Here is a 72,089-nt window from a genome sequence, read left to right as displayed (position 1 = left end):
ACTTTTGCTCATTTTCTTATGAGACCTCTCCAGCTTTGTATGCTGAATCAATGGTGCCGGGATTATACAAAGATATCACAATTAATATCCTTAAATCCCAATGTTCGACACTCTCTGACGTGGTGGTTAAATCACCAGCGTTTAGTTGAAGGGGCCTCTTTTGTTCGGCCAACCTGGACTTTGATCACAACAGATGCGAGTCTTTCAGGTTGGGGAGCTGTCTGGGGATCTCTGACAGCACAAGGGGTTTGGAAATCTCAAGAGGCAAGATTACCTATCAGTATTTTAGAACTCCGTGCAATTCTCAGTGCTCTTCAGTTTTGGCCTCTGTTGAAGAGAGAACCGTTCATTTGTTTTCAGACAGACAATATTACAACGGTGGCATATGTCAATCATCAGGGTGGGACTCACAGTCCCCAAGCTATGAAAGAAGTATCTCAGATACTTGTTTGGGCGGAATCCAGCTCCTGTCTAATTTCTGCGGTTCATATCCCAGGTGTAGACAATTGGGAGGCGGATTATCTCAGCCGTCAGACTTTACATCCAGGGGAGTGGTCTCTCCATCCGCATGTGCTTTCTCAGATTGTTCAGATGTGGGGTCTTCCAGAAATAGACCTGATGGCTTCTCATCTAAACAAGTAACTTCCCAGATACCTGTCCAGGTCCAGGGATTCTCAGGTGGAAGCAGTGGATGCGCTGACACTTCCTTGGTGTTATCAACCTGCTTATATCTTCCCGCCTCTAGTTCTTCTTCCAAGAGTGATCTCCAAAATCATCATGGAACATTTGTTTGTGTTGCTGGTGGCTCCAGCATGGCCACACAGGTTTTGGTTTGCAGATCTTGTTCGGATGTCCAGTTGCCAACCTTGGCCACTTCCGTTAAGGCCGGACCTACTCTCTCAAGGTCCGTTTTTCCATCAGGATCTCAAATCGTTAAATTTGAAGGTATGGCAATTGAACACTTAGTGCTAAGTCATAGAGGTTTCTCTGACTCAGTAATTAATAATATGTTACAAGCTCGTAAATCTGTCTCTAGGAAGATTTATTATCGAGTTTTGAAGACTTAAATTTCATGGTGTTCTTTTAGAATTCCTAGTACTTTGAAGGGACAAATCTCTGCTCTTTCTGTTTTATTTCACAGAAAGATTGCTACTCTTCCTGATATTCACTGTTTTGTACAGGCTTTAGTTCGTATTAAGCCTGTCATTAAATAAATTTCTCCTCCTTGGAGTCTTAATTTGGTTTTGAGGGCGTTACAGGCTCCTCCATTTGAGCCTATGCACTCTTTGGACATTAAACTACTTTCTTGGAAAGTGTTGTTCCTTTTGGCCATCTCTTCTGTTAGAAGAGTTTCTGAGCTTTCTGCTCTTTCTTGTGAATCTCCTTTTCTGATTTTTCATCAGGATAAGGCGGTTTTGTAGACTTCATTTAAGTTCTTACCTAAGGTTGTGAATTCTAACAACATTAGTAGAGGAATTGTTGTCCCTTCCTTGTGTCCTAATCCCTTGAATTCTTTGGAAAAATCCTTACATTCTTTGGATGTGGTGAGAGCTTTGAAATATTATGTTGAAGCTACTAAAGATTCCAGAAAGGCTTCTAGTCTATTTGTTATATTCTCTGGTTCTAGGAAATGTCAGAAGGCTTCTGCTATTTCCTTGGCTTCTTGGTTAAAGCTTTTGATTAATCAAGCTTATTTAGAGTCGGGTCAGGCCCCGCCTCAGAGAATTACAGCTCATTCTACTAGATCAGTCTCCACTTTTTGGGCTTTTAAGAATGAAGCTTCAGTTGATCAGATTTGCAAAGCGGCAACTTGGTCCTCTTTGCATACATTTACTAAATTCTACCGTTTTGATGTATTTGCTTCTTCAGAAGCAGTCTTTGGTAGAAAAGTTCTTCAGGCAGCTGTTTCAGTTTGATTCTTCTGCTGATGTTTTAAGTTTTTCTTGTCATTAAAGAATAAACTTATAATTTGGGTTGTGGATTATTTTTTCAGCGGAAAATGGCTGTTTTTTATTTTATCCCTCCCTCTCTAGTGACTCTTGCGTGGAGTTCCACATCTTGGGTATTGATATCCCATACTTCACTAGCTCATGGACTCTTGCCAATTACATGAAAGAAAACATAATTTATGTAAGAACTTACCTGATAAATTAATTTCTTTCATATTGGCAAGAGTCCATGAGGCCCACCCTTTTTTATGGTGGTTATGATTTTTTTGTATAAAGCACAATTATTTCCAGATTCCTTTGTTGATGCTTTCGCTCCTTTCTTTATCACCCCACTACTTGGCTATTTGTTAAACTGAATTGTGGGTGTGGTGAGGGGTGTATTTATAGGCATTTTGAGGTTTGGGAAACTTTGCCCCTCCTGGTAGGATTGTATATCCCATACGTCACTAGCTCATGGACTCTTGCTAATATGAAAGAAATTAATTTATCAGGTAAGTTCTTACATAAATTATGTTTTTACACTAGACAATACACCTGGATTGGTCATGGACTGTGTCAATCTAATTGTTCTAGTTTTTTCACTTGTTATTTGCAACCTTTGTACTGGGCTTTCAAATAGTAACTGTTTTATACTGGTTTGACTTTGCTGCTGTTTATTTCAGTAAAAATATTGAATATAAATATGAGTCTCTGGTCTTGTAATAAAGTTTGTACATCATAGCCAGGGAACACAGTCAAATACAGACATTACCACTTTACATTCTGGACTGGAGGATAAAGGCCTTACAGTCTAGCAGTATTTGGGAGACATATTTTGAGTTTTTGAATCCTCTTGGGCCCCAATGTTTCGAAATTGCTGCGAGGCGGAATATTCTTAGCGATCTGCCGCTATGTTGAGCGAGCTTGTCAGAATATTCCAAGCTCCTGACATATCCGCATCGCTGAGAGGCTTAAGCAACACCCAGCATCGCCAACCATATTGGCGATGTATAGTAAACAATCCCTGGAATATTACTGCCGTTGGCCTGATCGCTAATCTCCTAATACCCACGATCACACAATAACGATAAACTAATAAACATCTAAACCGCCACATACCCACCGCAAATCGCTAACTATTAACCTCTAAACCTCCACATACCCACCACAAGCCCTATGTATTAACCCCTGCACCATTAACCCCATATGCCACCATATACCCACCGCAAGTGCTAACTATTAATCCACTATGCCGCCACATACCCACTGCCAGAGCTATTAACCCTCTATGCTGCCAACATCCCACAGTAAGTGCTATTAACCTCCTATGCCACCATGAACCCACCGCAAGTTCTAACTATTAACCCCCTATGCCGCCATGAACCCACTACAAGTTCTAACTATTAACCCCCTATGCCGCCATGAACCCATCGCAAGTTCTAACTATTAAACCCCTATGCCGCCACATACCCACCGCAAGTGTTAACTATTAACCCTCTATGCCGCCATTAAAAAAACTAACTTAAAAAAAAAACTAAACCGAAAAACCCAAATGAAATCTAACCCTACTCTAACACTTTACCCCCTTTCTAAACTAATGCCCTTCTAAACTAAATACCCCCTCTAAACTAACCCCCCACACACAAAATTATAAACTACATTATCCAAAATAAAAAAAAAACATTATACCTAACACTAAACTACATGCCCCATAAAATAAAATAAAAAAACCCTAAAAAAAAAACTAACTCTAAAATAAATTACAATAACAATTAAAAGGGCCTTTTGAAGGGCATTGCCCTCAGTTCTTTTGCATTCAAAAATAAAAAAAAAGCTACAAACCCCCTCATCTACATTATAAGTAAGTAACCTCCAAAAATAAAAAATAAATTAATTTAAAAACCTAGGCTACAAAATAAAATGAAAAATAACAAAGCCTATTCTAAAAAATAAAAAAGCCACCCCAAAAAATATCTAACTAACCCCAAAAGTGTTACATCTGATGGGGACTCTGGCTCCTCTTGATCCATCATGGGGCCATCTTCATCCATGGCTTCAGGCGTGGGGGCCCATCTTCGCCATTTTATTTTCTTCGGCTCTTTGCTGGGAGCCCTCATCTTCATGCGATCTCTGCCGCACAATAAAACCCAGAAGCGCGGAACCACAATATATAATCCCTATGGTTTGAATCAGCCAATAGCAAAAACTCTTTTAAATTTAATTTTGAATCATCCAATAGAACAGGATAATTAGAATATTATAATGGATATAATGTTTGCTTAATATTATTTTAAACATAAAGATATATTTTCAAATATATATTTATGTTTGAAATAATAGCAAGGAACTATTAAATTTCTTTAAGATATCTCCAATACTTTAAATAATCTACATTATACATGACAATGCTGGCTCTTGGAACTCAGTGCCGGACCGGACTTGAACCCCGGACCCGACCACTGGAGGACCAGCAAAACCTCCTTGGCCTATCTGTGCTCCTGGAACTCAGTGCCGGACAGTAATTGAGCCACATACTGCCGGCAGAGGCCGACCACCGGAGGAGCGGCAAAACCTCCTTGACCTATTTTGGCTCCTAGAACTCAGTCCCGGACCAAAATTAAGCTGCGGACCACCGGCCAAGTTAGTTTTACCGTTTCTCCGGCGGTCTGCCGCTGCTGGCAGTCAGGGGCTCAATACTGGTCTAGTCTTAGAGTTCCAGGACCCCGGATAGGCCAAGCAGGTTTTGCCAGTGCCTCCGGCTTTTTAGCGAATCTGTGTGACACATTATTTAAACATTGATAGTTATAATGTGGTTTATTACTTATAGTATAGTTTATTATACTTAGTTATTTTTTTACATTAGGCAGTTAGATAGGCGTTACAGGGGAGTGTTGTTTATACATTACGTCAGTGTAGGCGGTATTAGGGACTTAGCTCGGCTTTTTGGGGGTGTATAGGTTAGGCGTGACATAGTTGTAGGCGGTCAGGGGGAGTTCCCTGGGCGGTGCAGGGGGAGTGTAGGTTAGCTGTGACGTAGATATAGGCGGGAGGTAGGGAGGCGGAGCAGGAAGAGTGTATCTTAGGCATGATGTAGTTGTAGGCGTTCAGGCGGAGTTAGTGAGGTGTGCTAGTGGGAGTAGTCTGCACTTTGCTTTGGACACATCAACACAAGATCGATATATGTTCAAAGCAGTGAAGTTCAGGTTGCGAGGAGGGTAGTGGCCATATTTGTCTCGCCAGCTATCAGCTGTCGAGACAACATCGGCTGGGCTAGTTAGTATGGGTGTAAATACATTTAAGTCCCCCACGGCAATATTTGAAGTGTGCCTACACAGAAATTTTAGTTTAATTGAGCGCACTGTCTGTGCCATGTAAGTACACTTCAAATAGCCCCCTCTGCAGTAAAATGCCGACGAGCGGCGATGTTGTTGATGTGGGCGGTGACGTCATGCTCCCCTTGACTTCTATGGGAGCGACATTGCCGCTTGCCGGCATTGCTCAGATACGCCCCCTTTTTTTAACATTGCGGACCGTTGGGGTGCGATGCCGGCGAGACAATCAATGCAATTTTTTCTGACTGTCCGTCAATGTTTTGAACATCGGGGCCTTATTGAGATACATTTATTTTAAAGACTAAGGGCCTGATTACAAGTGGAGCGCTAACTGTTACGCAACAGCGATAAGGGGTATATTGCGGGTGTTTGTAAATGCAATCAATCGCTTGAGAGCAATTCAAGTTAATGCTCATCAAGTTAGCGTGTTCTCAGAGCTCTGGTTAACTGTTTCACAAAACAAAAAAGTGTTACAAAACACATCAAAAATACATTAAAAGCACAGCTACACTCATAATATCACCATCTAATAAAAATTATTTTTAAAAAAGGCACAAAAAAGAAAGGGCTCAAAGATATGAAGTCTCAGGTGTTAGGAAAAAAAAGCCAGGCAAAGGACTTTAAAGTGAAGGTAAACTTTGATGAATGAAAGCCCGTTTTTTAAAAATACTATTATAAACAGGGGCACTTTCATTCATCAAAGTTTACAAAGCAGCGATTTTTTTAAAAACTTACCTCTCTTCTTTGTACAGCCAGAGCAGCTTCCCCCACCCGGAGATCCTCTCTTCACACGTCATCAATGACTAATCAGGCTTCCTCCAATCACGGATTTCCTCCCAGGGTAGTCATTGCCTGAGGCCATGCCATGATTGGAGAAAGCTGGATTAGTCATTGATGACGTGTGAAGAGAGGATCTCCGTGTGGGGGAAGCTGCTCTAGCTGTGAAAAAAACAAAGGTATGTTTTTAATCAAAACGGCTGCCTTCTAAACTTTGATGAATAAAAGTTCCCCTGTTTTTAATAGTATTTTTTTAAAAAAATGGGCTTTCATTCATCAAAGTTTACCTTCACTTTAATATAGAGATACATAAACTTTGATATAGAGATTCTAAACTTTAATATAGAGATTCTAAACTTTAATGAATAAAAGTTCCCCTGTTTTTAATAGTATTTTTTTTTTTTAAAAATGGGCTTTCATTCATCAAAGTTTACCTTCACTTTAATATAGAGATACATAAATATACATGTCAATAAATATATATATATATGTGTGTGTGTGGGTAGATATGTATTTATATGTGTATATATGTATTTACGTGTGTTTCAAGCAAATTTAAATTGCAGTCATAGAAAACTGCTGAACATACTAGGTGCACAGTTGCTAACATTTAAAATATTCCAGGAACACTTTGCAATTCTCAGCAGCATCAATGCATTACTGGGAGCTAGCTGTTGATTTGTAGCTACACATGGGTCATTGGCTCACCAGACGTATTAATTATATGTTTAATCCCTATGCAGGGGTTAAACACATGGTCATGTGCAAATAATATTGCACTAATAAATGCTCTAACATATTAGAGCATTTTTTTTATTCACTGTTATAGTCCTTTAATGCAGGCGGTTAAATCATCAAGCTCCTCATCACCTCACTTACTCTAAAGCACATTATTGGCATATGACGATTACCTTAACAGCAAGTACCAAATCAAGCAAGCAAGGGTTAAAATTATGAAGCATGTGTATAGCAGGACACCATAAAGCTCCCTAGTTTATATAGATGTTACACAGCCTGAAATTACACCTTAATATATTTTACTATCTACTTTGTTGGGGCTGCTAAAAAGAAGAATTATATGTAAATATGTTGAGGATATTTTTTTTTATATTTTACTTTTGCTAAAACAACATTGAAACTTTCACAAGTGGGTGGCATTTAGTGAAGTAAAGATTCATGCTTGATCTTTGCTGCTGCAGTGATTGTGGGCAGTAGATGGTTAGTAGACCCAGAAATGCCCCAGCAATTCTGTAAATCTTTGCCCTCCCTGGTAATACTTACCAGTGAGATCCCATATACTGAGGTGTGTGGACAGACATGCACACTCCCCTGGTTATCAAAATATAGGTAATCTCCCAGGTACAACCCCCTCCGCCCCCTAGTTTTGTCCAGTGGACAGGGCAAGGAGACCCTCTCCAGTAGTTTTTTCATTCTGGTTTCCTGGACAGATTTAATATTGCTATTTTGTATACCCCTAGCAAGGGCTTACCCTTTAAGCTACTTACCTTGTTTGTCACCAATAAGACTTTGTCCTTGCGGCGGGTTCTAGTTCTGTAGATTCTGGTGGGGGCTTCAATTTACTGTGATGCTATCCAGATGTAACGTTACGTGGGCCTCATTTGAGGGCTGTCTATGATGCTTACGCATGATGTTCAAAAACCTCAGCATGGGCTTTTTTTCGCAGCAACAAAGCAGTGCTCCTTTAGCTGGACTCTTCCTTCCCATGACAAATTGTGCCTAGATGGCTATCTGTTTCTGGTAAGGGGTTACACTTTTTTCACACTGTTGTTAGGTCTTATTGCAAATTGTCTGGCTGTTTGATTAGCTGATTATCATGCACATTTATGCTGTTTAAGTATGTGTTTTGTGTGATTTTTTTTCTGAGGGTATGTACTATATTATGTGTTTTATTTTAGCCCTGAGCCTAAGAACATTTGCTGTTTATGTGCAAATGCTCATTGGCAAGGTAAAAAAATTATGTATTGGACAAATTTACGGTGATGGTTTTTCCACAAATCTGGCACATAAGGATTCTGCTAAATGCTTTCAAATTTCTGATGTCCTTCTGAGGGGGAAATCTCTTCTGATTCTGATGCACCAATTTCCTTAGAGTGGTTCAAACCTAAGCCATAACCTGATAATACCTTTTCTGTATCTAAATCTATTAAGTCAATTTAGCTATCCACTTTTTCCAAGAATGAAAAGCAGCTTGGTGTGCTTGATAAGGTTTTTAAACTGGTTTCTATAACCTAATTCTATACTTCAAGATCTCCTAAATTGGATGCTGCTATTACCAGACTATCTAACAAGATGATTTTTCCTACTGACAATGCTGGGAGATTTAAAGATGTTATGCGTAAAAAAAATGGAGCAAAGTTTTAAGAAGCTTTATTTGCAGCAAGGGGCTATGTTCCATCCTCTCCTATCCATGTTTTCTGTACTTAAAGGGACAGTCAACACCAGAATTTTTGTTGTTTTAATAGATAGATAATCCCTTTATTACCCATTCCCCAGTTTTGAATAACCAACATAGTTATAATAATACACGTTTTACCTCTGTAATTACCTTGTATCTAAGCCTCAGCAGACTGCTCCCCTATTTCAGTTCTTTTGACAGACTTGCATTTTAGCCAATCAGTGCTCACTTCTCGGTAAATTCACGTGCATGAGCTCAATGTTATCTATATGAAACACATGAACTAACGCGCTCTAGTGGTTAAAATCTGTCAAAATGCATTTAGATTAGAGGCGACCTTCAAGGTCTAAGAAATTAGCATATGAACATCCTAGGTTTAGCTTTCAACTAAGAATACCAAGAGAACAAAGCAAAATTGGAGATAAAAGTAAACTGGAAAGTTGTTTAAAATGACATGCCCTATTTGAATAATGAAAGTTTTCTTTGGACTTCACTGTCCCTTTAAAGGGACATGAAACCCCCATTTTTTTATTTCTTGATTTAGAAAGAGCATGCAATTTTAAAATTTCTAATCTACTTCTATTATCTAATTTGCTTCATTCTCTTCATACCCTTTGCTGGAAAGCATATCTAGATAGGCTCAGTAGCTGCTGATTGGTGGCTGCTCATAGCTGCCTCTTGTGATTGGCTCACCCATGTGCATTGCTATTTCTTCAACAAAGGATATCTAAAGAATTAAGCAAATTAGATAATAGAAGTAAATTGGAATGTAGTTTAAAATTGTATTCTCTACCTGAATCATAAAAGAAAAAAAATGGGTTTAGTGTCCCTTTAAGGCTACTGATATGTTGTTTTTTTTTAATGTTATGTGCCTGAAGCTAGAGCTATTATGCCTTTTCTTTTACATATTAAGAAGGTAACCTCCTTTTGTGTTTCATCTGCCTCAGAGATGTTTAAATTGAATGCCAAGTAAATGTTTACTGCTAACCTTGCAAGAAGAGCTTTAGGGGCCGAATTATCAAACTCCGAAACAGAGCTTGATGCCCGTTTCCGCGTGAGCCTTCAGGCTCGCCGGAAACAGCAGTTATGAAGCAGCGGTCTTAAGACTGCTGCTCAATAACTGGTCCGCCTACTCTGAGCCTGTGGACATCAATCCGCCCGATCCTATACAATCGGGCTGATTGACACCCCCGATAGCCACCGATTGTCCGCGAATCTGCAGGGGCGGCATTGTACAAGCAGTTCACCAAAACTGCTTGTGCAATGATAAATGCTGACATTGTATGCTGTCGGCATTCATCGATGTCTGTTGGACATGATCCGCTGAGTGGATCATGTCGGACAGACAGATGATAAATCAGCCCCTTCTTGTTCACTTAATTCTGAGGCAGATCCTGGCTCAAAGTTTAATCTTCTGGGTTTACATTTTGAAGACAATATGCTGTTTCTCTTGTAAGGTGTATCCAGTCCACGGATCATCCATTACTTGCGGGATATTCTTATTCCCAACAGGAAGTTGCAAGAGGACACCCACAGCAGAGCTGTAATATAGCTCCTCCCCTAACTGTCATAGCCCGTCATTCTCTTGCAACTCTCAACAAGCAAGGACGTTGTAGGAGAGAGTGGTTAAATATAGCTAGTTTATTTTCTTCAATCAAAAGTTTGTTATTTTTAAATAGTACCAGAGTTGTGCTATTTTATCTCAGGCAGTAAATAGAAGAAGAATCTGCCTGAGGTTTCTATAATCTTAGCAGGTTGTAACTAAGATCCATTGCTATTCTCACATATGTCTGAGGGGATTACACAGATGAGGTAACTTCAGCGAGAGAATGGCGTGCAGTTTATTCTGCTATCAGGTATGTGCAGTTATAATTTTTTCTAGAGATGGAAAACACTAGAAAATGCTGCTGATACCGGATTAATGTAAGTTAAGCCTGAATACAGTGATTTAATAACGACTGGTATCATGCTTACTCCCAGGGGTAATACCCTTATGATATTTACAATATAAAACGTTTGCTGGCATGTTTAATCGTTTTTATATATGCTTTGGTGATAAAACTTTATTGGGGCCTAGTTTTTTCCACATGGCTGTCTTAAATTTTGACTAGAAACAATTTCCACTGTTGTAGTATAAAAGTTACAGTTGGTGCAGTTAAAATTACAAACTGTGACATCCAGCTTCCCTCAAAGGCCCTCTGAATGCTATAGGACATATCTAAAGGGCCCAAAGGCTTTCCAAAGTCGTTTATTGAGGAAGGTAGGGCCACAGCTTGCTGTGGCAGTTGGTTGTGACTGTTAAAAAACGTCTATTTTGTTTTTTTGATCCGTTTTTTGAACTAAGGGGTTAATCATCCATTTGCAAGTGGGTGCAATGCTCTGTTAGTCTATTATACACACTGTAAAAATTTTGTTTGATTTACTGCATTTTTTCACTGTTTTTCAAATTCTGACAAAATTTGTTTCTCTTAAAGGCACAGTACCGTTTTTTATATTTGCTTGTTAACTTGATTTAAAGTGTTTTCCAAGCTTGCTAGTCTCATTGCTATTCTGTATAAACATGTCTGACATAGAAGAAACTCCTTGTTTATTATGTTTAAAAGCCATGGTGGAACCCCCTCTTAGAATGTGTACCAAATGTACTGATTTCATTTTATGCAATAAAGATCATTTTCTGTCTTTAAAAAATGTATCACCAGAGGAATCTGACGAGGGGGAAGTTATGCCGACTAACTTTCCCCACGTGTCAGACCCTTTGACTCCCACTTAAGGAACTCACGCTCAAATGGCGCCAAGTACATCTAGGGCGCCCATAGCGTTTACTTTACAAGACATGGCGGCAGTCATGGATAATACACTGTCAGCGGTATTAGCCAGACTACCTGAACTTAGAGGTAAGCGAGATAGCTCTGGGGTGAGACAAAATGCAGAGCATACTGACGCTTTAAGAACCATGTCTGATACTGCCTCACAATATGCAGAAGCTGAGGAAAGAGAGCTTCAGTCAGTGGGTGATGTTAATGACTCAGGAAAGATACCTGATTCTAATATTTCTACATTTAAATTTAAGCTTGAACATCTCCGCGTGTTGCTTAGGGAGGTTTTAGCTGCTCTGAATGACTGTGATACCATTGCAGTGCCAGAGAAATTGTGTAGACTGGATAAATACTTTGCAGTGCCGGTGTGTACTGATGTTTTTCCAAATACCTAAAAGGTTTACAGAAATTATTAATAAGGAATGGGATAGACCAGGTGTGCCGTTCTCTTCCCCTCCTATTTTTAGAAAAATGTTTCCAATAGACGCCACCACATGGGACTTATGGCAGACAGTCCCTAAGGTGGAGGGAGCAGTTTCTACTCTAGTAAAGCGTACTACTATCCCTGTCGAGGACAGTTGTGCTTTTTTTTTTAGATCCAATGGATAAAAAATTAGAGGTTACCTTAAGAAAATATTTATTCAACAAGGTTTTATCCTACAGCCCCTTGCATGCATTGCCCCTGTCACTGCTGCTGCGGCATACTGGTTTTAGTCTCTGGAAGAGGCTTTACAGGTAGCGACTCCATTGGATGACATACTTGGCAAACTTAGAGCACTTAAGCTAGCCAATTCTTTTATTCTGATGCCATTGTTCATTTGACTAAACTAACGGCTAAGAATTCTGGTTTTGCTATACAGGCGCGCAGAGCGCTATGGCTTAGATCATGGTCAGCTGACGTGACTTCAAAATCTAAGCTACTTAACATTCCCTTCAAGGGGCAGACCCTATTCGGGCCTGGTTGAAGGAGATTATTGCTGATATCACTGGTGGAAAAGGTCATGCCCTTCCTCAGGACAGGTCCAAATCTAGGGCCAAACAGTCTAATTTTCGTGCCTTTCAAAACTTCAAGGCAGGTGCAGCATCAACTTCCTCTAATAATAAACAAGAGGGAACTTTTGCTCAATCCAAGACGGTCTGGAGACCAAACCTGACATGGAAAAAAGGTAAACAGGTAAAAAAGCCTGCTGCTGCCTCTAAGACAGCATGAAGGAACGGCCCCCTATCCGGGAACGGATCTAGTAGGAGGCAGACTTTCACTCTTTGCCCAGGCGTGGGCAAGAGATGTTCAGGATCCCTGGGCGTTGGAAATTATATCCCAGGGATATCTTCTAGACTTCAAAGCTTCCCCCCCAAAAGGGAGATTTCACCTTTCACAATTATCTGCACACCAGATAAAGAGAGAGGCATTCTTACACTGTGTACGAGTCCTCCTAGTTATGGGAGTGATCCATCCAGTTCCAAAGGAGGAACAGGGACAGGGTTTTTACTCAAATCTGTTTGTGGTTCCCAAAAAAGAGGGAACCTTCAGACCAATTTTGGATCTAAAGATCTTAAACAAATTCCTCAAAGTTCCGTCGTTCAAGATGGAAACTATTCGTACCATCCTACCACTGATCCAGGAGGGTCAATATATGACTACAGTGGATCTAAAGGATGCTTATCTTCACATCCCGATACACAAAGATCATCATTGGTTTCTCAGGTTTGCCTTTTAAGACAGGCATTACCAGTTGTAGCTCTTCCCTTGGGATTAGCTACAGCCCCAAGAATCTTTACAAATGTTCTAGGGTCACTTATGGAGGTCCTAAGGCCGCGGGGCATAGCAGTAGCACCTTATTTAGATGACATCCTGATACAGGCGTCAAACTTCCAAATTGCCAAGTCTCATACGGACGTAGTACTGGCATTTCTGTGGTCGCATGGGTGGAAAGTGAATGAGGAAAAGAGTTCTCTATCCCCACTCACAAGAGTTTCCTTTCTAGGGACTCTGATAGATTCTGTAGAAATGAAAATTCACCTGACGGAGTCCAGGTTATCAAAGCTTCTAAATTCCTGCCAGGTTCTTCATTCCATTCCGCGCCCTTCGGTGGTTCAGTGTATGGAAGTAATCGGCTTAATGGTAGCGGCAATGGACATAGTGCCGTTTGCACGCTTACATCTCAGACCGCTGCAACTATGCATGCTCAGTCAGTGGAGCGGGGATTACACAGATTTGTCCCCTCAACTGAATCTGGACCAAGAGACCAGGGATTCTCTTCTCTGGTGGCTATCTCGGGTCCATCTGTCCAAAGGTATGACCTTTCGCAGGCCAGATTGGACAATTGTTACGACAGATGCCAGCCTTCTAGGTTGGAGTGCAGTCTGGAACTCCCTGAAGGCTCAGGGATAGTGGACTCAGGAGGAGTCTCTCCTTCCATTAAATATTCTGGAACTAAGAGCGATATTCAAGGCTCTTCAGGCTTGGCCTCAGTTAGCAACTCTGAGGTACATCGGATTTCAGTCGGACAGCATCACGACTGTAGCTTACATCAACCATCAAGGGGGAACGAGAAGTTCCCTAGAGATGTTAGACGTTTAAAAAATAATTTGCTGGGCAGAGATTCACTCTTGCCACCTATCAGCTATCCATATCCCAGGTGTAGAGCACTGGGAGGCGGATTTTCTAAGTCGTCAGACCTTTCATCCGGGAGAGTGGGAACTCCATCCGGAGGCATTTGCACAACTGATTCATCGTTGGGGCAAACCAGAACTGGATCTCATGGCGTCTCGCCAGAACGCCAAGCTTCCGTGTTACGGATCCAGGTCCAGGGATCCCAAGGCGACACTGATAGATGCTCTAGCAGCGCCCTGGTCTTTCAACCTGGCTTATGTGTTTCCACCGTTTCCTCTGCTCCCTCGACTGATTGCCAAGATCAAGCAGGAGAGAGCATCAGTGATTCTGATAGCACCTGCGTGGCCACGCAGGACCTGGTATGCAGATCTAGTGGACATGTCATCCTTTCCACCATGGTCTCTGCCTCTGAAACAGGACCTTCTACTTCAGGGTCTTTTCAACCATCCAAATCTAATTTCTCTGAGGCTGACTGCCTGGAGATTGAACGCTTGATTTTATCAAAGCGTGGCTTCTCCGAGTCAGTTATTGATACCTTAAGACAGGCACGAAAGCCTGTCACCAGGAAAATTTACCATAAGGTATGACGTAGATATCTTTATTGGTGTGAATCCAAGGGTTACTCATGGAGTAAGGTCAGGATTGCTAGGATATTATCTTTTCTCCAAGAAGGTTTGGAAAAAGGATTGTCAGCTAGTTATGCGTCTGGCAGATGTTCCAGACGTTCAGGCATTTTGTCAGGCTTTAGTTAGAATCAAGCCTGTGTTTAAACCTGTTGCTCCACCATGGAGCTTAAACTTGGTTCTTAAGGTTCTTCAAGGAGTTCCGTTTGAACCTCTTCATTCCATAGATATCAAGCTTTTATCTTGGAAAGTTCTTTTTTTGGTAGCTATTTCCTCGGCTCGTAGAGTCTCTGAGCTATCTGCCTTACAATGTGATTCTCCTTATCTGATTTTTCATACGGATAAGGTAGTCCTGCGTACCAAACCTGGGTTCTTACCTAAGGTGGTATCTAACAAGAATATCAATCAAGAGATTGTTGTTCCATCCTTGTGTTACACAATTTGGACGTGGTCCGTGCTTTAAAGTTTTACTTACAAGCTACTAAAGATTTTTGTCAAACATCTGCTTTGTTTGTTGTCTACTCTGGACAGAGGAGAGGTCAAAAGGCTTCGGCAACCTCTTTTTCTTTTTGACTAAGAAGCTTAATCCGCTTAGCCTATGAGACTGCTGGACAGCAACCTCCTGAAAGGATTACAGCTCATTCCACTAGAGCTGTGGCTTCCACTTGGGCCTTTAAAAATGAGGCTTCTTTTGATCAGATTTGCAAGGCGACGACTTGGTCTTCGCTTCATATTTTTTCAAAATTTTACAAATTTGATACTTTTGCTTCTTCGGAGGCTATATTTGGGAGAAAGGTTTTACGGGCAGTGGTTCCTTCCATTTAAGTTCCTGCCTTGTCCCTCCCTTCATCCGTGTACTTTAGCTTTGGTATTGGTATCCCACAAGTAATGGATGATCGGTGGACTGGATACACCTTACAAGAGAAAACACAATTTATGCTTACCTGATAAATTTATTTCTCTTGTGGTGTATCCAGTCCACGGCCCGCCCTGTCATTTTAAGGCAGGTAATTTTTAAATTTAAACTACAGTAACCACTGCACCATATGGTTCCTCCTTTCTCGGCTTGTTTTCGGTCGAATGACTGGCTATGACAGTTAGGGGAGGAGCTATATTACAGCTCCTCTGTGGGTGTCCTCTTGCAACTTCCTGTTGGGAATAAGAATATCCCGCAAGTAATGGATGATCCGTGGACTGGATACACCACAAGAGAAATAAATTTATCAGGTAAGCATAAATTGTGTTTTTGTTATTCAGTTGGAAGACAAATATCTAAGCGCTCTGGTGGTAAGAGTTATTTATTTCATGTAATTGGCAAGAGTCCATGAGCTAGTGACATATGGGATATAAATCCTACCAGGAGGGGCAAAGTTTCCCAAACCTCAAAATGCCTATAAATACACCCCTCACCACACCCACAATTCAGTTTTACAAACTTTGCCTCCTATGGAGGTGGGAGGTAACCAGTCCTATTGATGTTCAGTCTAATAAACGTTTAAATGCTGTTTCTCTTGTAATGTGTATCCAGTCCACGGATTCATCTATTACTTTTGGGATATTCTCCTTCCCAACAGGAAGCTGCAAGAGGATCACCCACAGCAGAGCGGAGTCTATATAGCTCCTCCCCTAACTGCCACCTCCCAGTCATTCTCTTGCAGCTCTCGACAAGGGAAGCAGCTAGAGAGATGTGGTGCATTAATGTAGTTTATCTTCAATCAAAAGTTTGTTATTTTCGAATGGTACCGGAGTTGTACTATTTTAGCCTCAGGCAGAAAGTTGAAGAAGAGTCTGCCTGTGGTCTTTGATGATCTTAGCAGGTTGTAACTAAGATCCATTGCTGTTCTCACACATAACTGAAGAGATGGGTAACTTCAGCTGGGGGAATAGCGTGCAGGGTCTCCTGCTCTGAGGTATGTGCAGTTTTAAATTTTTCTAGAGAAATGATAAGCTAGAAAATGCTGACAATACCGGATTTATTTAAGGTAAGCCTGATTACAGTGATTTAATAACGACTGGTATCATGCTTGCTGTAAAGGGTAATATTTTTATTATTTACTCACATTACTGAATAGATATAACGTTTGCTTGAGGTGTATAAACGTTTATTTCATATTGGTGATAAAACTTTATTCTGGGACCCAGTTTTTCAACATGGCTGATTAGATTTTGCCTAGGGATAGTTTTTTAAATCCCTCTCACTGTGAGTACAGGTTGGGAGGGGCCTATTTTCCATTAGTTTTTGCAGCTTGAGACATCCAGCTTCCCTGAAGGAGTCCCCTGAACATATAGGACCTCTCTAAGGGGTTTTTGTGCCTTCCAAAGTCGTTGTATGGGCAGGTAGGGCCACAGTAGAGCTGTGGCAGTTTGTTGTGACTGTTTAAAAACGTTTATATTGTTTTTTTGATCCGGTTTTGAAACTAAGGGGTTAATCATCCATTTGCAAGTGGGTGCAATGCTCTTTCAGCCTATTATACACACTGTAAAAATTTCGTAAGATTTACTGCTTTTTTCACTGTTTTAGCAGTTTCTGTGATTGTTTTTTTCTCTTAAAAGCACAGTTCCGTTTTTATTTTTTGCTTGTTCACAGTTATTAAAGTGTTTTCCAAGCTTGCTGGTCTCATTACTAGTCTGTTTAAACATGTCTGACATAGAGGAAACTCATTGTTCATTATGTTTAGAAGCCATTGTGGAACCCCCTCTTAGAATGTGTACCAAATGCACTGATTTTACTATAGATTACAAAGACCATATTCTGGCTTTAAAAAATTTATCACCAGAAGAAATTGACAAGGAGGAAGTTATGCCGTCTAACTCTCCCCACGTGTCAGATCCTATAAATCCCGCTCAGGGGATGCCAAGTACATCTAGAGCGCCCATTGCGTATACCTTGCAAGACATGGCGGCAGTTATGAATCATACCCTTACAGAGGTATTATCTAAACTGCCAGGATTGCAAGGAAAGCGAGACAGCTCTGGGACTAGAATAAATACAGAGCTCTCTGATGCTTTAGTAGCTATCTCTGATACACCCTTACAATATAATGAAGTTGAAGCAGGGGAGCTTCAATCTGTGGGTGATTTTTCTGATTCAGGGAAGATACTTCAATCTGATTCTGATATGTCTACATTTAAATTTAAGCTTTAACACCTCCGCGTATTGCTCAGGGAGGTTTTAGCAACTCTGGACGACTGTGACACTATTGTAGTCCCAGAGAAATTATGTAGATTGGATAAATACTATGCAGTACCTACTTACACTGATGTTTTTCCAATCCCTAAGAGGTTTTCTGAAATTATTACTAAGGAATGTGATAGACCAGGTGTACCGTTCTCTCCCCCTCCTGTTTTCAAAAAGATGTTTCCTATAGACGCCGCTACACAGGACTTATGGCAGACGGTCCCTAAGGTGGAGGGAGCAGTTTCTACTCTAGCTAAGCGTACCACTATCCCTGTCGAGGACAGTTGTGCTTTTCTAGATCCAATGGATAAAAAATTAGAGGGTTACCTTAAGAAAATTTTTATTCAACAAGGTTTTATTCTCCAGCCTCTTGCATGCATTGCCTCAGTCACTGCTGCCGCGGCTTTCTGAGGTCGCATGGGTGGATAGTGAACGAAGAAAAAAGTTCTCTATCCCCTCTCACAAGAGTTTCCTTCCTAGGAACTCTGATAGATTCTGTAGAAATGAAGATTTACCTGACAGAGGCCAGGTTGTCAAAACTTCTAAATTCCTGCCGTGTTCTTTATTCTACTTCTCGCCCTTCAGTGGCTCAGTGTATGGAAGTAATCGGCTTAATGGTAGCGGCAATGGACATAGTGCCGTTTGCCCGCCTACATCTCAGACCGCTGCAACTCTGCATTTTCAGTCAGTGGAATGGGGATTACACAGATTTGTCCCCTCTACTAAATCTGAATCAAGAGACCAGGGATTCTCTTCTCTGGTGGTTATCTCGGGTACATCTGTCCAAGGGTATGACCTTCCGCAGGCCAGATTGGACAATAGTAACGACAGATGCCAGCCTTCTGGGCTGGGGTGCAGTCTGGAACTCCCTGAAGGCTCAGGGCTTGTGGACTCAGGAGGAGACACTCCTTCCGATAAACATTCTGGAACTAAGAGCGATATTCAATGCTCTTCAGGCTTGGCCTCAGCTAGCTGCGGTCAGGTTCATCAGATTTCAGTCGGACAACCTCACGACTGTAGCTTACATCAACCATCAAGGGGGAACAAGGAGTTCCCTAGCAATGTTGGAGCTTTCAAAAATTATTCTATGGGCAGAGGTTCACTCTTGCCATCTATCAGCTATCCATATCCCAGGAGTAGAGAACTGGGAGGCGGATTTTCTAAGTCAGCAGACTTTTCATCCGGGGGAGTGGGAACTCCATCCGGAGGTGTTTGCACAGTTGATTCAACTTTGGGGCAAACCCGAACTGGATCTCATGGCATCTCGTCAGAACGCCAAGCTTGCTTGTTACGGGTTCAGGTCCAGGGATCCCAAGGCAGCGCTGATAGATGCTCTAGCAGCGCCTTGGTCTTTCAACCTGGCTTATGTGTTTCCACCGTTTCCTCTGCTCCCTCGTCTTATTGCCAAGATCAAGCAGGAGAGAGCTTCGTGATTTTGATAGCTCCTGCGTGGCCACGCAGGACTTGGTATGCAGATCTGGTGGACATGTCATCTTTTCCACCTTGGACTCTGCCGCTGAGGCAGGACCTTCTACTTCAAGGTCTCTTCAAACATCCAAATCTAAATTCTCTGCGTCTGACTGCTTGGAGATTGAACGCTTGATTTTGTCAAAACGTGGTTTTTCCGAGTCGGTCATTGATACCTTAATTCAGGCTCGAAAGCCTGTCACCAGGAAAATCTATCATAAGATTAGGTGTAAATATCTTCATTGGTGTGAATCCAAGGGTTACTCATGGAGTAAAGTCAGGATTCCCAGGATATTGTCTTTTCTCCAAGAAGGATTGGAGACGGGATTGTCAGCTAGTTCCTTAAAGGGACAGAATTCTGCTCTGTCTATTCTTTTGCACAAGCGTCTGGCGGATGTTCCAGACATTCAGGCGTTTTGTCAGGCTTTAGTTAGAATCAAGCCTGTGTTTAAACCAGTTGCTCCACCATGGAGTTTAAATTTAGTTCTTAAAGTTCTTCAAGGGGTTCCGTTTGAACCTCTGCATTCAATAGATATCAAGCTTTTATCTTGGAAAGTTCTGTTCTTGGTAGCTATCTCTTCGGCTCGAAGAGTTTCAGAGTTATTTGCCTTGCAGTGTGATTCCCCTTATCTGATCTTCCATGCAGATAAGGTAGTTTTGCGTACCAAACCTGGGTTTCTTCCTAAGGTGGTATCCAATAAGAATATCAATCAAGAGATTGTTGTTCCGTCACTGTGTCCTAATCCTTCTTCAAAGAAGGAACGTCTATTACACAATCTTGACGTGGTTCGTGCTTTAAAGTTTTATTTACAAGCTACTAAAGATTTTCGTCAAACATCTGCATTGTTTGTTGTCTACTCTGGACAGAGGAAAGGCCAAAAGGCTTCAGCAACTTCTCTTTCTTTTTGGTTAAGAAGTATAATCCGCTTAGCTTATGAGACTGCTGGCCAGCAGCCTCCTGTAAGAATTACAGCTCATTCCACTAGAGCGGTGGCTTACACATGGGCCTTTAAAAATGAGGCTTCTGTTGAACAGATTTGTAAGGCGGCGACTTGGTCTTCGCTTCATGCTTTTTCTAAATTCTACAAATTTGATACTTTTGCTTCTTCAGAGGCTATTTTTGGGAGAAAGGTCTTACAGGCAGTGGTGCCTTCCGTTTAAGCGCCTGCCTTGTCCCTCCCTTCATCCGTGTCCTATAGCTTTGGTATTGGTATCCCACAAGTAATGGATGAATCCGTGGACTGGATACACCTTACAAGAGAAAACAAAATTCATGCTTACCTGATAAATTTATTTCTCTTAGGGTGTATCCAGTCCACGGCCCGCCCTGTCCAAGGCAGGTGTTTTTTAATTTTTAAACTACAGTCACCACTGCACCCTATAGTTTCTCCTTTCTCTTGCTTGTCTTCGGTCGAATGACTGGGAGGTGGCAGTTAGGGGAGGAGCTATATAGACAGCTCTGCTGTGGGTGATCCTCTTGCAGCTTACTGTTGGGAAGGAGAATATCCCACAAGTAATGGATGAATCCGTGGACTGGATACACCACAAGAGAAATAAATTTATCAGGTAAGCATAAATTTTGTTTTTTAAACCTCCTGTGGTTTCTCCAGGGGTTTTTCCTATTCCTGAGGCTATTTCTGATATGATTTCTAAGGAATGGAATAAGCCAGGTACTTCTTTTATTCCTTCTTCAAGGTTTAAAAAAATTGTATCCTTTACCAGCAAAATCTATAGATTACCAATAAATATTTTAGAACTCCGTGCAATTCTCAGAGCTCTTCAGTTTTGGCCTCTGTTAAAGAGAGAACCGTTCATTTGTTTTCAGACAGACAATAACAGTGGCATATGTCAATCATCAGGGTGGGACTCACAGTCCCCAAGCTATGAAAGAAGTATCTCGGATACTTGTTTGGGCGGAATCCAGCTCCTGTCTAATCTCTGCGGTGCATATCCCAGGCGTAGACAATTGGGAGGCAGATTATCTCAGCCGCCAGACTTTACATCCAGGGGAGTGGTCTCTCCATCCAGATGTGTTTTCTCAGATTGTTCAGATGTGGGGTCTTCCAGAGATAGATCTCATGGCCTCTCGTCTAAACAAGAAACTTCCCAGATACCTGTCCAGGTCCAGGGATGTTCAGGCGGAAGCAGTGGATGCGCTGACACTTCCTTGGTGTTATCCTGCTTACATTTTCCTGCCTCTAGTTCTCCTTCCAAGAGTGATCTCCAAAATCATCATGGAACAATCATTTGTGTTGCTGGTGGCTCCAGCATGGCCACACAGGTTTTGGTATGCGGATCTGGTTCGGATGTCCAGTTGCCCGCCTTGGCCACTTCCGTTACAGCCAGACCTACTATCTCAAGGTCCATTTTTCCATCAGGATCTCAAATCATTAAATTTGAAGGTATGGAAATTGAACGCTTAGTACTCAGTCATAGAGGTTTCTCTGACTCAGTGATTAATACTATGTTACAAGCTCGTAAATCTGTCTCTAGAAAGATTTATTATAGAGTTTGGAAGACTTACATTTCATGGTGTTCGTCTCATAAATTCTCCTGGCATTCTTTTAGAATTCCTAGAATTTTACAGTTTCTTCAGGGTGGTTTGGATAAGGGTTTGTCTGCAAGTTCCTTGAAAGGACAAATCTCCGCTCTTTCTGTTTTATTTCACAGAAAGATTGCTATACTTCCTGATATACACTGTTTTGTACAGGCTTTAGTTCGTATTAAGCCTGTTATTAAATCAATTTCTCCTCCTTGGAGTCTTAATTTGGTTCTGAAGGCTTTACAGGCTCCTCCTTTTAAACCTATGCATTCTTTGGACATTAAACTACTTTCTTGGAAAGTGTTGTTCCTTTTGGCCATCTCTTCTGCTAGAAGAGTTTCTGAGTTATCTGCTCTTTCTTGTGAGTCTACTTTTCTGATTTTTCATCAGGATAAGGCAGTTTTGCGGACTTCTTTTCAATTTTTTACTTAAGGTTGTGAATTCTAACAACATTAGTAGAGAAATTGTTGTCCCTTACTTGTGTCCTAATCCTAAGAATTCTTTGGAAAGATCCTTACATTCTTTGGATGTGGTAAGAGCTTTGAAATATTATGTGGAAGCTACTAAGATTTCAGGAAGACTTCCAGTCTATTTGTTTTATTTTCTGGTCCTAGGAAAGGTCAGAAGGCTTCTGCTATTCCATCTTGGTTGAAACTTTTGATTCATCAAGCTTATTTGGAGTCGGGTCAGGCCCCACTTCAGAGAATTACTGCTCATTCTACTAGATCGGTCTCCACTTTGTGGGCTTTTAAGAATGAATCTTCAGTTGATCAGATTTGCAAAGCGGCAACTTGGTCCTCTTTGCATACATTTACTAAATTCTACCGTTTTGATGTATTTGCTTCCTCGGAAGCAGTTTTTGGTAGAAAAGTTCTTCAGGCAGCTGTTTCAGTTTGATTCTTCTGCTTTGGATTTAAGTTTTTTTCTTTCAATAATGAAAATAAACTTATTTTTTTGGGTTGTGGACTAATTTTTTCAGCGGAATATGGCTGTTTTTATTTTATTCCCTCCCTGTCTAGTGACTCTTGAGTGGAGATCCACATCTTGGGTATTGCTATCCCATATGACTCTTGCCAATTACATGAAAGAAAACATAATTTATGTAAGAACTTACCTGATAAATTCATTTCTTTCATATTGGCAAGAGTCCATGAAGCCCACCTTTTTTATGGTGGTTATGATTTTTTATATAAAGCACAATTATTTCCAAATTTCCTTTGTTGATGCTTTCTACTCCTTTCTTTATCACCCCACTGCTTGGCTATTCGTTAAACTGAATTGTGGGTGTGGTGAGGGGTGTATTTATAGGCATTTTGAGGTTTGGGAAACTTTGCCCCTCCTGGTAGGATTGTATATCCCATATGTCACTAGCTCATGGACTCTTGCCAATATGCTGTTGTATTATATTATTGTAATAGATATCACTGTACCTCGTTCAGACAAACCCCTGAAGTACTGGGCAAATAATAAACTGAGATTTCCAGCTCTGGCTAAAATGGCCCAAAATTATCTTTTTGCCCCATGCAGTAGTGCTGAAAGTGAAAGACTGTTCAGCTTAGCATGAAACAACATTATTGATAGCAGAAACAGACATATAGCTGAACATACAGAGATGCTTCTGTTCCTTAAAAAGAACTTGCCACTAACTTTTGAAAAATGATTATAATTGCTAGATTGCCTGTTATACTGCTAGTTCTTATCTTGCACAATTATGCTCAAAACATACTGTACTCTGAGGAACATCCTTAGCTTATATAATTGCAGGAAGAGTGTTCATAGGAAAAATTAAGTTAATTCCTATGAACACACATCTTACAATAATAGAACTAGATTTATATTACATTTGATATATAAGCTTTACCAATGCCCTGTTCACATTTCCAACTCAATAGACTTTAATGGAGTTGGACATGCAATTAGAACATTGGTAAAGCTTACCAGTCAAATGTAAGCTAGCCCATAGTGTTCCCCATGTTTAAACAGTGCACTGGTATATTTTTTACTGTATTGCACTTTTGGTTGGTTGTGATATTAAATTTGTTATTTATTTTTGTTATTATGAATATATTTTAATGTAATATTTTTATTTATAAACATGTTCTGTGAAATTTCTACGAGTTACAATGTCTTTTGAGTTACAATTCTTCATAATTATAAAGAAGCTATCTTAACTCATTAGTCGGTATTGTGCTTGGGACACTGTCACATGACTTAAAAAAGTATCGGTAATTGGTATCGGCGAGTATTTAAAAAAAAGTATCGGTACTTGTACTCAGTCTTAAAAAAATGGTATCGGTGCAACCCTACTTATAACATTATTCCGTTCCTTTCATTATATGCTGCTTGTTTACTGATCCTGCAAATTGTGGATGTTTACATAAGTAAGGACAGAGTGTTGTTTGCTATATTCTTTCCAATAATACTTACTCTAACTACTCTGCATACATAACTAAAACCAATGAACATTTAGAAGCTACTCAAGTTTTTTTTCCCATTAGAATAACAATTTATGACACAGTCCTAAAGGAGATCTCTCCAATTTTTGTGTGGGCTCAACGCAATCTTCATCTTCTAACAACTCTTCACATTCCAGGTTCCATGAATATCAGGTCCAGCTTCCTTAGCAAGAAGCAGATTTGACAACCAGAATGGCAACTCTTTCAAAAAATTGAAGACAAATGAGGCATTCCAGAAGTGGATCTATTGGCCTCCCATCTCACCCATCAGGTTCCACAATATTTAAATCTTCTCCCAGAGGTTCAAGCTTTAGGATTGTATGCCATGTCTCAGAAGTGTGAGTCCAGTCTGATTTATGTGTTTCCACCATTTTCTCTCATTCCTTATCTGCTGAAGAGAATCTTTCAGGGTCCCCCGTTGCATCCAAATCCACAAAATCTCAGGTTGACCTCATGGTTGCTGAGATTGTCCGTTTGCAACAGTTGAATATTTCAGCTTCAGTGATTCAAACACCTCTATTTGGGTAACTTATGCATACATTTGTGAATTTGTGTTAAATGGATTCATTTGAATATTGGAGAAATGCTATAATAAACCTATATGTTTGTAAGGCTAACACATGGATTTTATATTTATTATACAATGCAGAATATATATCCAAGAATATCTGTATTGGAATTATCAATGTGAGAAACTGTAGTTATCCTCATTTGGGCCAAAACACATCAGATATTCTGGGTGTTTCAACCCCCCCATAATGATTTAGGGTGTCAGAAGATTTTTCCTCTTTCCTCAAGGTTGCTTTTTCTGATAATTCTCTGGATATGGGGATTGTCATTAACCCTTTAACTGCCAAGCCATTTTCACCCTGTGCTGAACTGTTTTGCAGTTTTTAGATGCTGCTTATATTTTGGTCCTACTGTAGGTAATTTTTCAGTGAGAAACCCACACATTATATATTTTTTTCAGGAGACCCATGATCAAAATTTTTAAGAAACTTTCAACAAAAAGTGATAAAATAAATAGTGTCCCCCCCCCCCCCCCCAAACTTAATAGTAAAAGGAAAGAGTTATTATAAATAAGGGACTTTTGGTATAGTTGTGTAACTATGATTTGCACATGTGCCTCTCATAGATCATAGATGTATTAAAATAAATGTGTTTTTTTCACACTTTTTTAAATAGTTGTAGGCTTTTCAATTATAACAGTTAATAATGAACAGCAGTGTTTTTTTTTATATCTTATTATACATACAACAGACCAGCTTACACTCAGCACTGTAAACATAAATTAAGACATATTTCAAAGTCATCATTTTGATGTAGAAAAAAGGGCCAGGAGCTCTATTTGAAAGGTAGGCATTTGCTAAAGAATCTACAGCTTTCTATTCTTCTAAAGATTAATTGCCTCGGGCTGCTGAAATCCCCAATTATATGAAGTAGATATCAAGGCAACATCCCTAGAATCAACCTAACTCATTACCTTCCCCTGATACAGAGAAATCATATATTTTTGAGACTTGTGTGTGCTTAACTTGCCTTAGGGGTGATTTAAATATAACACAGATAGATTATGTTGCAGCTGCCAAATTGTATGTTTCATAAAACACTTTTTTTAGAGATATTTCTAGAAAAGTGGGCTTTACCATGCAGAATAAAATCAATACAAACTAACGTGCATTCTTCGTCTGTCATATATAATATAATAAAAAAAAAAACATAGACACATTCAACTGAGAATGAACAAACGCCTAGATTACGAGTCTTGCATTAGCCTTAAAAAGCAGCGTTGAGAGGTCCCAACGCTGCTTTTTAACGCCCGCTGGTATTACGAGTCTGGCAGGTACAGGTGTACCGCTCACTTTTCTTCCCTGACTCGAGCTTACCGCAAATCCCCTTACGTCAATTGCGTATCCTATCTTTTTAATGGGATTTGCCTAACGCCGGTATTACGAGTCTTGGAAAAAGTGAGCGGTATACCCACTCCTGTCAAGACTCCTACCGCATTTAAAAGTCAGTAGTTAAGAGTTTTATGGGCTAACGCCGTAACATAAAACTCTTAACTAAAGTGCTAAAAAGTACACTAACACCCATTAACCCCTAAACCGAGCCCCTCCCACATCGCAAACACTTAAATACATTTTTTAACCCCTAATCTGCCGACCATACACCACTGCCACTTTAATAAATGTATTAATCCCTAAACCACAGCACTCCCGCCTCGCAAACACTAGTTAAATATTATTAACCCCTAATCTGCCGTCCCTAAAATCGCTGACACCTACCTACATTTATTAATCCCTAATCTGCCGACCCCAACGTCGCTGCAACTATATTAAAGGTATTAACCCCTAAACCTAAGACTAACCCTAACCCCCCCTAACTTAAATATAATTTAAATAAATCTAAATAAAATTAATACAATTATTTAAATTATTGCTATTTAAAACTAAATACTTACCAATAAAATAAACCATAAACTAGCTACAATATAACTAATAGTTACATTGTAACTAGCTTAGGGTTTATTTTTATTTTTCAGGCAAGTTTGTATTTATTTTAACTAGGTACAATAGTTATTAAATAGTTATTAACTATTTAATAGCTACCTAGCTAAAATAAAGACAAATTTACCTGTAAAATAAAACCTAACCTAAGTTACAATTACACCTAACACTACACTATCATTAAATTAATTACCTAAACTACCTACAATTAATTGCAATTAAATTAAATAAACTAAAGTACGAAAAACAACAAACACTAAATTACAGAAAGTCATAAAATAATTACAAGAATTTTAAACTAATTACACCTAATCTAATCCCCCTAATAAAATAAAAAAGCCCCCAAAATAATAAAATTCCCTACCCTATACTAAATTACAAATAGCCCTTAAAAGGGCCTTTTGCGGGGCATTGCCCCAAAGTAATCAGCTCTTTTACCTGTAAAAAAAAATACAATACCCCCCCAACATTAAAACCCACACACCCAACCCTACTCTAAAACCCACCCAATCCCCCCTTAATAAAACCTAACACTAACCCCCTGAAGATCACCCTACCTTGAGACGTCTTCACCCAGCCGGGCACAAGTGGACTTCCAGAGGGGCAGAAGTCTTCATCCCATCCGGGCAGAAGAGGTCCTCCACACGGCCAGAAGTCTTCATCCAGGCGGCATCTTCTATCTTCATCCATCCGGAGCGGAGCGGGTCCATCTTCAATCCAGCCGACGCGGAGCATCCTCTTCAAATGAAGTCCAACTGAAGAATGAAGGTTCCTTTAAATGACGTCATCCAAGATGGCGTCCCTTCAATTCCAATTGGCTCATAGGATTCTATCAGACAATCGGAATTAAGGTAGGAAAAATCCTATTGGCTGATGCAATCAGCCAATAGAATTGAAGTTCAATCCTATTGGCTGATCCAATCAGCCAATAAGATTGAGCTCACGTTCTATTGGCTGTTCCAATCAGCCAGTAGAATGCGAGCTCAATTCTATTGGCTGATTGCAAAAATTAGTGGTATACCTCCTATGTGTGATGCTACTCTCAAAATGGTTGCCCATTGTGACCAAGGCCATCTAGCCATGTCCCCAAAGGTTCAAATAAGGACCCCACTCCTGAGACAATAGGTCTCCCCGGAGGATTAGTGGGGTCCTTATTAACCTTGGGGACATGGTAGAAAATAGGAATAAGAGGGTTACTGGGGACCAAATTCTCAATGTCTGTTTCCTTAAAGACACCTAGTTGAACACCTTCCTTTATCAATTTAACTAAGTCATTCTTATAATGAATAGTAGGATTACCTGAAAGTTTCTGGTACACTCTGGTGTCAGATAATTGTGAAACTGCCTCACTGAAATAGGCCTCTTTGTCAAGGACAACAATGCTGCCCCCCTTATCCGAGTTTCTGATGACAATCTGTTCATTGTCCATGAGAGACATAACAGCTAGCCTCTCCTTGCGACTAAGATTTTGGGGGGCAGCATGTTCGTCCTGCATATTGTTTAACAGAAAAATGTCCTCCTGAACTAATTTCTGATATGCATTCAAGTGTGGGCCCCTGAACTGCACTGGATAGAAATTGGATCTCATCTTAACAGGTTTTAAAAGGTCAGAAGATGTTGTTGTATTTCTCTCACCACTGTAGAGTTCAGCTAACTGTACTACTGAACAGGCCTCACTAAACAATAAATGTGTATTCTCTATGAAGAGTGGGGTAGAAGAATCCACTGGTTCTTGTGAGGCATTTTCAGCTGTATCTCTAGTGAGAGAGAGTTAATAAATATAATGTAGGTGTCAGCAATGTTGGGGGCAGTAGATTAGGGGTACATAAGTATAATGTAGGTGGCGGCAGTGTCTGGAGCAGCAGATTAGGGGTTACTAATATAATGTAGGTGGTGGCGGTGTCCTGAGCGGCAGATTAGGGGTTAATAAGTGTAAGATTAGGGGTGTTTAGCCTCGGGTTCATGTTAGGGTGTTAGGTGTAGACATAAAATGTATTTCCCCATAGGAAACAATGGGGCTGCGTTAGAAGCTGAATGCTGCTTTTTTGCAGGTGTTAGACTTTTTTTCAGCCGAATCAGCCACATTGTTTCCGATGGGGAAATCGTGCACGAGCACGTTTTAGCAGCTCACCGCTACCATAAGCAGCGCTGGTATCACAGTGAGATGTGGAGCTAAATTTTGCTCTACGCTCACTTTTTAGAAGCTAACGCCGGGTTGAAAAAAACTTATGATACCAGCGTTGTTTTAAGTGAGCGGTGAGAAAAAAAGGCTTGTTAATACCGCACACCATTACTGACAAAAACTCGTAATCTAGCAGATTGGATGGAAACATGTCCATGGATAATTGAAAGGTCAACAATCAGAGGGCAGTCTATTTTAGTTCATTATGTCTTTCACAGTGGAGAATATGTAGCCTTTTCCATCTTAATATGTGGAGAGTCCATGTCTTTATTCCTTACTTGTGGGAATACAGAACCTGGCCACCAGGAGGAGGCAAAGACACCCCAGCTAAAGGCTTAAATACCTCTCCCACTCCCCTCATTCCCCAGTCATTATTTGCCTTTCGTCACAGGAGAATGGCAGAGAAGTGTCGGAAGATTCGGAGTAGTCTCTTATGGAGGGTAGTATTCTTCAGTATGGGACTGGAGTTTCAAGTAGTCTTGTCTGCCTCTTAGTCAGAGCATTGACAAATGTTAATGTCTGGAGATGTAGGGAGAGTCTTTCTGCGAAACCATCCAGACTCGTATTAACAGCTCCTAAGCAATCAGTGTTGACGAGTTTCACTGCCTGCTTCTATCACTCAAGTCCATGTCAGGTGCAATGCTACAAGACTGTCAAACTTGAGAGGCTGTGTGTCTGTCTGTTGCATGGCAGAGATTCCCGTAAGATCGTTTAATTTTACTTCATATGATAATGTAAGAAGACAGGGTCACAGTGTGACTCCTTTATCTGTATGGAATCAAGGGTTAATATCTCCGGAAGGAGGTTATTGAACAAAGCAGATTTATACATATCTTGCTTTATTATGTTTTACCCTGCGATATGTGTGAGATGAGGCTCAGGCAGATGTGGAACATTTAGGTTTTACTTTGTTTTTGAGATAACTGCGCGGCCTGCTATTTTTGGAGCGTTTCTCCCCTGGAGTAGGGGCGGTTCTGCATGGCACTCCATGTGACCGGGCGTAGTCTCATTTATTTCCTCTTTCCTGACCGTGTGGTTTACAGGAGATGAAGCGGTTTCTCTGTGGAGCCTGGGTCATAGGATGTGGTGAGTGCCCCAGCCATTGGGAATATAAAGGTGCCATTTATCTTTTCTATAGTCCATCTTAAAAGTGCAAGCTATGGAGGACTCTGATACGTTAGAGGGTACTCCCTCTTTACCAAAATCTAATACCTGCTTTTATTGTGAGGAGACTACGGTATACCCGCCTGCTCAATTATGTTCCACATGCCTTGATAAAGTACTTATATCTAAGAAAACTAAGATGTTTAGTACCAATGAGCCATCCACCTCTGAGGGGTCTCTGTCCCATGAGGTTCGTTCCCTGCTGTCATCTCTTATTGCACATGCAGCTTCCCATTGCACTGCTAATCCTCCTTCGGGAGGGGCCCTCTTACCACCAGACTTTACTGATCAGCTACAAACGGCAGTGTTTGCGGCCTTCAGTGCTTTGCCTCGCCCTGCTAAGTGCAAGCAAAAGGTCAAATATTGTTATCCTTCCGAGGGGTCATCTACCAAATTGTTGGATTTATCTGATACTAGACTATCCGCAGATGAAGACGCCTCTGATAGTTCAGAGGAGGCTCTTTTTGGGTCCGAATCTGCTGCCTCTAAACCTCTGGTTGCGGACGAACCAGACTTTATATTTAGGATCGAGCACTTACACTTTCTTTTAAGGAAGTGTTGGCTACATTATCGGTTCCGGAATCTAAATTACCCGAGGAACCTTCTACAGGGAGTGCAGAATTATTAGGCAAATTAGTATTTTGACCACATCATCCTCTTTATGCATGTTGTCTTACTCCAAGCTGTATAGGCTCGAAAGCCTACTACCAATTAAGCATATTAGGTGATGTGCATCTCTGTAATGAGAAGGGGTGTAGTCTAATGACATCAACACCCTATATCAAGTGTGCATAATTATTAGGCAACTTCCTTTCCTTTGGCAAAATGGGTCAAAAGAAGGACTTGACAGGCTCAGAAAAGTCAAAAATAGTGAGATACCTTGCAGAGGGATGCAGCACTCTTAAAATTGCAAAGCTTCTGAAGCGTGATCATCGAACAATCAAGCGTTTCATTCAAAATAGTCAACAGGGTCGCAAGAAGCGTGTGGAAAAACCAAGGCGCAAAATAACTGCCCATGAACTGAGAAAAGTCAAGCGTGCAGCTGCCAAGATGCCACTTGCCACCAGTTTGGCCATATTTCAGAGCTGCAACATCACTGGAGTGCCCAAAAGCACAAGGTGTGCAATACTCAGAGACATGGCCAAGGTAAGAAAGGCTGAAAGACGACCACCACTGAACAAGACACACAAGCTGAAACGTCAAGACTGGGCCAAGAAATATCTCAAGACTGATTTTTCTAAGGTTTTATGGACTGATGAAATGAGAGTGAGTCTTGATGGGCCAGATGGATGGGCCCGTGGCTGGATTGGTAAAGGGCAGAGAGCTCCAGTCCGACTCAGACGCCAGCAAGGTGGAGGTGGAGTACTGGTTTGGGCTGGTATCATCAAAGATGAGCTTGTGGGGCCTTTTCGGGTTGAGGATGGAGTCAAGCTCAACTCCCAGTCCTACTGCCAGTTTCTGGAAGACACCTTCTACAAGCAGTGGTACAGGAAGAAGTCTGCATCCTTCAAGAAAAACATGATTTTCATGCAGGACAATGCTCCATCACACGCGTCCAAGTACTCCACAGCGTGGCTGGCAAGAAAGGGTATAAAAGAAGAAAATCTAATGACATGGCCTCCTTGTTCACCTGATCTGAACCCCATTGAGAACCTGTGGTCCATCATCAAATGTGAGATTTACAAGGAGGGAAAACAGTACACCTCTCTGAACAGTGTCTGGGAGGCTGTGGTTGCTGCTGCACGCAATGCTGATGGTGAACAGATCAAAACACTGACAGAATCCATGGATGGCAGGCTTTTGAGTGTCCTTGCAAAGAAAGGTGGCTATATTGGTCACTGATTTGTTTTTGTTTTTGAATGTCAGAAATGTATATTTGTGAATGTTGAGATGTTATATTGGTTTCACTGGTAAAAATAAATAATTGAAATGGGTATATATTTGTTTTTTGTTAAGTTGCCTAATAATTATGCACAGTAATAGTCACCTACACACACAGATATCCCCCTAAAATAGCTAAAACTAAAAACAAACTAAAAACTACTTCCAAAAATATTCAGCTTTGATATTAATGAGTTTTTTGGGTTCATTGATAACATGGTTGTTGTTCAATAATAAAATTAATCCTCAAAAATACAACTTGCCTAATAATTCTGCACTCCCTGTATTCCTAAACTTTACAAGGTTTATGAGTACAAGGTGGTGCCGCAAACTTTCCCGGTTCCCGTAAAGATGGCAAATATTATTAAGAATTAATGGGAGAGACTTGGATCTTCTTTTTCCCCTTCTTCTTCTTTTAAGAAATTGTTCCCCATGCCAGACTCTCAATTAGAGTTGTGGGGGTCTGTCCCTAAGGTGGATGGAGCTATCTCCATGCTTACTAAGTGCACCAGGAGGATAGTTTGTCATTTAAGGAGCCCATGGATAAGAAGCTTGAAACTCTATTAAGAAAAAAATTTCAGCACACGGGTACTTGTTTCAACCTGCAGTGGCGGTTGCTGCAGTAGCTGGTGCCTCTACCTATTGGTGCGACTCTCTATCGGAGATGATCGAGGTGGAAACTCCACTCAACGAGATCCAGGGAAGAATTAAGGCCTTGAGGGTAGCTAATTCTTTCATCTGTGATGCAAACATGCAGATTATTCGCCTGAATGCCAAAACATCAGGTTTTTCTGTTCTAGCTCGTAGGGCTCTCTGGCTGAAGTCTTGGTCTGCGGACATGACTTCAAAATCTAGGTTGCTTTCCCTTCCATTTAAGGGGAAGATTCTTTTCGGTCCAGGCCTGGAGTCTATCATATCCACGGTCACTGGGGGCAATGGTGCCTTCTTGCCGCAGGATAAGAAGAATAAACCTAAAGGACAAGGTCCTAATTTTCATCCCTTTTGTTCAGATAAATCCCAATGCCAGCAGCCCTCTGTGAAGCATGATCAGTCCAAGGGAACTTGGAAACCATCTCAATCTTGGAATAAGCAAGAACAAGAAACCCGCCGAAACAAAGTCATCATGATGGCTCTTGGTGGCTCTGTCCAGATCGCCTGTCCCAAGGGACATCCTTCTTGAGACCATCCTGGGAGATTGTGACTATGGACGAAAGACTCTCATGATGGGGAGCTGTTTGGGGCGCCAGGAAGGCACAGAGCCGGGGGACTCGGGAGGAATCTCTTCTCCCGATCAACATTTTGGAACTTCGAGCAATCGTCAATGCTCTGAAGGCTTGGCCTCTTCTGGGTTTGTCCCAGTTTATCAGATTCCAATTGGACAATATTACCTCGGTGGCTTACATCAACCATCAGGAACGAGGAGCTCCTTAGCAATGAGGTAAGTATCTCAGATTCTGGAATGGGCGGAGGCCCACAACTGCTTGCTGTCAGCGATCCACATTGCGGGTGTGGACAACTGGGAAGCGGATTTCCTCAGCAGACAATCCATTCATCCGGGGGAATGGTCTCTCCATCCCAAGGTGTTTGCGGAGATTTGCAACAGATGGGGGATGCGGGAGATAGATCTCATGGCGTCCTGATTCCAAGCTACCCAGATACAGGTCGCGATCCAGGGATCCACAGGCAGAGCTAATAAAATGCATTAGCAGTGCATTGGAGGTTCAAACTAGTTTACATTTTTCCACTGTTACCTCTTCTACCTCTGGTAGATCCTAATTGTTCAATTGTGCCCATGAAGGATGTGATTTGCGGATCTGGTGGGGATGTCCTCATCTCCTCCATGGAGGTTACCTTGTTGCAGAGATCTGCTGGAACAGGGTCCTTTTGTTAATCAGAATCTAGATTCTCTGAGGCTGACTGCGTGGAGATTGAACGCTTAGTCCTAGCCAAAAGAGGTTTTTCTGAGAGAGTGATTGATACTCTCATTCAAGCTAGAAAGCTGGTTACTCGTCGCATCTATCATAAGGTGTGGAGGACCTACTTATTCTGGTGTGAAGAGCGTGGATTCACCTGGCATAAGGTCAGGGTGTTCAGGATTCTTTCCTTTCTCCAAGATGGTTTAGAGAAAGGACTTGCCGCTAGTTACTTAAAAGGACAGATTTCGTCTATATCTGGACGAAATCTTAAGAGGCTCACTTAACTTCCTGATATACAGTCTTTTGTTCAGGCTCTGTCTAAAATCAGGCCTGTGTTTAGACATTCCGCCCCTCCTTCTCCTTGGAGTTTAAATCTGGTTCTTAAGGTTTTGCAGAGAGCTCTGTTTGAGCCCATGCATTCAGTAGACATTAAATTACTGTTTTGGAAGGTTCTTTTTCTACTAGCTATTGCTTCGGCACACAGAGTCTCTGAGATGGTGGCCTTGCAATGTGAGCCTCCTTACCTAGTTTTTCATGCTGACAAGGCTGTTCTTCGCACTGGGTTGGGTTTTCTCCCTAAGGTTGTGTCTGATCGCAACATCAATCAGGAGATTGTGGTTCCTTCCTTGTGTCCTAATCCTTCTTCTTCAAAAGAATGATTACTTCATAATCTGGATGTGTTTTGGGCTTTGAAATTCTATATTCAGGCCACAAAGGATTTTAGACAGACTTTGGCATTGTCTGTTGTCTATTCTGGGAAGCGCAGAGGGCAGAAGGCTTCTTCCACTTCCCTATCTTTTTGGTTGAGGAGCATTATTCGCTTAGCATATGAAGCAGTGGGACATAAGCCTCCTGTGGCTTCATCTTTGGCCTTCAAGAATGAGGCCTCTATCAAGCAGATTTGTAGGGTGGCTACCTGGTCCTCCTTACATACTTTTTCAAAGTTTTACAAATTTTACGTTTTTGCTTAGACTGGAGCAGCTTTGGGGAGAACGGTTTTGCAGGCTGTGGTGCCCTTAGAATAGGGTCTGCCTCTCTTTTACCCTCCCATTTTCATTCAGTGTACTCTAGAGCTTGGGTATATGTTTCCCACAAGTAAGGAATGAAGCCGTGGACTCTCATATTAAGATGGAAAACATAAATGATGCTTATCTGATCATTTCCTTTCCATCTGTATGAGGAGTGCCCACGCCCCTGCCCATTTTCTCCGTTGACTGGACCAAAAATTTTTGTGCACCATTTATACCCTGATGTTTCTCCCACTGTTTCTTGTCCCCACAGCAGAATAACTGGGGGATGAGGGGAGTGGGGGAGGTATTTAAGCTTTTGGCTGGGGTGTCTTTGCCTCCTCCTGGTGGCCAGGTTCTGTATTCCCACAAGTAAGGAATAAAGCCATGGACTCTCCTCATACAGATGGAAAGGAAATGATCAGGTAAGCATAATTTATGTTAAATAACCCAAACATATTTAGGCCTCATTAGACATATCTCTCTCTAGACATGTGACCAAGGATTGCCACCTTTTACTCAGATGAACAGTGTTTGTCATTAAAGATGACTGCCGATCTGATGCTGTTTTTTGGTGGTCTCTTGCACTACAGGTAGCTAATCACTGGAATATTGTGGAGAGCACTCTTAAACCTTAAAGGGAGTGCCAGTGAAGTTGCCACAAACATAACAGCACAGTGGTGAAGGTGGATCCCAGAAGTAAAGGGAACTGGATAGTGGAGTTTGTTCAAACCCTCAATCTCAGTTGCTATAGTAGCCACATACCTCCATGACCCCTAATTAGAAACAGAATTGCCAGCTCTTTCAAATGGTGGTCTTGAAATGCACCAAGTCACCCAAAGGACACACTGTAAGGCAGGGATCGACAAATTCGTACACAGCCAACCCATAAATGTAGGAGCCAGAAAATATGATATTTATTTATTGGCAGCAAGCAGGGGAAGTGGGGGATACCCATAGGTGTCTCCAGGACTGTAAACCAGGGCCTAATTTTAAAGCACCAGTGCAATTATTCAGCATAATTCCCAACTCTACAGTTTTGAAAAATCTGTTTAAAACAAAAAAGTAGGTATTTTAAATGTTTTTTACAGTTTTCTTTTTTTTTAGTAAAGTTATCAGAGAATGAGTATTGCATCTCTTTTATAAAGATGTTCACCTTGGTGCTCGTCTAGAGGTATGTCCTACATACAACAAATAAAATAAGTTATTTCTACAAATAATAATTTATTTCATATTTATTATTATATAAAATATATTAATCACCCTGTGTGCACAAATGTGTTTACAACTTTGTGGACTAGTCGTAACCAAGAAACATTTTTTATATTTATTTAATAATTGAACACCAATAAACAAAAGTAATATTTTACAATGCTTCCAAATCAATGTATAATAACCATTACACTGACAATATAAATTCATCTTTCAACCATTATTGGTATATAACTTTACAAAAAGAATATTCTTAAATTCATTTGCATGGTGTCCTTTTTCTTTTTTTTTCCCAACATAATGGGAACGCACAAGACGAAACAACACAACACACAACAAAACAAAACAACACAAAACAAAACAAAACAACACAAAGCAAAACAAAACGAAACAACCCAAAACAAAACAAAGCAAGAAAGAAAAAAAAAAAATAATTAATTGGTCCCCCCCAATATGGGATAAACTCCAATTTAACCACTGTTTTGCTGTCTACTATCAATCCAGGAAGATGGAAATATACCTAATAAGACTAGTTCCGCAAAGCTGACAGAGGAAAGAAAAGGGAAGAGAATTTGTTTTTGTATAGAAGAGGGGTAGGACTTAATGAACGGGGACCATGTTGATAGAAAAGTTCTGACTCTCCTTTCTGACGCATCCTGCATTTGATAAGATTCGAAAACTATCTGTTCCTGTATGACCTTTACAACCTCATTAAATCTCGGAGTTCTACTAGATATCCAGTGTTTTAATATAAGGTGCCTGACTGCCAATATTGTGGTATTAACAATATGAATCCAGAGGTGGTCCCCTATATTTGATACTGACTTCAAAAATACAACATCCTGCAATTTTAAAGAGAGATAATTTTTAAGTTGAAAGCCCAACCAGTAAGTAATTTTTGACCATAATTGATTGACTTTTGGACAGAACCAAAACATATGCAATAGGTCGGCACTTATATGTGCACATTTGGGACAGTTACCTGATCTAGTGGGATAGAATTTGGCAATTCTCTGAGGGGACAAGTAGTAATTATTGATAAGATTAACATGTGATTCCCTCCAGCCCACAGAGACCTTGCTTTTTTTTAACATGGAAAAACTCTTTTCAATACTCTCAGAATCTGTGTCCATACCTCGCCGTACCCAGAAGTCACATAGATTATCTACGAAGACTTGACTTTGTTTTGAAAACATGATATCATAGATCAATGAGATTGAGGTAGCTTGTCTAGCAAACTTCTGAATGATAATTTTGACCTCAGACCAAATGACAGATATAGGAAAGACCCAACCTTGCGCAGAAATAAAATGACGGATCTGAAAGAACGCAAACAGATTAGTTTTCAGCAAATCAAACATTTGAAAAAACGATTCCACACCTATAATTTGGTAATCATCATTAAAAAGCTGCTTCACTAAATTTAAACCCTTTTCATTCCATTTCTTAAACACTCCCTGGGAAATCCCCGGTATAAATTGCGGGTTGCCCATAATGGGCAGATAATCTGAATAAGCCGGATCTATACCTAGCATAGTACAAAATTTGTGCCAGGCCTGCACTATATTCTTGAATGAGATTAGGGAGAGCACATTCAATGGTAACTGTCGCAACTTACAATGAAGAATAGCTTTTAGAGCAAAAGGGTGTATAAGAAACGACTCTTCCTCAATTGAGGTAATCCTATTTGAATCCGCAATCCAGTCAAAAGCAAATTTGACCATTGTTGCAATATTATATACCTTAATGTCTGGAAAGGACATTCCTCCCCGGGAAGACTTCTGCCTTAATTTCATAAGAGCAAGAAACATAATACTCCATCAATTTACTTCACATTTTCAGTCACTTTTGTTGCTCACAAAAATAGGATTCTTTTTTTTTTGCATTCATCCATCCAAAACATTAAGACTACAGGACTTCTGCCCCCTTATTTCAGTTAGTTTAACAGACTTACATTGTAGCCAATCAGTGCTGACTCCTAGGTAACTCCACGTGCGTGAGCACAGTGTTATCTATATGACACACATGAACTAACACCCTCTAGTGGTGAAAAACTGTCAAAATGCATTCAGATAAGAGTTGGCATTTGCATTGATAACCATGGATTCCACTTAATTATTAGCCCACACGATAGGCCCCTCCCCCCACCATCACCTTGTCCCCCGACACTACATAATACTAACTGATAATCATAACTACCATACAATACTGCTGGTTAGGTTGGTTCAGTCATTCACATATTTTATCACATCCACTGATTATTACAACCCGTATAATGATGGTTGTGTATTCACATTTGGTATCCTAATCACTTGCATATCATAGATATATTAACTTACATCAGATATTACCACTATTTTGATTCTTATTTTTATTTTTTTTTCACTGTTTTTTTTACTGTTAATACGTTGGCCATATATTTCACCTACATGTTAGGGAATACGCCCAATAGTTTATCGTTAAATATTGTTCTCGTTTTATCTGACAGTTCCTTATGCTATTATGATTGCTTTTATTGTTAGACACAGTACTCTGCAAATATGTCTCAGCCCTTTAATCACCTGTAACCTTTTACCTTTACTCACCTGTAACCAATTGGTGGGCTTGCTAGACTGTGATTGGGGAGTAGAGAAAAATAGAGGGGTGCCTCATGTGCAGAATCATCAAGTATATATGTGAGACAAATACTATTTGTGCCAAATGGGTACTCACATATTCGTATAGCACACCAATGTGCTGGTAGGTGCAGGCTGCAGATTTAACAGGTGTAACAGCTCACCCTCAGTTTAGAATGTTCTGTATGCTGCAGTAGATATGTAAGGCATAAAGAGAAAGCACTACATGTGCATATCAATCAAAATATGACTGTAACTTTCAGAGGTGTCAAATGGGTACTCGCATGTTGGCTGAGCACACCAATGTGCTAGTAGGAGCAGGCTGGCAGATTTCAAAATAGATGTGTCAGCTCACCCCCAAAGATCTACTCCACAGCTATAACCCGGATTTGTCGGTGAGGAGGAGGCTGCCATTATACATCCAACCTATACTAAAGAGGACTTCCTTTTGCTCAGAAAGGGAAAAACACTATTTGGGACTTTCTTCTTTATATTTGCATATACTACATTTCTTTCTAGTTTATATATATATATATATATATATATATATATATATATATATATATATATATATATATATATAAAATTACTTTAGTCATGTCTATAAGTCATGGTATGGCTGATTTTGTACACTGTTGACTATCAATACTACTGATTATATCTAGCGCCCCCTCTAGTTTGTTATAGATCTTTATAGACTGTGATTGTGTTGCGGATACATGCCTGTGTCTTAGATCTTATTAAAAGAAAAGAAAGCCTTGAAGTCAGATCAATATAAAAATACTACAAACTTTATTGAACACGTAGAGTTTAACCCCTTCAGGACCAGCGACGTACCCTGTATGTCATTGGTCTTTTTTTGGGACTTAATTATTTTATAGCGTGGTCTTGCCACCAGCGTTGAGACTGCTCTATTCCAAAAAGCCTGCTGGAGGGAGGGCATTAATAGTGTGTTCTTGCTAGACTATAGCTATTATGTCCTGAAAAAAACCTTAACGACTAGTGACATACAGGGTACAGGACTATCAGATCCTACGCGTTTCTGCGGGTGCTGTAATCATAATTAAACACAATACAGTGCTGGCTTAAATAGTAAAACCTTCACAGCTATTGGCAGAAAGTGCAGATAAAAACACTCCCACTTATCCCTTACAACCTTAAAGGTATAAACAGTGATAATTCAAAGGATATAGAATATATCATATATAAATGCACCTAATATATTTGTGTTATCCTAACATTCAAAGTAATAATAATAGTCATAGTATAAAACTCAAATACTTACAAAATGTGTCCATGTATTTGGATAATCAATAAATTACAATGGATAGGTTACATCATAGTGGATCACATACAGGATAAATATATGACATATGTTGGCTTTAGGATGGATGTTTACATTGAAAATAATAGCATCCATCAGGGTAATGATCGAAATAGTATTTTAAACATAATGTATCCAAATTTTTGCGTGACCAAAGAGATTACCATAGTGACCACGTTTTTATATGGCAGAAACCAAGAAGGTTTAGAAATAGACAGAACAGAAATAAAATTAATAAATTAGAACATAATGATCCAAATGGCGATAATTTGTTGACAGGCCTTCCACGCAGATCTAGGTGCCATAAGTCTAATAAGAGAGTCACTTTCAGTCCTGACACCATAGATGAGAAATTATCATCTGTAGCAGCATCTACGTCAGGTGATGAATTTTCAGGTTCAGAGAAAGATAATCTTGGAACTTTTCCATAAAAGGGTGATTGTGGAACTTAAACTTTTGGATGAATCAAGAAAAAAATAACACACATAATTTATCCCTCAAAGAAAAAGAGGAAATAAACTCCTTGAAAAGTAATTCCTCAATAGTAATAAGACAATCTGACAAGGGAGGTAGTGTGGTTGTACTTGATAAGGTTAAAGGGACAGTCTACCCCAGAATTGTTATAGTTTTAAAAGATAGATAATCCCTTTTTTTACCCATTCCCCAGTTTTGCATAACCAACACAGTTATATTTATATATTTTTTACCTCTGTGATTATCTTGTTTCTAAGCCTCTGCAAACTGCCCCTTTATTTCAGTTCTTTTGACAGACTTGCAGTTCAGCCAATCAGTGATGGCTCCCAGGTAACTTCACGTGCATGAGCACAGTGTTATCTATATGAAAAACATGAACTAACACCCTCTAGTGGTGAAAAACCTGTTAAAATGCATTCTTAAGAGGCGGCCTTCAAGGTCTAAGAAATTAGCATATGAACCTCCTAGGTTAAGCTTTCAACTAAGAATACCGAGAGTACAAAGAAAAATTGGTGATAAAAGTAAATTGGAAAATTGTTTAAAATTACATGCCCTATCTGAATCATGAAAGTTTTTTTTGGACTAGACTGTCCCTTTAATTACATAGGTGAAGCCATCTGCCAGTTATCTGATACCAACACCTACATCGCTCTGACACAAAACCCAGTTAGAGACTATGAAAAATCATTGCATCACATATTGGACGATGGACTGCATCTGGGCATTCTGGATGAACAAACTGTGAAATACTTGAGCGTAGGACATCCTGTTACGCCAATATTTCACCACTTACCAAAGGTACAAAAAACCTACATAAATGTGGTCGGATGACCAATTGTGTCAGGTATTGGCTCTCTTTTGGAGCCTCTTTCAGAATGGCTGGATGCAGTAATTTAACCTATGGTATTAAGTCTTCCCAGTTATCTCAAGGACACCACACATGTTCTGCAGTTGACCAAGAACTTCCCATGGACTGCAAATTGCAGTTGGCTCAATATTGACATGGTGTCCCTTTATTCTAGTATACCACATAATTTCGGCATAAAAGCTCTAAAATATTTTTTGGAGCAACAGGATGATTTAGACTCCCAAACTGTGGAATACATTATGAGGGTCACCTGTTTTTTGTTGCAACACAATTATTTTTCTTTTGAGGATACTTGCTATCTGGAGAGACAGGGGACCGCTATGGGTGCTAAATTTGCACCATCCTATGCAAATATCTTCATAGGATGGTTGGAGTGGTCCTTTGTCTATGCAGATAGCAATCCCTTTTCACAATATATTTTGCTTTATCATCGATTTATCGATGATTTGTTGCTTATTTGGAACTCAAACAAACAGAAAGCAGAGGATTTTGTACACTATTTAAACGAGTGTGACAACAGAGTGAAGTTTACTCATGAGTGGAATCAGTCTGAAATCAATTTCCTTGACATCACTTTGATTGGCCAGTCTGACTCTAATAGTATTCAGACTAGATTATATCAGAAAAAATTACAGGTAACACATTACTCCACAATAAGAGCTCTCACCCCCAACATGTCTTTAAGGGCATTATAAAAGGGCAGTTTTTCAGGGCTAAAAGGATATGCAGTACTAAGTCAGATTTTCTTAAGGAAACTTCAGCCATAAAAGAAAGATTAACTTTTAGAGGATATTCTCCACAAATGCTGAACAGAATAGCCAAAGAGGTAGCTGCTACAGATAGAAATGACATACTACAATCTCATAAGATAATGATATGATAACTGCTTGTTATTCATAACACAGTATTCCTCAGATTTCTATTCTATTTGTAACATTTTAAAGAAAATTTTTCCATTGTTATATGTAGATGGAGACGTGAGAAAAATTGTTGAACAAGGGTTTAAATGTGTCTATTCAAGAAATGTTACATTAGGGAATATTCTTTCTCCCAGCCAGCTACCTCGCAGAGAACCTATTAACAAGTGGTTAAGTGTTAATGGTACTTATAGATGTGGAGTAGCCAGATGTAAGGCCTGTGAGTATCTGACTGAGATTAGAGAATTTAAGTCCCACATTACACAACAATCTTTTCCTACGAAAGGTTGTATAAAATGTTCTTCCAAATATGTTATTTGTCTTATTGAATGTACCACACACTGTCGCCAATATGTGGGCATGACCACTAGAGATGTTCGCTCTCGGATTCGGGAGAATTTGGGGTACAATAAGAACGAGAGACCTTGCTCAGCACTCTCACACCATTTTCTGGAGGTTCACAAAAAAAATGTCACTGCTTTCCGATGGAGAGCTATAGAAACCATTAGACAACCATCCAGAGGTGGTGATAAAGAGGGCCTTTTGGCTAGGCAAGAAATCTATTGGATTTATAAGTTGCAAACTCAGGTTCCAAACGGATATAATTCTGAATTTGATATTATCAATCATTGGTATTAATCTATCCATGGCTATTCATGCCTATCCAATATGCCATTATTTTGCTTTTGCATATATTTACTGACACTTTATTGACATTATGGGTATTTTATTATTTATACAATAACAGTAAGGGTTGTTATGTACTCTATGTTTGAACGCCATATCTACATATTTGCATATTAATATATGCTAGATTATTATATGCTAGATTTTTGTACCATAAACCTTACACTTTTTGTTTCTGTATTAGCCCTCACACATATATGTACCTATGAAAATTGCATTATAGGTATTCTAACATTGCTATTTTAACACTTTACGACCAGCGTTACTGTCATATTTATTGATACATTATGTTTAAAATACTATTTTCTGATGGATGCTATTATTTTCAATGTAAACATCCACCCTAAAGCCAACATATGTCATATATTTATCCTGTATGTGATCCACTATGATGTAACCTATCCATTGTAATTTATTGATTATCCAAATACATGGACAAATTTTGTAAGTATTTGGGTTGTATACTATGACTATTATTATTACTTTGAATGTTAGGATAACACAAACATATTAGGTGCATTTATATATATGATATTATTCTCTATCCTTTAAATTATCACTGTATATACCTTTATGTTTGTAAGGGATAAGTGGGAGTGTTTTTATCTGCACTTTCTGCCAATAGCTATGAAGGTTTTACTATTTAAGCCAGCACTGTATTGTGTTCAATTAGATCTATGATTACAGCACCCGCCGAAACGCGTAGGATCTGATAGTCCTGTAATTTTTTTGTGCACAGTTTTGGCAATTTTTAACTCTACTTGTTCAATAAAGTTTGTAGTATTTTTATATTGATCCGACTTCAAGGCTTTCTTTTCTTTTATTTGTATTACGGACTACAAGGAGTCCTTGCCTTGCCTTGCATCTGGATTCCCTTTACTACGGATTTTTTTTTCTCCTGGAGTCTGAAATAAAGTGTCTTCACGAAGCAACCCTCTTATTCGTCAGTGTTTATCATGCCCGTTGATGACGTCATACCCGGAAGTAAGAACACACACAGTCAGTAAGGACGGAGGTGCGTTATCCCCACCGGAGCTGTGGTTTCCTTAATGCATGGTCTGCTGAGTCTGAGTCGGATGTGTTCCTTTCCGTTGAAAGTGGAGGAGCCTCCAAGGTGGATGCTATATAGCAGTGACATTGTTACTTTGGTCTTAATTACACTGGCACTAGGTTTTGGATAAAGGGTTTAGTATATTGAGAACTTTTCTGTGAAATGGGGAGCCGTTAGTTACAGTACTTATCCTTAAAGGATGGCTTATATTGCGAGGATTTGTTCTCTTAGATCTTATTGTTAGCCTGATGAAACAGTGGTAAACCCACTGAGAAACGTGTTGCTTTTAAATAAAACCTTTTTTACACTTGGAACTGTCATTTTAACTGTGCACCTTTGGAATATATAGCCGCTGCTATATCCTATCTCTATTGCACACTTGGTATCCTTTGTGCTTGCCTGGCTGACTCTACAGCAGCTTGAGCGGATATCCTACAGGGTTTCTGTGAACGGACTGACGCTGTCTGATTCCTCTTGGCACGGCTGATCTACAAGCTAGGATCTAGCCTCCCGCTATTGCCAGTTTTTATCTCACTGAGGGAACCCGTGTGCCCCAGCTCGCCCCTCACGCACCACTGGTGGTGCCTGCAAACACGTGAGTTGCCAGTTGTCTTCTCTTTGCAAGTTACCACCTGTCCCAACATACTCACCTTATGAAGCGCCTCCATTTCTTCTCTTCCATTCTGAAAAATAGCAGAGGTAATAGCTAAAGCCTACAATTGGCTTAATGGTAAAGCTTCGGCACTATACTGTAGACCCAAGTTCAATACCTGAATTATTAATCTTCAACAGGTTTGGGTAAAAAATATGACAAATGTCACCAAGGTATGTGACAGGTTGCTGGACCACAATGCCTCTCCGGAGTCTTTATGTTTCAGTTTGCTGTTCCTTCTCCCAGCCGAGCTGCAGGACTACCAAAGAAGTTTGAAACATAGGGGCCAATTTATCAAGCTTGATGCCCCTGTTTCCGCAGATGTTATGAAGCAGTGGTCTAAAGACCGCTGCTCCGTAACTTGTCCGCCTGCTCTGAGGCCGCAGACAGAAATCAACCCGATCAAATACGATTGGGTTGATTGACACCCCCTGCTAGTGGCCGATTGGCCGCAAATCTGCAGGGGGCGGCATTGCACCTGCAGTTCACAAGAACTGCTGGTGCAATGATAAATGCCGACAGCGTATGCTACATTGTATCATGTCCGCTCGCACTATGATAAATCTTCCCCAATAGGGTAAAAGAGCGCTTCTCTCTTTTTATTTATGCAAATTATGACACTTATGGAAGTCTCCCTAAGTGTGATACGGGAATCCAGACGTGGACTCGTTGCTCAGTGTGCCTAGAGGGATATGGCTGCACCTCACTGACGAGGCCCACAATAGGCCGAAACGTACGTCTGGGGTTTTGCCGTTTCTCTTGTTCAGAGAGGGATGGCCTGGTATTTTGGTGCTGGACTGTACTGTGAAGTCAGGATCAGACTGATATGCTACAGGAAAGTTCTTCTCCGTGAAAGGCACATATTGAGCAAAAAGAGACTGCTTCTAGGGTGGTAACTAGCCATAGAACAAGCTATTATGCTATTGTTCGTTCTCAGGTTGAGCGCTTCTCTCTTTTTATTTATGCAAATTATGACACTTATGGAAGTCTCCCTAAGTGTGATGCAGGAATCCAGACGTGGACCCGTTACTCAGTGTGCCTAGAGGGTTATGGCTGCACCTTACTGACGAGGTCCACAATAGGCCGAAACATACGTCTGGGGTTTTGCTGTTTCTCTTGTTCAGAGAGGGATTGCCTGGTATTTCAGGGCTGGACTGTACTGTGAAGTCAGGATCAGACTGATATGCTACAGGAAAGTTCTTCTCCGTGAAAGGCACATATTGAGCAAAAAGAGGCTGCTTCTAGGGTGGTAACTAGCCATAGAACAAGCTATTATGCTATTGTTCGTTCCCAGGTTGAGCGCTTCTCTCTTTTTATTTATGCAAATTATGACACTTATGGAAGTCTCCCTAAGTGTGATGCGGGAATCCAGACATGGACCCGTTGCTCAGTGTGCCTAGAGGGATATGGCTGCACCTCACTGACGAGGTCCACAATAGGCCGAAATGTATGTCTGGGGTTTTGCCGTTTCTCTTGTTCAGAGAGGGATTGCCTGGTATTTCGGTGCTGGACTGTACTGTGAAGTCAGGATCAGACCGATATGCTACAGGAAAGTTCTTCTCTGTGAAAGGCACATATTGAGCAAAAAGAGACTGCTTCTAGGGTGGTAACAAGCCATAGAACAAGCTATTATGCTATTGTTCGTTCCCAGGTTGAGCGCTTCTCTCTTTTTATTTTTGCATTTTAGCTAATCAGTGCCCTCTCATAAGTAACTCCATAGGCATGGGCACAATGTTATCTATATGGCACACATGAACTAATACCTTCTAGCTGTGAAAAACTGTCAAATGCATTTAGATAAGAGGCAACCTTCAAGCGCTTAGAAATTAGCATATGAGCCTACCTAGGTTTAGCTTTCAGCTAAGAATACCAAGAGAACAAAGCAAATTTGATGATAAAAAAAAAATTGGAAAGTTGTTTAAAATGACATGCCCTATCTGAATCATGGAAGTTTAATTTTGACTAAACTGTCCCTTTAATTTGGCTCCTAAGGAATCTTAGGACCTGAAAAATATTTTTTAAAATGTGATTACAGCAAATTGTAAATGGTATGTGTGATTGTGTAATTTGACAAAAAAAAGGGTTATGAAAATTAAATATTCATTAAATTAAAATACAAACAATATTTGATTAAAAACATTTCCTATAAGAGAATAGAAGATAGGTTTAGCTTTGTTCTTTCAAAAACCTGTAATATCTTTGAAGTCTAAACCTGTTTTCTCTCTATATGTTTGACGAGTCAGTTATGACATATCATCATTTTATTTTCAGTTCCTTTCCTTTTTAATCTGTCACACTTGTTTTCCACCAAGCATGCAAAGCACACCTGTAATTGCATTTCCTATTAAAAACATGCAGACTATATGGAATGGCTGGGTGGATGTATCTTTAGGATTTGGATAGCAATTATCTTTGAACCTCCATATACTTCATGAGTCACTGAGTAGGAACAACTCAGGTCCATGCAAAATGTTTTAACATTTCTCTTCACGTATTTGAATATAAGATGGAACACTAACATTTTAAACCTCACTATTATATGCAGAATTACTTTAAAATATTCCTTCATCTAAAATTGTTTCTCATGGTCTACTAAGGATTTCTTTTTCAAGCTATTTTTACTTCTTTCCTGCTGATGTGGTTATTTATTTTCTAAATTGCAAGATATCTGCTACTTCTTTCCTTTGACTGTATCACCTCAACTAAAAAAAAATTGCAGGAAAAAGAAATATATATACACCTGAAAAAAGACAAAGCTGCATTTAGTTTGTTAATAAGACATTATTTTGTCATGTTTGCAGATTAAAATTGATTTGTGTTATGCTTTATGCTTCTTAGTTTATTACTGGATTGCAGTACAGTAGAACAAAGCAGTGATTAAACTTATAAATGCATTACTTATTTTCAGGTCTCAGATAAAGTATTAAAATCATGCAACAGGGCTGAGATTCATCATTCAGTTAACCCCTTAACGACCGAGGACGTGCAGGGTACGTCCTCTTAAAAAAGTCACTTAACGACCAAGAACGTACCCTGCACGTCCTCGGTTTGGAAAGCAGCTGGAAGCGATCCTGATCACTTCCAGCTGCTTTCCGGTTATTGCAGGATGCCTCGATATCGAGGCATCCTGCAATAACAATTTTTGCCCCTCCGGTGCAGAGAGAGCCACTCTGTGGCCCTCTCTGCACCGGACATCGATGGCCGCATTCGTTGGTGGGTGGGAGCGTAAATGGGAGGTGGGTGGGCGGCCATCGATGGCTTCTTAGTCAGAGAGGGGGGCGGGATCGGGGTCGGGATCGCCGGGGGCGCGCACGGGTGCGTGCACAGGGGGCGGCGGGAGGGCGCGTGCACGGGGAGGGAGTGGGTGGGAACCGCTTACACTACAGAAACTATTTTGGATATTATTGTAAAAAATAATAAAAAAAAAACCTAATGGAAATCATCTAAGGGATCTGGGAGGGGGTGGGGGATTGATCTGGGGGGGGGGGAGAGCTACACTACAGAAAAAACTAAAATAAATTGTAAAAAAACATTTTTATATGCAAACTGGGTACTGGCAGACAGCTGCCAGTACCCAAGATGGCCCCCAATAAGGCAGTGGGGGGGAGTAGAGAGCTGTTTTGGGGGCGATCAGAGAGGTTGGGGGCTAAGGGGGGATCCTACATAGCAGCATATGTAAATATGCTTAAAAAAAAAAGTAAAAAAAAAAAACCTTTTATTTTAGTACTGGCAGACTTTCTGCCAGTACTTAAGATGGTGGGGACAATTGTGGGGTGGGGGAGGGAAGAGAGCTCTATGGGAGGGAACAGGGGGTCTGATGTGTCAGGTGGGAAGCTGATCTCTACACTAAAGCTAAAATTAACCCTGCAAGCTCCCTACAAGCTACCTAATTAACCCCTTCACTGCTGGGCATAATTCACGTTTTGTGCGCAGTGGCATTTAGCGGCCTTTTAATTACCAAAAAGCAACACCAAAGCCATATATGTCTGCTATTTCTGAACAAAGGGGATCCCAGAGAATCATTTACAACCATTTGTACCATAATTGCACAAGTTGTTTCTAAATAATTTCAGTGAGAAACCTAAAGTTTGTGAAAAAGTTGACTATTTTTTTTAATTTAATCGTATTTGGCGGTGAAATGGTGGCCTGAAATATACCAAAATGGGCCTAGATCAATACTTGGGGTTGTCTACTACACTACACTAAAGCTAAAATTAACCCTACAAGCATAATACACTTGTGGTGTGCAGCAGCATTTAGCGGACTTCTAATTACTTAAAAACAACGCCAAAGCGATATATGTCTGCTATTTCTGAACAAAGGGGATCCCAGAGAAGCATTTACAACCATTTGTGCCATAATTGCACAAAATGTTTGTTAATGATTTCAGTGAGAAACCTAAAATTTGGAAAAATTTTACTTTTTTTTTTTATTTGATCGCATTTGGCGGTGAAATGGTGGCATGAAATATACCAAAATGGGCCTAGATCAATACTTTGGGATGTCTTCTAAAAAAATATATATACATGTCAAGGGATATTCAGGGATTCCTGAAAGATATCAGTGTTCCAATGTAACTAGCGCTAATTTTGAAAAAAAGTGGTTTGGAAATAGCAAAGTGCTACTTATATTTATGGCCCTATAACTTGCAAAAAAAGCAAAGAACATGTAAACATTGGGTATTTATAAACTCTGGACAAAATTTAGAAACTATTTAGCATGGGTGTTTTTTGGTGGTTGTAGATGTGTAACAGATTTTGGGGGTCAAAGTTAGAAAAAGTGTGTTTTTTTCCATTTTTTCCTCATATTTTATAATTTTTTTTATAGTAAATTATAAGATATGATGAAAATAATGGTATCTTTAGAAAGTCCATTTAATGGCGGAAAAACGGTATATAATATGTGTGGGTACAGTAAATGAGTAAGAGGGAAATTACAGCTAAACACAAAGACCGCAAAAATGTAAAAATAGCCTTGGTCCCAAACGGACAGAAAATGGAAAAGTGCTGTGGTCATTAAGGGGTTAAACAAAGGTAGATGCTGTATTAGACTTCTTTCCAAGATCATACCCAGTAGACTCTCCAGCCCCCCTTAGCAATTCTAATTATTAAATCTACAGTTAGAAGGCGTGTCAAGCATTTTAGCAAAATAAGAGTTTTTCTCATAACAAGCAAATATTCTCATGTTAGCCTAGCACTATCTGTCTCTTGGAATGTCACATCCAACTCTAGATAAGAGCATCTGCTCTGAGAACAAAAGAGAATACAATTTTAACTTTTTTCTTGAAGGCAATTGTAAGGGATTGCACATTTTTCATGATTCCATGCACAAATAATCAATCAAACAATTACTGTCTTAGCCATTTATATTAAAACTTTGCTTTTAGAACATACAGGCTGTTTGGCTTCCTTAGGCTTATTGCGTCATATGGATCACAACTGCAGAGTCTGTGGAAGTGTAGGAGAGAAGATGCTACCTGACACGTAATACGCAGTAGGTATAGAGAGGATTGTCAGTGATGATTTATGCTTTGGGTGCAGACTTTGACTTTATGTAGTACTTGGCTACAAAGGACCCGCAATGAGTAGAATGCTTATCATACACCCTAGATATGCAGCAGTCTTAAAAAGTTGTATATCCTGGTAAAATAAAAAGGTTGTGGTTAGTAGCAGCAACGTATCAGCAGAGATTAGTGTAAACTCAGTTCCCATTCAGCAGCTATTGGCAGGAGACATTGGATACAATTCTGTTACTAGATGTGGCAGTGTTCTGAGGCTAACAGTGACGTCACTGCTGAAGGAGGAGCTAGCTGCGTGTCAGGGAGAGATTGTCCATTTTGATTACCGGTAAGTGTGTGGCAGCAGCGGCCTTTCACTGACAGTGATGTCACGGCTGAAGGATGAGCCAGCTGCGTGTCGGGGAGAGACTGTCCATTTTGATTACCGGTAAGAGAAAGCTGCAGCAGGCTTCGATTAACTGAGACCTCTCAAGAGAGAGGAGGAGAGAGCAGCGTCTCAAAAGAATACTGTAGGATAAGTTTCTGGCAGATCTTTTAGTCCAAGTGGAATCCTGGTTCCGGATTTATAGCAGGTAGAAATCCTAATGGGAACAACAGTCCGATTTACGGTGGAGGAAAAGATCTTGTCAGTTTACAGCTCAAAGCATAGGTTAAATGATGAAGCTGATTACACAGCATAGATGAAAGTCTTGAGCCAGTAAGAGAGAGCTTCCATAAATAAGCACACTGCAAAGCCCTGCTTAAAGGGTCAGTCTAATTAAAATTAATCTTTCGTGATTCAGATAGGGCATGTAATTTTAAAAAACTTTCCAATTTACTTTTATCATCAAATTTGCTTTGGTATTCTTTGTGGAAAGCTAAACCTGGGTAGGCTCATATGCTAATTTCTAAGCAGTTGAAGGCCGCCGATTAACTCAGTGCATTTTGACAGTAAGACACTGTTAGTTCATGTATGTCATATAGATAACATTCACCTAGATTACGAGTTTTGTGTTGCGACTCGTAACGCTGAAAATGTGGCATTTTCAGCATTAAAACAGCACTGCAGCCATTACAAGTCTTGTTGGTATATGTGTACCGCATACCTTTTAGCCTGTCTCGCAACGTCAGTACCGCACACATAAAAATTGTGTTTTTTCATGGAACTCCCATAGCGCCGGTATTACGAGTTTTGCATTGAGGCTAAAAAGTGAGCGTTACAGCCTAAAACCACAAAATCCGTAACGCCATCTAAAGTCAGTAGTTATGAGTTTTACGCTACACAGCTGTAACATAAAACTCATAACTAAAGTGTTAAAAAGTACACTTACACCCATAAACTACCTATTAACCCCTAATCTGCCGCTCCCAACATCGCCGCCACTAATAAAATGTATTAACTCCTATTCCGCCGCTCCCCGACATCGTCACCACTTGTTAGGGGTAATATGAACCTGACGGCAGCCATCTTGTTCCTCGCAGCCATCTTGTGATGATTAGCATCCATTTTGTAATGATTAGACTTTTATTATACTGGGTTATTATGTAGTGCGAACTATGTGCATGTTATGATAGTTTCCTTAGCTGTTCGGCCTTGTCAATGTACCCTGGCCCTACGCCCAGAATAAGATAGAATAAGATAATGTCAATAAGATGGTTCAGAAACCTTGCTGTCTCCACAGATGGTAGTTTATTATGACTATGTAAGTATTGTTATGAGAAACTCATATTCCAGCTTTTCCTTGTATTTTGCTCTGTATAACTGTGTAAAATGACGCGGTCCAAACGTGTCATCCCCTTAACCCTATGTGCTGTCAGTGTACACTATAAGAAATGCTTGCACTGTGCAATAAACAGAATTGGCTTTCGTAATGCTGCGTGGTCTGAGTCATTCTAAGGGGCCCTTATCAGATAATCTACATATGCCTCAGGTGGTACACTGGCCCCGTGGCTTCGGCCTGACCTGACACTTACCCCCCTGGTGGGACACCTAACAATTTTGGCGTCAGTTTGTGGGATTCGCAGTGAGTAAGTATGAGTGCTTTTACCATGCTTTCCTTCTGTGAATCTGAACCTAAATTTAGCCTGGTAATAGGTGTTGATAATATATGATAAAGGGTTAAAGGGGTTCCTGTGGTTGAAGCACAGGTTTGCGGAGGTTATAGTCCTGCTGGCAGTTGTGATAACCCCTCCAGACAGGTGTAGAGTCCTGTGCTGGGATACGACAGGTATTGTGAGTCCTGTCTGTGATAAGCGCGCAAGAAATATATGAATGCCAGTTGACGGAGAGCTTTTAAGATAAGCTCCTCCGGGAAAGGTGGCAGTGAGTGAGTCTCACGTATGTTAAAGTTTCCCATATTCATTCCCATAATAGAGTTTTGTTACCCACCTGAAGCTCATGTTGATATCTGATGCTTGCTTTGCTTTGTTTTGTTTGTGTTTTTTGATGCTGTGCGTAGAAAATATTAAGTGGCTATGCAGGTTATTATTGTGGCTATTATTGTGTTGAGAAATGGGAACTGCTTATAGATAAGAATGCACAGAGAAAATTACATGTATAAGGTAAAAGAAAAGAAGAGTTAATAGTTTCTGCAAAAGACAGAAATATTTTTTTTTAAAACACTGTCAGTGAGTACTGCTGTGTGATAAATAGAGAAATCTCTGTGTTAAAGAATGTAGCAGGCAAAGAAGGGGGGCGACCACTGAGCGCGCACATAGATCAGAAAAAAAAAAAAAAAGAGAGACGAAACTGTTACAGCAGCTCCGTTTGTAAGACTTTTTGTTTGCTTGCAGTAAGGAAATTTTGTATATTGAGATGCATAATGTGTGATGGTCTGTAGGTTCTCACTGTGGTATGAGTGTAACAGATTTACTTTAAACCAAAAACAGAATGTGTTATTTGAAAATGATTGTCCCAAGCCGTGCAAAAGTGGCCATTTTGCGGGGTTTCGGACAAAAAAAATACATTTTGGACTTGGGGACAAGTTAATCTAGTGTTTTTTTTATATATATATATGTATGTCGTACGCTATGAAATAGATGTTTCTCTGAGAAAGGAAAAAAGGGAGTGAATCTCTGGTATGTGAGATGAAATGAGCTTGTCTGTATCGCTGTAAAAAATGTAAAAATGTTTCTTTCTGTTTCCCTGCTGGGAAATCAGACGTTTTAAGAAGATATCTTGTAATGTTATTTTATAAACCTGTATTTTAAAGTCACCAGCATGTTTTAAGTATATGGTATTCATATGCAGTTTTAGTTTTAAGTGATAATTGTTTTTCGGCATATAAAGATATGATATTGTTTTTGCAAATGAAGTAACGGCTTTGAAAGTGGCTTTGAAAGTGCGATGGTGTGTGTGATTTTTTTGTCACGCTCTGGTAAATATGAAACTGTTACTGGTATGATTAATGGGTTAACGTATGTTGTATTTGTAAGGTCTGTGCACAGAGTTGGTGCACCCAATGACATATAGTTATAAGCTGTAATTGAAAGTTTATTTAAAAGTGCGTCCGTTTTTGTTGCAAGTAAATTAATCTGCAGGTCATGCTACAGTACAGAGGTGAAATTTGTGTGGTAAATCATACAAGCAGCCTAAATTATGGTTGGGATATACATATGTAATTTACGTGATGAATGGTTAGTCCTTAAAGGGACAGTCCACTGTGACAAGGTGTTGCTATTAATGTATTGTCCATGACTTGTTATACAAGCTGCATAGTATAACATATAGGAGAAATTGCATTTGCAAGTTTATTTGTATATATATATGAAGTAGCTGGCTTTATGCTTTCAAAACACAGTTGATTGCAATGGGTTGAATTTTAGATAATAATAATATCTCATTATCTTATATTGGTCTGTAAAATCAGAGCTCAGTGTGTAGACGGAGCAATAGAAAATTGTCATTTTATTACTTGAAGGATCAGTTACACTGTAGTTTGCAAAATATATTTTAAGAGACTTTTCTTTGTATATATTTATTTTAAATCTGCCGTTTAGATAGCAGATATTTATTTTTGCAGCATAACTTAATTCTCTCTGTAATGCAAACTGAAGTGATAAGTTGTCTACAATTTTAGTGTAGGGATCCGTGAGACTAGCGGAGGAAGAAAAAAAACGAGAAAAAACAGAGGAGTGAAAATATTTAAAGGGATACAGGCAAACTGATATAACATCTGGGAATTTAAGGGAATATTTACATAAAAGACGATGAGGTTTACTGTAAGGCTAACACTAGTATATTTCACTGTGTTAGCAGTTTCAATTAAAGATTATTTTTAGTTTGGGTAGAATGTCCCTTTAACTAGCCTGCATCCCACTGTGAGTGCGTTCTTATGCTGCTTATGCTTGTTTAGGCTATTTAATGAATGTCAGTATGCATTTTTTATTATAAGGATCATTGGGAATAATTTAAAGGGGAAATTGTATTAGTATTCTTTTGTAGAAAGCTTATTTTTTGGTGTTATATGCGGTTGATTATATTTGGCTGGACAACTGCAGAATGGTGAATATCAATTTATACACAATATTAAATCCAATAATTTTGTTGTGGTTAAACTAATTAGCATTTATCAAGTTTTAGTGTGAATTTTATATTTTTAAGCAGTAAACAGTGTTTCTCCTTTAAGTAAAAATGAAACTTTGAGCTTGCCTCACTATCCTTGAGAAGAATGATAACACTGTGCATGTTTTGCTTTTCTTAAAAAAAAAAAAAAAAAAAAAAAAAAGTTTCTCTGTTTGGCTTTGTTGCAGAGAGAACGATTTGCACTTTACATTTAAAGCGGCAGTACTGGTGTTCTATGTTATAAAAAATGATAACTATAAATTGCTCACTACAAAGAAACAAGTATTTATGTTATATTCTGTCACAGAATATATCTTAAAAATGATAATTTTATTTCTGTGGCTGTCAAACTGTATCTCACAGATATTTCAGAACTCTTTGTTATTTAAAATAACCCCCACTGCGTTCAATAAATAAATGAGATATTATTTAATGAAGTGATTTCAGTGCCGGCAGTTGTGATAACCCCTCCAGACAGGTGTAGAGTCCTGTGCTGGGATACGACAGGTATTGTGAGTCCTGTCTGTGATAAGCGCGCAAGAAATATATGAATGCCAGTTGACGGAGAGCTTTTAAGATAAGCTCCTCCGGGAAAGGTGGCAGTGAGTGAGTCTCACGTATGTTAAAGTTTCCCATATTCATTCCCATAATAGAGTTTTGTTACCCACCTGAAGCTCATGTTGATATCTGATGCTTGCTTTGCTTTGTTTTGTTTGTGTTTTTTGATGCTGTGCGTAGAAAATATTAAGTGGCTATGCATGTTATTATTGTGGCTATTATTGTGTTGAGAAATGGGAACTGCTTATAGATAAGAATGCACAGAGAAAATTACATGTATAAGGTAAAAGAAAAGAAGAGTTAATAGTTTCTGCAAAAGACAGAAATATTTTTTTTTTAAAACACTGTCAGTGAGTACTGCTGTGTGATAAATAGAGAAATCTCTGTGTTAAAGAATGTAGCAGGCAAAGAAGGGGGGCGACCACTGAGCGCGCACATAGATCAGAAAAAAAAAAAAAAGAGAGACGAAACTGTTACAGCAGCTCCGTTTGTAAGACTTTTTGTTTGCTTGCAGTAAGGAAATTTTGTATATTGAGATGCATAATGTGTGATGGTCTGTAGGTTCTCACTGTGGTATGAGTGTAACAGATTTACTTTAAACCAAAAACAGAATGTGTTATTTGAAAATGATTGTCCCAAGCCGTGCAAAAGTGGCCATTTTGCGGGGTTTCGGACAAAAAAAATACATTTTGGACTTGGGGACAAGTTAATCTAGTGTTTTTTTTATATATATATATGTATGTCATACGCTATGAAATAGATGTTTCTCTGAGAAAGGAAAAAAGGGAGTGAATCTCTGGTATGTGAGATGAAATGAGCTTGTCTGTATCGCTGTAAAAAATGTAAAAATGTTTCTTTCTGTTTCCCTGCTGGGAAATCAGACGTTTTAAGAAGATATCTTGTAATGTTATTTTATAAACCTGTATTTTAAAGTCACCAGCATGTTTTAAGTATATGGTATTCATATGCAGTTTTAGTTTTAAGTGATAATTGTTTTTCGGCATATAAAGATATGATATTGTTTTTGCAAATGAAGTAACGGCTTTGAAAGTGGCTTTGAAAGTGCGATGGTGTGTGTGATTTTTTTGTCACGCTCTGGTAAATATGAAACTGTTACTGGTATGATTAATGGGTTAACGTATGTTGTATTTGTAAGGTCTGTGCACAGAGTTGGTGCACCCAATGACATATAGTTATAAGCTGTAATTGAAAGTTTATTTAAAAGTGCGTCCGTTTTTGTTGCAAGTAAATTAATCTGCAGGTCATGCTACAGTACAGAGGTGAAATTTGTGTGGTAAATCATACAAGCAGCCTAAATTATGGTTGGGATATACATATGTAATTTACGTGATGAATGGTTAGTCCTTAAAGGGACAGTCCACTGTGACAAGGTGTTGCTATTAATGTATTGTCCATGACTTGTTATACAAGCTGCATAGTATAACATATAGGAGAAATTGCATTTGCAAGTTTATTTGTATATATATATGAAGTAGCTGGCTTTATGCTTTCAAAACACAGTTGATTGCAATGGGTTGAATTTTAGATAATAATAATATCTCATTATCTTATATTGGTCTGTAAAATCAGAGCTCAGTGTGTAGACGGAGCAATAGAAAATTGTCATTTTATTACTTGAAGGATCAGTTACACTGTAGTTTGCAAAATATATTTTAAGAGACTTTTCTTTGTATATATTTATTTTAAATCTGCCGTTTAGATAGCAGATATTTATTTTTGCAGCATAACTTAATTCTCTCTGTAATGCAAACTGAAGTGATAAGTTGTCTACAATTTTAGTGTAGGGATCCGTGAGACTAGCGGAGGAAGAAAAAAAACGAGAAAAAACAGAGGAGTGAAAATATTTAAAGGGATACAGGCAAACTGATATAACATCTGGGAATTTAAGGGAATATTTACATAAAAGACGATGAGGTTTACTGTAAGCCTAACACTAGTATATTTCACTGTGTTAGCAGTTTCAATTAAAGATTATTTTTAGTTTGGGTAGAATGTCCCTTTAACTAGCCTGCATCCCACTGTGAGTGCGTTCTTATGCTGCTTATGCTTGTTTAGGCTATTTAATGAATGTCAGTATGCATTTTTTATTATAAGGATCATTGGGAATAATTTAAAGGGGAAATTGTATTAGTATTCTTTTGTAGAAAGCTTATTTTTTGGTGTTATATGCGGTTGATTATATTTGGCTGGACAACTGCAGAATGGTGAATATCAATTTATACACAATATTAAATCCAATAATTTTGTTGTGGTTAAACTAATTAGCATTTATCAAGTTTTAGTGTGAATTTTATATTTTTAAGCAGTAAACAGTGTTTCTCCTTTAAGTAAAAATGAAACTTTGAGCTTGCCTCACTATCCTTGAGAAGAATGATAACACTGTGCATGTTTTGCTTTTCTTAAAAAAAAAAAAAAAAAAAAAAAAAAAGTTTCTCTGTTTGGCTTTGTTGCAGAGAGAACGATTTGCACTTTACATTTAAAGCGGCAGTACTGGTGTTCTATGTTATAAAAAATGATAACTATAAATTGCTCACTACAAAGAAACAAGTATTTATGTTATATTCTGTCACAGAATATATCTTAAAAATGATAATTTTATTTCTGTGGCTGTCAAACTGTATCTCACAGATATTTCAGAACTCTTTGTTATTTAAAATAACCCCCACTGCGTTCAATAAATAAATTAGATATTATTTAATGAAGTGATTTCAGTGACACTTTAAAATATATATAGTTATTTGGTTATTAACTAGTCTACCACTATTATTGCAATGACTTTGATTGCTGCTTAACAGCTAAACCGTAGTCTATAAGGTGTCTACAAATAAACACCCCTAAAACAAATGATGCACATTTTATCTGATTCTACTGCATTTATATAACTTGCTAATTTATCTGATCACAGTTTTAGTTTTATTTATATGGCTTACGTGTATTTTGTCTCTTGGTGTTGGAATGAGATTTATACAGCCTGTGATAAGAGGCAGCCCTCAAAGGCTTAAAAATTAGCATATGAGCCTACCTATGTTTGGTTTAAATCTAGGAAGGTTGGTTAAAATTAAAAGTCCTATCTGAATAATGAAATTTTCATTTATCCTAGAATGTCCCTTTAACAGTAGCTACCGTGGTTATCTGATCGTTCCCAAATAAGCGCAATTTTATTTGTGCAATCTGCAACTGAAGTTTCTTGGGCATCTGCTGTGATTGCTTTCTTTGTGTGATATCAAAGTTTTGTACATAGTGGATGTTTTTAATTGTTTGTAGTGTTCTGAGAGTGTTGCATTTCAGTGACTGTCAGAATATGTGTTGCATTTTAAGTTAATTGTGGTTGTTTGAAATTTGTGTCAGCAGCTAATGTTTTGTTTTGTGAAAGACAAGAACGATTGGTTTTCACTGTTTGTTTGTTATGTTTTTCTCTTTTGTGACTACGTGTGGAAGCGTGCTGTATGGACAGCATAGTGAATAGTGAAGTGTATGTCATTCTGCTTGCTATTGAGAATTGTCTCTGCATGAGTGGAGTGCATGATTTGTTGTTTAGTTTCTTGTTATCTTGTGTTTGCGTGTCACATGAGATGTTTCACGCAAACATGGGGGAAGTATTGATGAGTATTGATGAATATCTTTATGTAATGGGGGTGATTGTTTTTAGGAGGTGAACCTAAAACGTTTTGAATCTCCTCGTACAATGTTATTGTCTAACCACCAGCTGTGCCCTAAATTTCCTTGTCTTACCCCTATGCAGGATGCACTACGTCCCTAGGATTGTCTAGAACGTTCCTTCATTGGGAATCTGGCCACGGAAAAGCATCTACCTTGATGGCCACCCCGGTCGTAGCCTGTACACCCACACCCCACTCCATTTTTTTTTTCCCCTCCCTGGTGGATTAGATCTTTTTATTGTCTTTCTGTGTTAATTTCAGATGCCTAAAATGTTTTATTTTTCTATTTGGTTCTTAACACTATATTTGTATTTGCAGGATGAGAGTATGCAGCTGTCTTCAGAGATTGAAACACACTAACTGAATTATTTTTGAGTTTCCATATTTAGGTAAAATCTGTACAGGCAAAATTCCATAAGTGCACTCTTCAAAAGATTAAAGATTGAAAGCAAGTAAACCTTTAAAGAAAGAAAAGATGAAGATGAAAGACCTTTTGTCAAGCTTGTTTTAACCACCATACTGCAGTAAAAGTTGCTGAACTATCTTCGGATCCATTCTTTGCTTTGCATGCTGGTACCAGAACTGGACTCTGGGTAATCCATGACTGTTTCCTCTGATGTGTGTCTTCAGGACATAAAGACTATCCTTCTCTGGACTGTGCCTTACCGCTCGATATGGAGGTCCTGTTATGCTGTTACAGGGTCAACCAATTAAATTAAGGGAGTATTGTTTAACTCAATTCCTTATATTGCTTGTTTTGTATTCTCTTGTATTTGTTTTATTTTTTGATCATATTGGGTATAAGACATCATATGCTTCATTGGTATTAGTGCACATTGTAGTTTATGTGCTTAACAAAGTAACCCTTTAGATAAAGGTAACTGTGCACTTTGCAGTATTGTACCCTATTGAATGGCCCACTGAGTATAAGAAAATAGGTTTAAGGAAAATGCTGCAACAAAGCATAATATTTTAGACCCTTCACCCTTTAGAACATAAGGAGGACACGTCTAAGCTAGAAGTTTATAGTAAATATACAGAGAAATGTTTGTTTAGGGAATAGCATAATTATAGTTTATGAAAGCAAATGTATTTTTCCCTTTTATTAATTAGTATGGTATCTGCAAAGTGAATTTGGTCATTCCTGATGTTTGTCAAAGAGAGTAATTCTTACCATAAAGTTGTGTTTACCTTTAAAAGAACTTGTAGTTTTAAATGATGTTCTGTTTGTATGCTTTCCTCATACAGGAGTGTGAGAGAATTTAGGTTGCATAAAATAATTAGTAAACTAGTAGTGTTTATATCAGATGAGATTGTTGAATGTTAGGATCATGGTTGGAGAATTATAAACATTATAGATAGCAGCCATCCAGAATAAAGCAACACAAGGTTCTTTTATTTTTAGAAGTTCAAAGTGACATTGTAAAGAAATTCATTTATTTTTATTGACTGTTTTCTTTTTTCCATTCTTACTACAGGGCAGGCCAGTGACGTGCGGTGATGTCAGAGGCTGGTGAGGCACTGGCTGATTGGCTGATACTCCCGGGAAACACACACACACATATATATATATATATATATATATATATATAATCTCATATGCTATGCTTAACTCATATAAATGCCAGTTACAGATAGCACAGCAGCTGTTCCTAGGTCTTGTTAACTGTCCCTGTGATCTGACTTTGGCAGCGTCTGTAGAGTTAATGGGAACTAGAGCTCTTATTGATCCAGATTAATCTACGTGGTTTCAGCCAAACTAAATTAAAACTATAGTTAGAATATGGCTATTTTTCTATATATTTTGCCCATTGGTACTAACTTGAAATGATCGACTAAGTAGAGGACAGATTACTATTTGCGTCCATACGTCAACATCAGTAAAAAAAAATATTAAAAAAATGATCCTGTTGCTGGTTATTTGTTGTGGCATCCACTCCAGTTTCCCGTTTTTAATATAAATATTTGCATACATTTTATTCTTCAACTCTGCAGATATGTAGATAGCTGTGTGAATAGTTTCATATAAAAGCTAAATAAAGAATAATGGATTCTTAGAATGCTTGAATGTTAAGAAAAGATCTGTACAAGATTTGACAGTGAATTGAATGATTTAAGGCATTAAAGGGGAAGTAGAAAGCAATTAGCATTTTTGGAAGCCTTTAAAGAGACATGAAACCCAAATTTTTTCTTTCATGATTTAGAAAGAGCATGCCATTTTAAACAACTTTTGAATTTACTTCTATTATGTAATTTGCTTCATTCTTTTGATATGCTTTGCTGAAAAGCATATCTAGATATGCTCAGTAGCTGCTGATTGGTAGATGCACAAAGAGGCCTCGTGTGATTGGCTCACCCATGTGCATTGCTATTTCTTCAACAAAGGATATCTAAAGAATGAAGCAAATTAGATAATAGAAGTAATTTGGAAAGTTATTTAAAATTGTATTCTCTACCTGAATCATGAAATAATTTTTTGGGGTTTAGTGTCCCTTTAAGTGGTTATGTGGATATGAGGTATTATCAGCTGAGCTTTTACCCTCTATTTATTTGTAATTTGTGGTCTTTTGTAAAGAAACATTTACCCAGAAATACCAACAATTTGCCTGTACTGATTGGTAATTAATGACAAATAAATAGAAAGTAAAAGGACAGCAGATTTGAGCTTCCAATTTGGAACATTTATGCAAGTTGTCGGCTGCCATTTTAAAACAAAATTAAGCTTTTTCCTTGTGTAAAATACGTTGTGTGTGGAAATATCCCAGCAAGCAGTTTGCTTAAAAGATGGGTTATTTGTTTGTAATAATTGAAGGTGTCAAATGTTTTTCACCAAAATAGTGTAGACAAAGGATTCTGACAACTTGAAACAGCTGATAATACCTCAGATCCATATAACCACTTAAAGGCTTCCAAAATTGCAAATTGTTTTCTACTTCACCTTTAATGCCTTAATTTATTTATTCAATTCACTATCAAATTTTGCAGACATTTTCAGTGCACTGTAGACTTACTAGTACAAGGAGGACTTCAATAAGGATGCTTTTGTACAAACATACTGTATATACTAGAGTGATCTAAAAATGTCAGTGTAGTGTACATAACAATATCAATCTGCACAAACATATCTACATTCTTGGAAAGAAGTATAAAATATCATAGAAATATGTTCATGTGTATATATATTTGTAGGGGTCTATATAATAACCCCTTAACGACCAACGACGTATGGGGTACGTCCTGCAAAAAAATGCAGTTAATGACCAAGGACGTACCCCGTACGTCGTTGGTCTTTGAAAGCAGTGGAAGCGATCCTGATCACTTCCAACTGCTTTCATGTTATAGCAGTGATGCCTCGATATTGAGGCATCCTGCTATAACATTTTTTAGCCGTCCGATGCAGAGAGAGCCACCCTGTGGCCCTCTCTGCATCGGCCATCAATGGCCATGTTCGTTGGTGGGTGGGAGCTGATCTAGGGAGGCGGGTGGGCGGCCATTGGTGGGAAGGGGGGCGGGATCGAGTGCGCGCGCGTGCGCGGGTGCGCGCGCGTGCACGGGAGCGGGTGCGCGCGCGTGCACGGGAGCGGGTGCGCGCGCGCGGGGGGTGGGAAACCTACACTATGGAACAACAGGGGTACTTGGTGGGAGAGAGGGTGGCATCATAAAAGATTTAAACGATCTGGGAGGGTGGGAGGTTGGGGGTTGAGGGGGGGCAGCTACATAATTGAGGGGGGGCAGCTAAATAATAAAATAAAAAAAAATTGATAAAAAAACATTTGAGTTCAAACTGGGTACTGGCAGACAGCTGCCAGTACCCAATATGGCGCATAATAAGGCAGAGAGGGGGGTTAGAGAGCTGTTTGGGGGGGATCAGGGAGGTTGGGGGCTAAGGGGGGATCCTACAGAGCAGAATTATTATTGTTTTTTTTTTTTAAATCCCCAAAAAACTCTTATTTTAGTACTGGCAGACTTACTGCCAGTACTTAAGATGGCGGGGACAATTGTGGGGTGGGGGAGGGAAGAGAGCTGTTTGGGAGGGATCAGGGGGTGTGATGTGTCATGTGGGAGGTTGATACCTACACTAAAGCTAAAATTAACCCTACAAGCTCCCTACAAGCTCCCTAATTAACCCCTTCAATGCTGGGCATTATACACGTGTGGTGCGCAACGGCATTTAGCTGCCTTCTAATTACCAAAAAGCAAAGCCAAAGCCATATATGTCTGCTATTTCTGAACAAAGGGGATCCCAGAGAAGCTTTTACAACAATGTATGCCATAATTGCACAAGCTGTTTGTAAATAATTTCAGTGAGAAACCTAAAATTGTGAAAAATGTAACGCTTTTTTTTATTTGTTCGCATTTGGCGGTGAAATGGTGGCATGAAATATACCAAAATGGACCTAGATCAATACTTTGGGTTGTCTACTACATTATACTAAAGCTAAAATTAACCCTACAAGCTCCCTACAAGCTCCCTAATTAACCCCTTCAATGCTGGGCATAATACACGTGTGGTGCGCAGTGGCATTTAGCGGCCTTCTAAATACCAAAAAGCAATGCCAAAGCCATAAATGTCTGCTATTTCTGAACAAAGGGGATCCCAGAGAAGCATTTACAACCATTTATGCCATAATTGCACAAGTTGTTTGTAAATAATTTCAGTGAGAAACCTAAAGTTTGTGAAACAATTTGTGAAAAAGTGAACAATTTTTTTTATTTGATCGCATTTGGTAGTGAAATGGTTGCATGAAATATACTAAAATGGGCCTAGATCAATACTTTGGGATGTCTTCTAAAAAAAAATATATACATGTCAAGGGATATTCAGGTATTCCTGACAGATATCAGTGTCCCAATGTAACTAGCGCTAATTTTGAAAAAAAGTGGTTTGGAAATAGCAAAGTGCTACTTGTATTTATTTCCCTATAACTTGCAAAAAAAAACAAAGAACACGTAAACATTGGGTATTTCTAAACTCAGGACAAAATTTAGAAACTATTTAGCATGGGTGTTTTTTGGTGGTTCTAGATGTGTAACAGATTTTGGGGTTCAAAGTTAGAAAAAGTGTGTTTTTTTCCATTTTTTCCTCATATTTTATAATTTTTTTTATAGTAAATTATAAGATATGATGAAAATAATGGTATCTTTAGAAAGTCCATTTAATGGCGAGAAAAACGGTATATAATATGTGTGGGTACAGTAAATGAGTAAGCGGAAAATTACAGCTAAACACAAACACTGCAGAAATGTAAAAATAGCCTTGGTCCCAAATGGACAGAAAATGGAAAAGTGCTGTGGTCCTTAAGGGGTTAACACAAAAAGTTTGCAAAATAATTGACAATCACTAAAGTAGCAAGCACTGCTACAATGGCTCTTTCTTTACAAAAATGCACATATGTTTGCACATCTTCTAACACACACACTCTTTTTTTACATAAATGCACATATGTTTGCACATCTTCTCATACACACAAACATATATATATATGTGTGTGTGTGTGTGTATGTTTGTGTAGTGTGTGTGTAGTGTGTATGTGTGTATTAATGTATGTTTGTGTAGTGTGTGTGTATGCGTGTGTGTATGAATATGTATGTTTGTGTAGTGTGTGTGTATGCGTGTGTGTATGAATATGTATGTTTGTGTAGTGTGTGTGTATGCGTGTGTGTATGAATATGTATGTTTGTGTAGTGTGTGTGTATGCGTGTGTGTATGAATATGTATGTTTGTGTAGTGTGTGTGTGTGTAATGTGTATATGTAGAGTGTATGTATGTATGAATATGTATGTTTGTGTAGTGTGTGTGTGTGTAGTGTGTATATGTAGAGTGTATGTGTGTATGAATATGTATGTTTGTGTAGTGTGTGTGTGTGTGTGCGTGTGTAGTGTGTATATGTAGAGTGTGTATGAATATGTATGTTTGTGTAGTGTGTGTGTGTGTGTGCGTGTGTAGTGTGTATATGTAGAGTGTGTATGAATATGTATGTTTGTGTAGTGTGTGTGTGTGTGCGTGTGTAGTGTGTATATGTAGAGTGTGTATGAATATGTATGTTTGTGTAGTGTGTGTGTGTAATTTGTATATGTAGAGTGTATGTGAGGACCTGTGGATTGGAAAAAAAAAACAGGGAGGAAGGGGTTATTAGGGAAAGGAGCAACAGTATATAAAAGTGTCAGTGCAGTGTACTAGCCCTACTGGTCTTTAGCACTTTTGTTTTCCAATTATTCCAAATGTAATTTTGATGTCTCCTTTTTTTTCTCAGGCTGAGAAAAAAAAGGAGGCATGAAAATTACATTTGGAATAATTGGAAAACAAAAGTGCTAAAAACCAGTAGAAGTAGAACACTGCACTGACACTTTTATATACTAAAGTATTCCAGACCAGTAGTGTGATTTACCACCCCCCACACAGCACACACGTACCTCATTATTGAATTCCCTAGCCTGTACACAGCAGCTAACCGTTCTTAAGGAATGCAGCATGGGGACAGAGACGGAGCAAACAAGTTCAGTCCTCCCCACTCCCCTCACCCACCCACACCACTGTTCAGTGCACTGAAGTGCAGCTAACACGGGCCATATTAAACAGCCTCAGATCCCCCCTTTACTGCTGCCGATTCTGAATCTGAGTAACTATGTTGTAATAATTAATTTGCAATTAATTATGCACTTATCTTTATCTGGCAAAGTTTTCCTCCGGCTCCTGTCTGACTTTTCTTAACTCTAAGTCAGTCTCCACTTCTCACCGGCAGCAGGCTGACAGGCTCCTCCTAGTTTCTGTTTCCCTCGCTCCTAGAAGAAGAAGTTCTGAACTTCTGAGAGTCCCGGCACCCTCTCAGTCCACACTCCTCCAGGCAGCACAGAGCCACTACGGTAGCGCACTAAGCGCAGCAAACAGTCCTGTCCTCTCCTCCGGCAGGCAAACGCCTCCTAAACACACAGGCAGCGGCAGCCACAACACCTAGGCAGACTGTGGCACACTAGGCAGCAGCATGCAGAGCAGCTCAGGAACTCCCTCCACAACTCTTCTTCCCACCAGTCTGTCTCTTTGCGCGCGTTGCCGACGTCACAAACGGTCACATGACCCACCTGTCATTCAGCAGCCCAGGCACGCCTCCCCACAGTGCTGCTGAATGCTGATTGGGTCAGTGAACACTAGCTCATCATGGAGGCGGTTTTGAGAACCGCCTCCATTGAGCTTGTAAAGTGCCCGGCGAGTCAACAGTAGGTGGCGCAGCAGCTAAGTGAAGCAGACTCAACACTTTGATCCATGTTGCGCAATTCAATGGATGGCAGCGGACTGGCTCACTGCCTCCTAATTGCGCAACATTTGAATCTGTGTTGTTACTGTCTTCACTTTTTCAGCGCAAGCGCAGTAGCGCACAACGCAGTGTGAGTGTACGTTCAACGCAGTCGCACATTACATGAACTACAGTTACTACATATTACTGGTGGAAATAAAGTAAGGGGGGGGGGGTACCCTTGGGACATAGGTGGGCATGGCCAAAATTAATAAATAAAATAAAAAACACTTTTTTTTATTTTTTATTAAATATTATTTTAAATCTTTTTTTCCTCATTGGACAGGGTAGGCACTGCCTCCCCTGCCTCCTATTACTGCACGTCACTGGGGCAGGCCTTAGCATAAGTTTTAGCATAACCATTCAGGCCCTTGATGAAGTCTGACAGGTTTTCACTTGCTTAGTATTCATGAAGTATCATTTACAAGTGTATAGGGAAGTTGTAAATTAGTCTCTGAGAAATATCAATGTATTTAGTTTGTATTATATATCAACAATGTTTTGTTTAATTTTAAATGACATAGGATGAAAGTGACGTTTTATTTGGACATAATTGTGGTTGTATTGCGGTATGTACTCATCCTGTACTGTTTCTGTTTGCTTCCGAGACTCACTGTGACTCGAGTGTTTGCTTGCCATGGGTATCCACTGGTTGCCTTGTCTACCCCATGAGCAAACCATCAGATGTCCAGTATCTCCCTGCGGAAGAACCGTGGATAAGCACCCCTACTGCAAATGAACTGTTGGAGAACTGTATTATAGCAAAGTGTCAAGGTGCAGCACTCTCAATGGACAAAGACTGTTCTTAAAGTGTTCAGAGGCCACCTAGAGACAGTTGTGCTGTTGCTATGTCATGCTTTACTGTGGAAAAGGAACTGTTGGACATATTGGGGGGTGCTAGCAATGCAGGTGGAGAAATAAACGATGCAGCGTTGTTTGGGGGTAGATGGGGGGCTGGTTGGGTCTCTGTGCCGGTAGACCGGTAGTTTTGGGAAGGCTGGAAGATAGATGGAGGGTATTGGAGGGGTTGTACCTATATGCAGTGACAATTAGCCTATAAACGTATATCACAACATACAAATATTTTTCTCTTTAGTATTCTTATAGAGTTCTGTTACCATAATATAAGGCTTTACTAATTTTCTATGCCTGTCTATTTTTATGTTATTCTGTTAGAATAAAAGGATGGTATGTTAGGGGTAATATGAACCTGATGGCAGCCATCTTGTTCCTCGCAGCCATCTTGTGATGATTAGCATCCATTTTGTAATGATTAGACTTTTATTATACTGGGTTATTATACACTTACACCCATAAACTACCTATTAACCCCTAAACCGAGGCCCTCCCGCATTGCAAACACTATAATAAACTCATTAACCCCTAATCTGCCGCTCCCAACATCGCCGCCACTAATAAAATGTATTAACTCCTATTCCGCCGCTCCCCGACATCGTCACCACTTGTTAGGGGTAATATGAACCTGACGCAGCCATCTTGTTCCTCGCAGCCATCTTGTGATGATTAGCATCCATTTTGTAATGATTAGACTTTTATTATACTGGGTTATTATGTAGTGAGAACTATGTGCATGTTATTATAGTTTCCTTAGCTGTTCGGCCTTGTCAATGTACCCTAGCCCTACGCCCAGAATAAGATAGAATAAGATAATGTCAATAAGATGGTTCAGAAACCTTGCTGTCTCCGCAGATGGTAGTTTATTATGACTATGTAAGTATTGTTATGAGAAACTCATATTCCAGCTTTTCCTTGTATTTTGCTCTGTATAACTGTGTAAAATGACGCGGTCCAAACGTGTCATCCCCTTAACCCTATGTGCTGTCAGTGTACACTATAAGAAATGCTTGCACTGTGCAATAAACAGAATTGGCTTTCGATCATAATGCTGCGTGGTCTGAGTCATTCTAAGGGGCCCTTATCAGATAATCTACATATGCCTCAGGTGGTACACTGGCCCCGTGGCTTCGGCCTGACCTGACACTTACCCCCCTGGTGGGACACCTAACACCACTATAATAAACCTATTAACCCCTAAACCGCCACCCTCCTGCATCACAAACACTATTTGAATATTATTACAAAAAAAATAACTAAATTACAAAAAAATCAAACACTAAATTACGAAAAATAACAAACTAATTATCCAAAATAAAAAAGAATTACACCTAATCTAATAGCCCTATCAAAATAAAAAAGCCCACGCAAAAAATTTAAACAAAACCTAGCCTACAATAAACTACCAATGGCCCTTAAAAGGGCCTTTTGTGGGGCATTGCCCCAAAGATATCAGCTCTTTTACCTGTAAAAGAAATACAAACCCCCCCAACAGTAAAACCCACCACCCAACTAACTCCCAAAATAAAAAAAACTATCTTTTACATTGCTTAAACCCTAATCTAAAAAAAAAAAAAACACCCAAAAAACCCATAAAAAACCTAACACTAACCCCTGACGATCCACTTACAGTTGTTGAAGTCCCACTTGAAGGATCCATCCAGCTTGTGAAGTCATCATCCATGCGACAAGAAGTCTTCATCCAGACGGCCTCTTCTATCTTCATCCAGCCGGCGAAGTCCTCATCCATGCGGCAAGAAGTCTTCATCTAGGCAGCCTCTTCGATCTTCATCCAGCTGGCGCAGAGCGGGTCCATCCTGAAGACATCCTGCGTGGAGCATCCTCTTCATACGGTCGCCGCCGTACACTGATTCTTCAATGCAAGGTACTCGATTCAAGATGGCGTCCCTTGCATTCCTATTGGCTGAAAAATTTGAATCAGCCAATAGGAATAAAGCAGCTCTCATTTTATTGGCTAATTCGAATTAGCCAATAGAATGTGCACACTTTCCCCATAGACATCAATAGGGCTGCATTACAGAGCTTTTGTTTCCGCGATCGCAGGTGTTAGACTTTTTTTTTTCCGGCTCTCCCCATTGATGTCTATGGCGAAAGCGTGCACGAGCACGTCAAAACACTGCTGCTTTTGTGTGCGGTATGGAGCTCAACGCAGCCATATCACCCGCACAAGCTGGGTTTTTTTACATTTGTTATGGCAGCGCTATAGGGAATTAAATAAAGCGTTCTTTACTTTCCCTATAGCGCTCAAAACTCGTAATCTAGGTGATTGTGCTTACTCCCATGGAGTTATTTAAGAGTCAGCACTGATTGGCTAAAATGTATGTCTGTCAAGATAACTGAGATAAGGGGCAGCCTGCAAACCAGGTAATCACAGAGGTAAAAAGTGTATTAATTTAACAGTGTTGGTTATGCAAAACTGGGGAATGGGTAATAAATGGATTATCTATCTTTTTAATCAATAACATTTTGGGAGTAGACTGCCCCTTTAAGTAAGTATTTTACTCACTACAGGAGAACTTTTTCACCTGTAGCAGTGGAACATGTACATTTGTTTAATGAAAACTAAAGTAAATGTTCCATGAATTACCAGTATTCGAGATGGGGACTGGTGGCAAATGGGGGAAAAATAAATTTGTCAGAAAAAATCTACTTATTTGAAATCCAGAGTAAGTGCTATTGCATCGTATTTTTATTATGCAATCCGACTGTATTTAATGGTCTTTTAAACTCCATAACTGCTAAGAGCCCTACCACTAATAATATCTAAACTGCCAGACTGCCCACTATTATAAACCCCTAACCCATACTTATTTTAACCCCTAAAATGCAATAAACCCCACACCATTTGGATCCCCACACTTCTAGGTAACCCAATCAACTCCCTAGTACAAAGTCTAAATGTTTAGAGGGTTTATTGCTGTGGGGATACGGCAGTTAGGGGCATTAATGCAGTGGCGGGTTGGTTTAGGGGTTAATAGTGTTGGGAGTAGGGAGATTTGTAGTGCTGGTAGGGTACTGTTACTCCTCATAGTAACAGTTTAAAAAGCTTTTAAAATCATTTTAAAAGTTAATTAACATGTGCAATTCATGCATGATAATTAACTCCTTAATGACAACGTACCTTGTATGTTGCCTATTGCAAGGGGTTGTCAGGGATCTAATAGCACAGGTTACCAACAGCGGGCATGCAAATATAGCCTGGTCTCACCACTGACTGCAAGGCCTGTACTATTACACTTATCGCATGTCAGCAGTCATTAAGGGGTTAACTTCTAATATGGTAAATTTGGCTAGCATGCTATTTACAGAGTTCTATGATAAGGGTCTGACCATGGGCATTCCAGAGCTTTTACAAAGCATTGTGGGGATTTTTTTTAATCTACACTCTCCAATTTACACAAAAACTCTATGATCCATATGACGTATCTTGTCTTGTTCTCGTATCTCAATATTTCAAAAGGAAGTTCATGGTTTTGTTTGTGCATACTGAATGTTTGAATGGACTATTTTATAGATGGAGATTTTTTTTTTAAATCATTTTTTCTGTAAGGTTTTGAAGGCGTATTTGTGATGTTGGTATTCTTCACTATGGAATTAGTTCTGTGTGCTATAAGGTGGATGGTTACCAGATGATTACATCTCCAGTTATTATAATGGTGGTCACTTTGCAACTTACCGATGTGAGGACGGGTGGGTACAAATCTATATGAATGAAACAATTTTTGAGTTGTGGTAAGTTTTTTTTCACAAGATATAGATTTCACCTATGGAATTTATTAGTTGCTTCAAATGGTAACATAAAGAAATTATGAACAATTTTTTATCCACCAACTCAAGTTTAGCTTACTTTTTTTTGTATTTGAGAACTAATTGTATCTCCAAATACAATCCAATATATGCCAACCTATATTCAGTGACTTTGCCAGGGGGGCAATACCCCCTTCCTTTCATATAGGCGGCAAGAGTCCATGAGCTAGTGACGTATGGGATATACATTCCTACTAGGAGAGGGGAAAGTTTCCCAAACATCAAATGCCTATAAATACACCTCCTCATACCTCAGTTTTACAAACTTTGCCTCCTTAGGAGGTGGTGAAGCAAGATGTGCTTGATTTCTTCAGTGAAAGGTGCTTCTAAGCATATTGAAGCCCAGTTCCTCTGTAAGTGCAATGTTTGTCTGAGGGATGTGAAGGGAGTATTGCCTGATGATACAATGTTTTCACCTATGGGAAATCTATTCATAAGACTCTCTGTAAATTGGTTGCAGGGATTCATCTGCTGCCTCCCTTTATAGATCGACAATTTACTCTTGTACCATTACCTCTGCTGATATGTTTCAGTGCTGGTTTGGCTGTCTGCTATATGTGGATGGGTGTCTTACACGGTAAGTATATAATTTTATTATATAAGACACTCTCAGCTATGGATTGGGCACTTTTTAACTAAAGTTGTTATATATTGTTTGTATGCATGCCTTGAGTCAGTAATTCAGTGCTCTTTTTTAGCGACTTTATTTGTGGCTAAATATTTGTCAAGGTTGGTAGGGTCTGTGAAACATACAGGTTTTTATTGGATCTAGTAATTTATTTATAAATTAGGATGCTAAGTATTATGTTAGTCTCATGGAATGTTGATAATCACATTTTATGCAGCTATAATAGAAGTATCCATTAGGCTTTAATTAGGTATTTAGTTTTTTTGTATATACAATCAAAATTCTTGCTTTTTAGAGTGATAGGTGTATTAGAAATCCACTACAGACTGGCTTCCTGTGGGCGGAGCGCTGTGGTAATGGAGTGCGCTCAGGCTCTCCTTTGAGTGGAGCACCGTAACATCAGTGTCCCAGCCATAGAGCCTTATTGTGGGGAAAATATAATACCCTACCCGAGGACATTACATGGCATAAGGAAGTCCAATATACCCTTTTAGGCTGGTTGGGACCAGCCTTAACACAGAACTGAAGTAGAAGTATGGCAACAAATTGAAGTGCAGGCAGCGCTGCAGCGAAGACTACAA

This window comes from Bombina bombina, chromosome 11, assembly GCF_027579735.1.
Source record: "Bombina bombina isolate aBomBom1 chromosome 11, aBomBom1.pri, whole genome shotgun sequence".
Lineage (NCBI taxonomy): Eukaryota > Metazoa > Chordata > Amphibia > Anura > Bombinatoridae > Bombina > Bombina bombina.
This window is presented reverse-complemented; position numbering follows the sequence as displayed.